Source organism: Panthera uncia, chromosome A2, assembly GCF_023721935.1.
Source record: "Panthera uncia isolate 11264 chromosome A2, Puncia_PCG_1.0, whole genome shotgun sequence".
Classification (NCBI taxonomy): Eukaryota; Metazoa; Chordata; class Mammalia; order Carnivora; family Felidae; genus Panthera; species Panthera uncia.
The window spans coordinates 121,142,636-121,214,724 of NC_064816.1; the positions used below are offsets into that span (position 1 = coordinate 121,142,636).

Consider the following 72,089-nt stretch of genomic DNA (forward strand, 5'->3'; position numbering starts at 1 on the left):
TTCTCATGTTTAACATTTTTATTATTCTTTTAGCAAATACTGTACAAATGAAATGTGCACCCTGCTTTATTTCTAATATAAATTAGTGCCTTCACCATTTCCATTTCTAAGACAATTTAAGGACCTCAAAATATTCAATTCCATCTACCTCCCGTCAGACTATAGGCTACTTACTCTGTCATGTATTTTAGTTCATTATACATGTACGACCCTACAAAGCATCAAATTACTGTTTTATGGCATTACCTTTTTAGATTTATACATATATGTATCTTTCCATTGCTTTTCAATTCCTTTCTGCACCTCCAAGTGATCTGTGATCATTTCCCTTATGTTCAAACACCCATTGGTAATTTTGGTACTTTCAAATGGTGACAAAGTCTGTTTTCATTTGCCTGAAAATGTCTCCTGAGAGATATTTTTGGCGCATATAGGCTCCCAGGTTGGCTATTGTTTTTTTTTTTTTAAGTTATTTGAAAATATCATCTATTAGGCTTACTTACTATTGCTTCTTTGAAAGTTTTCCTCTGGCTACTTTTAAGACTGGTCTGTTTTTCAGCTGTTTTACTAGGAAGTAATTGGTGTGATTTTCTTTACATTTATCTTGCTTGGAGGTCAACAGCATTTCTTACATCTGTGGCTGAGTATCTTTCATCAATTTTGGAAAATTCTTAGCCACTGTCCCTTCAAATATTGTGTCTGCTCTATTCTTCCCTTGTTCTCTCTCCATCAGTCACGATATTTGCTTACCTTTCAGTTCACCAATTCTCTCTTAAACTGTGACCATCAAAGCCATCTCCTGGTTTTTAAATTTCAGCTATATTAAGTTTCAGTTCTAGAATTTCCTTTTTATTTTTACTTTTTTTTAATGTTTATTTATTTTTGAGACACAGAGAGAGACAGAAACAGAGCGTGAGTCGAGGAGGGGCAGAGAGAATAAGACAGAACTCGAAGCAGGCTCCAAGCTCTGGGCTGTCAGCACAAGAACCCACGTGGGGCTCGAACTCATGAACTGCGAGATCATGACCTGAGCCGAAGTCAGATGCTTAACCGACTGAGCCACCCAGGTGCCCCTAGAATTTCCTTTTTATATGATTTCCAGGTCTCTGCTGAAATATCTCCATCTTGTCATTTAAACCCTTGAACATTTTTTAGTTTATTTTTAAATGTTTTTAGTTGAGTTTAGTTGGCACACGATGTTACATCAGTTTCAGGTGTACAAAATAGTGATTCAACCGCTCTATACGTTATGCTCTGCTCACCTCACCTCAAGTGGAGCTACCATCTGTCACCATACACCGCTATTGCGATATCAGTGACTATATTCCCTATGCTATACCTTTCATCCTCATGATGTATTCATTCCATAAGTGGAAGCCTGTAACTCCCACTCCCCTTCATCCATTTTGCCCATGCCTGCCCCCTCCACTCTGGCAACCATCAGTTTGTCCTCTGTATTTATAGGTCTGATTCTGCTCTTTGTTTGTTTATTCATGTTTTTTTTTAGATTCCACATATGAGGGAAACATATGACTTATTTCACTTAGCATAATACCCTCCAGGTCCATCCATGTTGTCACAAATGGCAAGATCTCATCCTTTTTATGGCTGTGTAATATTCCTGTAGGGTGTGTGTGTGTGTGTGTGTGTGTGTGTGTGTGTGTGTTCCATATTCTTTTGTCTATCAAAGGACACTTAGGTTGCTTCCATATCTTGGCTATTATAAATAATGCTGTGTATAGGGGTGCATATATATTTTCAAATTAGTGTTTCTATTTTCTTTGCATAAATACTCAATAGTGAAATTATTGGATCATTTGGTATTTCTTCTTTAATTTTTTAAGGAAGGCTCCACAGTCTTCCACAGTAGCTGCACCAATTTGCATTCCCCACCAATAGTGTACCAGAGTTCCTTTTTCTCCACATCCTCACCAACAGTTGGTGTTTCTTGTGTTTTTCTATTTTAGCCATCCTGACAGGTGTGAGGTGATATTTCAGTGTCGTTTTGATTTGCATTTCCCTGAGGATGAGTGATGTTGAACATCTTTTCATGTGTCTGTTTGCCACCTGGATGTCTTCTTTGGAAATATGTCTATTCGAGTCCTCTACCCATTTTTTAACTGGATTGTTTTTTTCGTGTTGAATTGTATAAGTTCTTTATATATTTAAGATATTAACCCCTTATCAGATATATCATTTGCACATATCTTCTCCACTTTAATAGATTTTCTTTTGTTTTATTGATGGTTTCCTTCCTAGGTTAAGGAAGTTTTCAGCTGTTATTCCTTCAAATAGGTTTTCTGCCCTTTTTTCTTTCTTCTACTCCTGGGACCTCCATAATGTGAACGCTTGTTCACTTGATGTTGTCTAAGAGATCTCTGAACCTATCCCCATGTTTTTATTCTTTTTTTTCTTTTTGATGTTTAGCCTGAGTGATTTTCATTACTGTGTCTTCCAGATTGCTGATATGTTCTTCCACATCTGCTAATCTGCTATTGATTTCCTCCAGAGTATTTTTTATTTCAGTTTTGTATTCTTCAACTTTGGTTCTTTTTTACATTTTGTATCTCTCTAGGGAAAGTCTCACTGAGTTCTTCCACTCTTCTCTCCAGCCCAGTAAGCATCTTTACAATCATTACTTTAAATTCTTTATCAGACATATTGCTTATCTCTGTTTCATTTAGTTCTTTTTTCTGAGGTTTTGTCTTGTTCTTTCTTTTGGAGCATATTCTTATGTCTCCCCATTTTGCTTGACTTTCTGTGCTCGTTTCTGTGGATAAGGCAGAACAGCTACTTCTCCTAAACTTGAAGGAACGGTGTTGGGTGTGGTCATCCCCTATGTAGACTGTGTGTGCTTGGTGACTTTTGTTGGCTGGCTGGAGCCATGGCTGGCACGGGCTAGGGGCCCCAGGGCTTTCCACATAGCAGGTGCCCTGGAAGAGCAGCTAAGGCTAAAGTGGGTACAAGCCAGGGTGTCCTGAAGCTGTACACACAGAGGGCACCTTGGCAGGATAACTGAAGCTGAAGTGGGTGTTATCTGGGGTGCCCTGGCAGGATGGCTGGAACAGAGCCAGGGTATTCGGGAGGTCCCAGGGCTTTCTACACAGTGGGAACCCTGCCTGGAAAAACAGCTAAAGCTGAAGTGGGTGCAGGCAGGGGAGGGGGTCCTGGAGTTCTAAGTGCTGAGGGCACCCTGGTGGGAGAGCTGAAGCTAAAGCAGGTGCAAGCCGGGTGCTCTGGGGCACTCTGTGCAGGGGGCACCCTGGTGGGGCAGCTGGAGCTGAGGCAGTGTGCAGACTGGCAGATCCCTGGGCCTTCTGCACAGAGGGTGCCTCAGGAAAATAGCTAAAACTGAAGTGGGTACAAACCAGGGGGATCCAGGGCTCTATGCACAGTGTGCACTCTAGCAGAATAGCTGAAGCTGATATGAGGGTAAACTGGGGAATTCCAGGACTCTTCACACACAGGTGGCCTGGAGGGGTTGACTGGAGCCAAGGCAGGGCACAGGCCAGAGGGTCACAGGGCACTCCGCTCAGGGGAAGCCCTGACAGGACAGCTAAGGCTACAGTGGGCACAGGCCAACGTGCCTGTGTTTGCACAGGCTCTCTGTGCAAATTGTGCCCTGGCAAGACAGCCGAAGTGGTTACAAAGGGGGTGTTCCACTGCTCTCCACACTGACGGTGACCTGATGAGACAGCTAATGCCGAATTAGGTGCAAGCAGGATGTCCCAGGGCGTCCCAGGGTGCTCAGCTCAGGGGGTACCCTGGTCTGATGACTGGAGCCAAGGCCAGTGAAGGTGGGGGTGTTCTGGGGTGCTCTGCACAGGGGGCACCCAGGCGAGGTGGCTGGAATTGACATGGGTGTGAGCCGGGAGGGAGGTTCTCGCCGCTAGGGGGCACCCTGGCAGGGTGGCTGGATCTGAAGGGTCCCGAACGCTCTACACAGGGGGTGCTCTAACAAGCCATCTGAAGTCGAAGTGGTGTGCGGTGGAGTATTCTGGGGTGGCCAGCACCTCTGTTATCTCGTCAAGGAGGCTGGGGCTGTGGTGGGCGCTACTCAGGGGCGCCCCGGTGCGCAGCGCCCTGGGGCCACCTTGGAGGAAGGCTGAGGCTGGTGTGGGCTGGGGCTCACGGAGGCGGCAGGCCCATCAGGGCGCCCAGCCTGTGCGCACGGGGCTGCATTTTCAAGGTGGGGGAGGGAAGGCTGACCCAGAGGACAGCCCCTCCCATCCGAGCACTCCAGCAGCTCCCCCCACCGGTTGGCGGCATTCAACGACTGACTTTTTTATACTAGTCGCTTTTTTTTTTCCAATATAATTTATCGTCAAGTTAGCTAACTTACAGTGTATACAGTGTGCTCTTGGCTTCGGGAGTAGATTCCCATGATTCATCGCTTACATACCGCATCCAGTGCTCATCCCAACAAGTGCCCGTCACCCCATCAGCTAGTTGCTCTTTTAAAACCAGGCTTTTTTCCCCGTGAGGAAGGACAGAGGGCTCTGCTCCCAGTCGGTCAGTACTAGCCCTCCCCACCGTGGTTCCAGGCGTGGGCCTGGGGTCTCCCGCGTTACCTTGTCTCCATCTCTCCTGCTGTTCTCTTTGGCCTTCTATCTTTTGTTGTGCAGGGGCTGTTCAGGTGGTCCTCGGTTCTTCCTCTGGAGGAATTGCTCACTAAATAGGTATCATTTGGCATGTTCCCCGGAGCGCTTGGCGAGTTCAGGGTCCTTGCACGTCGCCATCTTGGGAGGGAAGCTGTGATCCCTTGAGCAATTTTATTTGGAGAGAGGGGGGTGGGCAGAGACAGAGAATCCCAAGCAGGCAGGGCGCTGTTAGCACAGAACTGGGCGCCAGGCTCAATCTCTCCAAAACAGAGATTATCGTCCGAGCCCAAAATCAAAAGTGGGATGCTTAACCCACTAAGCCACCCAGGCGCCTCAAATTTCTTGGGCATTTTAACCATAGCTATTGTAAGTTCGGATAATGCTAAATATCTGAATTTTCTGAGGGTCTGTTTCTATTTACTTTCTCACTTTAGTCAAATCCTAAGGTTTTCTATTCCTAGTTGTTTTTTATTAATTCCTACTTACTTTTTATTGTATTCCTAGTTTATATTGTATTCTACTTTAAAGTATCCTACTTTTTATTGTATTCCTAGTTATTTTTTATTAATGAACAGATTTCAAAAACAACTATAAAGAAATTTGGGAAACTGCATAATGTTATCCTCCTTGGGTGAGGATTTATTTTAGTTTCTGGCTGTTACTAGGTTTGGTGCAAATTGCCTCATTCATTTAGGGGCTGAAGTGATTTGAGACTAGGCTTCAGTCCCTGTGAGAACAGGCCCATTTCCATTTTGTGTACTCAAGGGGTAGGTAGCCCTTTTGGGTCCTGACAGAAAGCTGGGGTATTTAAAAAGCGTTTCCACTCAGATCATCCTGGACTCTAATTTTTGTTACCTATGGGTCTTCCAAAAATTCTGCACAGCTTCACAGTTACTACCCTTGAATGAACAAGTGCTTTGAGGTGGGGAAAAATGGCACCCAATTTAGATCACGTGTGTCTGCTTTCTTGGTAGCTCTCTGATGTCTTAATAGATAACACATGTTCTGACTTTTCTAGTTTTCTCAGCAGAAGGGTGGTGCAAAACAAGCTAATCACCTATTGCTGGAAGCTGAACTCTCCACATGCCTTACTTGAATAATTAACTTTAAAGAGTTCATGTTCTAGGGGCACCTGGGTAGCTCAGTCGGTTGGGCGTCCGACTTCACCTCAGGTCATGATCTCGCAGTTGGGAGTTCGAGCCCCGCGTTGGGCTCTGTGCTGACAGAGCCTGGAGCCTGCTTTGGATTCTGTGCCTCCATCTCACTCTACCCCTCCCCGACTTGTGCTCTGTCTCTGTCAAAAATAAATAAATGTAAAAAAAAAAATTCTTTTTTAAGAGTTCATGTTCTAAAGTAAAATAAACAAGTTCAAATCTTGATTCTGCCACTTACTAGCTCTACGTGACCTTACGTGAGCTATTCAGCCTCTTTGACTCTTAGTGTCCTCATCTGGAAAACAGAAGTAACAGTAGCACCTACCTTGAGTTGTTTTAAGGATTGGTTTTTTTTAGATGCAGATAGAGCACTTAGCACAGAGTCAGGAATATATTCAGATATTAGTATTACCATTTTAACCATTAATTACCATTATTACCATAATTACCATAATACCATAATTACCATTAACACCAGATATTAGTAATACCCATTTTTAAAGCACTATAATAATTTTGTTATTAATTAATTAAAACAAAACACCAGCCTCTCTCCTATGCACCCTCTTTGAGGAGTGGTAACTGGTAAAGACCCTACACAAATCTTAATTTTTCCAACTTTCCTATGGCTTTGGAACCATTGGAAAGAATGGCTTATTGCACCACATGAAATAGTTTACGCAGGCATTGGTATGGTCATTTTGGAAAGTAGATCAATTGGAGTAAGAAAGTCAGAATTTAGCAGCAGGAACAAGAAAGTAAGCTTTAGCAAGAAGACTCATGAAACTAGCCCCCCTAGACTATGGCCCCAAGGGTGAATCCAAGTAACTTCAAGACAGTAACCACTGAGGTTTGCTCCAGAAAAGGGAGACAGATCTTTCGCTGCCCTCCCCATATTAGGGCTGAGCCCTCATTGTGCTGGGAAAAGCTTACTACTTACTATGACTCCTGGATGATAGAGAAGTTCCAGATGCTTTGGAACAAGAACCCTAACTAATAATTCTGGGCTCTCTTTGTAAGAAAACCCTTTATTTCAAAGATTTCATAGTATCTTAATAAAATTGTATTTTTATATATCTATATAAAAATAAAATAATAAAAATTGCTTCACAACACTTAAGTTTAAGAAGCATCATTATTTGTCTTTCAACTGTCTTAAATGTTTTGAAATGCTACTGTATTATGCACTTAAATCTGTGGAGACAGTGGATCTCATGTTAAATGTTCCTACGGCATAAAAAAATTTCAAAACTTTTTTTCAACTTTTTAAATTGTTGAAGTGTTAAAACATCCAAAATTAAATTTATGTAAGATACAGAATACAGTAAGCATGCTTTGTACTCACCATGCAGCCAGTTTATTTTACTTTCTCAGGTGGCAGTTAGGGCACATGATACCACATGGTGAGGTGAGTCCAGCCAGTTCGGGGCTCCCAGGGAGACTCCATAGTTGGGAACACCACATTCCAGAGCCTCATGTGGTTTTGCAGACCCAGCAACACAATTCCAGATACAACAGGCCTCCTGGCCTGATTTATATCAGACTTACAGAGAGTGGGTATATAAATTGGCACACCTTAGTCTTTTCACAGTGAAGCAAAAACTGCCACTGGGACTGTACAAATGAGGATCCAAACACAGTCTTTTCTCCCCCAACTTGAAAAGCCAAATTTCAATAGTGATGATGGAACCAGAGAAACCAGTTAGAATAATGATGGGTGCTGACATTGAACAATGCCACCAAACTATGGAGAAAATGTTTCCAACTCTCCAGCCCTCAGGATCACCTTTTCCTTTTACCCACCTAACATAATCTGACTCTCTCACCCATACTGTTTGCTGTGGAAAGTCTAGTCTTTTTTGTGATGTGTAAGGAAAAGGAGTTGTAGGAAGTGTTTATATCCCAGAAATCCATCCTGGCGTTGCTAGTCAGCATATGGCCTAGAGACCAGTGTCTGGGCTTCTGTGCTGGTCTTCTGCCATCCAGAAACCATCTCCAAGCTACCACTGCCCCCTAGGCGCCATCTGGCCACAGCAGGGACACAGTTCTTCCCTTAATCATCCAAAATACAGCTGTCACTGGGCTGTAGTTTTTGATGAAGACTTACTAAAAGTGAGACTAACATGAGGGAATTAGTAACGTAGGAAAAAGAATTAAAATCCAGCAACATGTTCCAGGGTTCTTAGAACTCTCAGCACTCCCCTTCACAGGAGGAGTCTATGACCAGCATTTTTCTCCTTAGGGCCCAATCTGTGGCTGGGATACAGAGACCTGCTCATGGGTGTCCCCTGCAAAGCTGTTCCTCTCTATGAATTCTACGGCTTCCATTCTCCCATCGCAGGCTCCCAACAGAAGAAAAAAGACTAATCTGTCTCATAATTATCTCTGCATTCTTACCCTACCCACCCACTCTGTTTTAGGATCTGACCCATTGAAGCATTTCTTCCAGCTTCGACAGTTTATTTATTTAGCTCCCAGGTTAAAATCCAGACCCTCCTTCTGGATGCACTGATTCCATCAGCCTTGAAACAAGCCATCCCTAGTGGTGATCTAAACAGTATACAAATGTACCATAGCTCACTCTGTTGAACATCTGTCCGTTCTAATTCTTTCCTGTTAAAAGAACACAATATCTTACAAGCTAAATCTCACACATGCACCATACCCTTTCAACTTTTGCTGATTCAAAGGGTATGCACACTCTCAATCACTCATTCAGTATTGAACTAACTACTGGGCACTCTTCTAGGACTAGGGATGTAATAATAAGCATAAATACATCCCCAACTTCATAGCCCTCATATCTTGTAGGAGACACAAATAAGGAAATAAATGTAAACTGCAACAGTGTTAACTGCAAAGAACACTGGGGAAAAGCTTCTCAAAGCAACTGGCCATTAGCTGAGCTCTCATGAATGATTAGCAAATGTTAATGAGGCAAAAAAAAAAGAGAGAGAGAGAGAATAAGAGACTGTGTTGCAAGCCAAAAGAACACCAATTTTAGAAGTCCCTGGACTGGATGGAGAGAGTGCTAGAACTGGAAGACCAGCCCAGCTCAAACAGAGGCATAAATTGAGGAACACAGATTAAGAGGGTGCAAGGACCCAACCTTTCAGAACTTTGTAAACAGGTTAAGGAGTCTGATTTTTATTCCAGGAACAATAAGATGACACCGAATGATTCTGTACACATTTTGAAATTTTGATACAAGCTGGAAAGGCTATATTCCCCTCTAGTTTCACGGAGTATTCTCTTAAAATTTGATAGTTTTAGCTTGGGACTCATTACATTTGTTTTCACATTTATTGCCCATGTTTGTATCTGCTACAGACATGATGTTAGTGTCCCCTTTCCTGCAAAATTCATGTTGAAATCCCAACCCTCAATGTGATGGTGTTAGTAGGTGGAGTCTTTGGGAGGTAATTGGGGCACGAGGACAGAGCTCTCATGAATAGAATCAGTGCCCTTGTAAGAAGAGATGGGAGAGAGTTTGCTGCTCTGCTTTCTGCCGCATGAGAACGCAGCAAGACGGCCACCTACAAGCCGGGAAAAGGGCCTTCACCAGAAACCGTATCTACCAGCACCTTGACATTGGACTTCCCAGCCTCAAAAACTGTGAGAAATAAATGTGTAAGCCAACCGGTCTATGGTAACTTGTTACAGCAGCCCCAGCTGACTAAAGAGTATCCTTGCCCATTACCTACTGGGATATTGTCTTTGTTTCTTTTTAACTAAATTTAAGACTTACTTAACGTTTTTATCTTTTTTCCCTATTTGCCTTTTAATTATGTTTGTCAAAATATTATATATATACATTGCAACCTTTTCTTTTAGAGATTCTACCATAAAGGCATTTTGTCCCCCAGTATTATATATGTATTCATCTATATTTTCTATTAGTATTTGCATGTTCAGTTGCTCATATTGAATCATGACGTGTTGACTGACATCTATAAATAGAAACCTAATTTTACTTTTCTTTTTAATTTTTTTAATATGCATCCAAATTAGTTACCATATACTGCAACAATGATTTCAGGAGTAGATTCCTTAGTGCCCCTTACCCATTTAGCCCATCCCCCCTCCCACAACCCCTCCAGCAACCCTCTGTTTGTTCTTAGTATTTATGAGTCTCTTCTGTTTTTTCCCCCTCCCTGTTTTTATATTACTTTTATTTCCCTTCCCTTATGTTCATCTGTTTTGTCTCTTAAAGTTCTCATATGAGTGAAGTCATAAGATTTTTGTCTTTCTCTAATTTCACTTAGCATAATACCCTCCAGTTCCATCCACGTCATTGCAAATGGCAAGATTTCGTTCTTTTTGATTGCCGAGTAATACTCCATTGTGTATATATACCACACCTTCTTTATCCATTCATCCATCGATGGACATTTGGGTTCTTTCCATACTTTGGCTATTGTTGATAGTGCTGCTATAAACATTGGGGTGCATATGTCCCTTCGAAACAGCACACCTGTATCCCTTGGATAAATACCTAGTAGTGCAATTGCTGGGTCATAGACTAGTTCTATTTTTAATTTTTTAAGGAACCTCCATACTGTTTTCCAGAGTGGCTGCGCCAGCTTGCATTCCCACCAACAATGCAAAAGAGATCCTCTTTCTCCACATCCTTGCCAACATCTGTTATTGCTTGAATTGTTAATGTTAGCCATTCTGACAGGTGTGAGGTGGTATCTCATTGTGGTTTTGATTTGTATTTCCCTGATGATGATTGATGTTGAGGATTTTTTCATGTGTCGGTTAGCCATCTGGATGTCTTCTTTGGAGAAGGGTCTATTCACATCTTTTGCCCATTTCTTCACTGGATTTGTTTTTTGGGTGTTGAGTTTGGTAAGTTCCTTATAGATTTTGGATACTAACCCTTTATCTGATATGTCACTTGCAAATATCTTCTCCCATTCTGTCGGTTGCCTTTTAGTTTTGCTGATTGTTTCCTTTGCTGTGCAGAAGCTTTTTATTTTGATGAGGTCCCAATAGTTCATTTTTGCTTTTGTTTCCCTTGCCTCCAGAGATGTGTTGAGTAAGAAGCTGCTGCAGCCAAGATCAGAGAGGTTTTTGCCTGCTTCCTCCTCGAGGATTTTGATGGCTTCCTGTCTTACATTACGTCTTTCATCCATTTTTTTATTTTTGTGTATGGTGTAAGAAAGTGGTCCAGGTTCATTCTTCTGCATGTCGCTGTCCAGTTTTCCCAGCACCACTTGCTGAAGAGACTGTCTTGGATATTCTTGGCTGCTTTGTCAAAGATTAGTTGGCCATATGTTTGTAGGTCCATTTCTGGGTTCTCTATTCTGTTCCATTGATCTGAGTGTGTCTGTTCTTGAGCCAGTACCATACTATCTTGATGATTACAGTTTTGTAGTATAGCTTGAAGTCTCGGATTGTGATGTCTCCTCCTTTGGTTTTCTTTTTCAAGATTACTTTGGCTATTCGGGGTCTTTTCTGGTTCCATACAAATTTTAGGATTATTTGTTCTAGCTCTGTGAAGAATGCTGGTATTATTTTGATAGGGATTGCATTGAATATGTAGATTGCTTTGGATAGTATCGACATTTTAACAATATTTGTTCTTCCTATCCAGGAGCATGGAATCTTTTTCAATTTTTTGGTGTCTTCTTCAATTTCTTTCATAAGCTTTCTATAGTTTTCAGTGTATAGATTTTTCACCTCTTTGGTTAGATTTATTCCTAGGCATTTTACGGTTTTTGGTGCAATTGTAAATGGAATCGATTCCTTGATTTCTCTTTCTGTTGCTTCATTGTTGGTGAATAGGAATGCAACTGATTTCTGTGCATTGATTTTATATCCTACAACTTTGCTGAATTCATGAACCAGTTCTAGCAGTTTTTTGGTGGAATCTTTTGGGTTTTCCATACAGAATATCAAGTCATCTGTGAAGAGTGAAAGTTTGACCTCCTCCTGGCCGATTTGGATGCCTTTTATTTCTTTGCGTTGTCTGATTGCAGAGGCTAAGATTTCCAATACTATGTTGAATAACAGTGGCGAGAGTAGACATCCCTGTCTTGTTCCTGACCTTAGGGGGAAAGCTCTCAGATTTTCCCCACTGAGGATGATATTAGCGTTGGGTCACTCATATATGGCTTCTTTGATCTTGAGATATGATCCTTCTATCCCTACTTTTTTGAGGGCTTTTATCAAGAAAGGATGCTGTATTTTGTCAAATGCTTTCTCTGCATCTATTGAAAGGATCATGTGGTTCTTGTCCTTTTTTATTGATTTGATGAATCATGTTGTTTTGCAGTTATTGAACCAGCCCTGCATTCCAGGTATAAATCCCACTTGGTCGTGGTGAATAATTTTTTTAATATATTGTTGGAGCCGGTTGGCTTATATCTTGTTGAGGATTTTTGCATCCGTGTTCATCAAGGAAATTGGTCTTAGTTCTTTTTAGTGAGGACTCTCTCTGGTTTTGGAATCAACATAATGCTGGCCTCATAGAGTTTGGAAGTTTTCCTTCCATTTCTATTTTTTGGAACAGTTTCAAGAGAATAGGTGTTAACTCTTCCTTTAATGTTTGGTAGAATTCCCCTGGAAAGCCATCTGGCCCTGGACTCTTGTTTTTTGGGAGATTTTTGATTACTAATTCGATTTCCTTACCTGGTTATGGATCTGGTCAAATTTTCTATTTCTTCCTGTTTCAGTTTTGCTAGTGTATATGTTTCTAGGAATTTGTCTTTCTTCCAGATTGCCCATTTTATTACCATATAATTGTTCATAATATTCTCTTATTATTGTTTTTATTTCTGCTGTATTGGTTGTGATCTCTCCTCTTTCATTCTTGATTTTGTTTCTTTGGGTCCTTTCCTTTTTCTTTTTGACCAAACTGGCTAGTGGTTTATCAATTTTGTTAATTCTTTCAAAGAAGCAGCTTCTGGTTTCATTGATCTGTTCTACTGTCTGGTTTGGTTTGGTTTGGTTTGGTTTCGATAGCATTGATTTCTGCTCTAATATTTATTACTTCCTGTCTTCTGCTGGTTTGGGGTTTTGTTTGCTGTTCTTTTTCCAGCTCTTTAAGGCATAAGGTTAGGTTGTGTATCTGTAATTTTACTTTTCAATTTTACTTTACTTTTCAATTTATCCCTTGAAATGTCACTTTTATCGCTTTAAGTAAACAACTTAGAGAAGCATTCATGAATGTTTTCTTACTCTTCTATTTTGTTGTATTATCTAATCATATATTACTGGACCAGTACCTCATACAACTTTATAATACATTTCATGTCAGATAAAGTTCTTGCATAGTAAGTTCTCCTATCCTCATTTGTTAATTTTAATTAGCTACCCTATGAGAAACTTACACCCTTCTTATAAAACACTGAATTGGCCTTCACAGGGATTTTTAAAAAGACCAGCAAGGTTTCAGACTGAGAATGAAGAGACACCCATCTGGAACATAAAGAGATGAAAATGAACTTGAAGACTTCGGCAACTTTTCCCAACAACTACTGAAATGTATATAGATTTTGGCATGTAATGGGTACATTATTAAAGAATCTGAACAAATATCTCATAAGACAGTTTACCATAATTGACCTTTTATTTAAAAAAATTACAGGGAGCAATTTCCAGCATATTTTATAAAAGTACTGCCTGTATCAAACATTTATATCACTATTAATTCCATTGAAGAGCTGCCGTTTTTTTTTTTTTTAAGGTACTAATTCCAATTGATGGGATACATGCCCTTAAAATAGAAAGTTTCCATTATTTATCCAAATGTCAAAATTAAGATTATTGAGAAGTTTATTGCTTTATGGTTGGGCAAGATGCTGCTAGCACATTTTAGGTAAATAGTATTCTTTATTAAAAACTATGAGGTCATTCTGTTTAAAACTTTCAGGATAATTCACAGAAAATAGATATATTTATTCAAATTACACACTGAAGGGCTGGGCTATTAGCTATAGACATTTATATGTGAAGCAGCTCTTTAAAGAAATAAGACACACAAATAGATCTGCCTTGACAGAATATACATAATTGAAATTAATAAAATCTGGAAGACCAATATTGTTATATTATGTTCTGTTAGGATCTTGAAAAAAAAAAATCACACATTTAGTAGTCCATTTGTGCTTAAAATATTCATATGCATGAGAAGCTTAAAGAAAAAAACACCCCTGTACATGATGATGAAAAGAAAGTAATAAATTTTTTTGAAATTGCACTGTTATTTAAAACACTTTCCTAAAGTCAGACCCTCCTTCGGAGCTGGCACAGTTTTTCAGGTCTAATTGGCAACCTGGGGAGGCCCCTCTGGTATCAGTGAAGTAAAGAAGGTGGTGATAAAAGACCAAGCTGATGCCATTAAACCAGGCCTTTGAATTGCACTGGCATCTTCACCTGCATCTTCTCCACTCTCATCTTCAAGCCCATCATCCATAAGACGCTCCTTTCAAACAAAACAAGAAACATACTCCTAAGGGATATGAACAGCTAGCATTAACTCATGACAGAAAGAGAGAGGATTCTTCCCTACAGAGAGAAGGAACAGGAGCAATGTCATAAGGAAGTAGTATATACCCGGCCGTCAGAAATCTTTGTCAAATCCAAAACTGATAAATTCCTCAGTGCTCAAGTTCAAAAGGAACTTTGAGATGAATGTAACTGCCAATGTAAAACAATAAACTCTCACTGTGTGCATAATTTTCTTTCTAGGCTATATTTAGGAAGAATAATGTTAGTTCTTCCTGACCGTACTATAGTCTGTATTATAGTCTAAGTTCTCCCAGATAAAATCACACAATTTCTATGTTAACTTTTCTTCATGTGCCATTCCACAAAAACTTGTGGAACACCCCAAGATTCTTTAATCACGTTGGTCTCTTCTGCTGAGGAAATATCTATGTTTGAAGTATACAAAAACCTCGTTAGCATACCATTTCTTCAAGTTCTAGGTTGTTGGCATTTTGCCCATCATTGTTAACTTCGGCATTATTGTTGGGAGCCTGCTGCTGACCTCCTTCTTGCCTAAAAGGAAACCATCCAGCTTGGTGTCTGTTCAGTAAAATAAAGAGAAAAGAAAATAAGTCGCAACTGTTTTTATTTGCAATGCTATAAAACATTAGTGCCCTACAACAGAAAAATGATTTCAACTATAATAAATGAAAAGACCAAATCTCCTACTTCGGGCCAAGGACTACCCCTCTCAAAGCAATGACAGCAAAACAAGAATCAACTTAAGTCTAAAAATCTACCATGGGCTTAACTGGCTCTATGCCAGATATCTTAATATCTAACCTATCTATCTTAATGTCTCAATGTACTGGGAATCATAACATCTTTTCTGATATTTTTCAAAATGAAATTCAACTACACATTGCTTTGCCTCTTAGGGGAAAGGGAGGCAAGAAAAAGCCTACTTACAAAAAGAAGTCTGGCCTATACCTATAGGATTTACTATTGATAACTATAATTAAAAAGAACATCCTTATACAATAATACCTCAGACCCTTCAAGCTCTAAATAATTAACAGAGCATGTCTAACTGAATTAATAATTTTTATGAAAGATGGTAAAGGAAAAATCTGCTTGTACAGTTCTGATAAACATTCTTACTCAACATAACCTGCTTTGATTTCGGTGCTAGATATATGGAATCCAAAACTCATATTCCTTCACTCAACATTCAGGACAGACCACCATATGCCAAATTCTGTGCTATTCTAGAAAGTAATTAAAAGTAACCACAAAAAGGTAATGAACACCACTCACAAATAAACCAGCAGCATGGCTCCCATTACCATGATAAAACGACTAAAAGAAGAATAGAAGTATACAATGCTAAGGAGAATTGCAGCTCGGGAGAACGTGTACATCCAGTCCAGCCAGTCTCGATTGAAGTCTTCTTCATTTAGCACTGGACCTCCCTGTGCATTCATTTGAACATTCTCATTCATGGGTCGATTTTCTTGGGCCACTAGGTTTGGAGCTGGTGGAGCTTCTTCTCCAGGAACATGTGCCAAATTTAGAGGCTGTGAAGCAGCAGGCTGGGCTGGGTTGGCATTTGATGTAGCCTGAGCTGAAACTGCAGCTTGACTGAAATATTCAACAAAAGAAGTTTTAAAAAGAAAAAGAAAACTTTATCATACTATATTATATTTTGTAAAACTTCCTTGGGGAGCCACACGTTATTTTTCATAAACCTAGCACAAAGTATCACAACTCCTGTACCACATTTCTTAGGCAAGCACACACCCCAGTGGAAAAGTAGAGCCAAGAGTGATGGTAGGAGTGAGTAGTTCAGGAAAAGATATTCTCTTAGCCTCACAAAGATGGTAGGGGAGAGGTGGAAGAGATGAGAAGGCCATGGCAATCACTGTCTTTTCTCTCTTTCATTAAATTACTTTCTAAGGTAATGACCAAATCTTTTTCCAAACCTGTTCACTAACGGCCACTTTTGTTTTTCCAAATGGGATGACTACCACTGTACCCACCACCTCTCCCTTAGAGCCATGTTTTGAAACATAGGTCTAAAAATGTACATTAATCATTTACCCTGTGTGTCCATTGTCAGTGATAAATAATTTGTATTTTAAGATATTAACTAGATCTCAGATAACAACCCCCAATCCTGACTTTTGGGAAATCCATCTGGGAACCACTGGAATAGGTACTTGTAAACCTATGAATAACTGTGGTCCTGCAGTTTGCTTATAATTTGATTGCTTGAAAGAATAAATTTTCCTATAAGAGGCTCAAGTACAATAACAATGTATCTGGGATTTGCTTTAAATTATCCAGCACAGAAAGGAAAAGTTACAGAACTGATGAATATTGAAGCTGGGTGGTGAGTGCACAGGGATTCATTTTACTATTCTATACTCTCACATGCTGAAATGTTTCTACGATAAAATGTTTAAAAATCAAGATAGCAAATAAAATAAAACAGAAGTTTCCCAGGCTACAAAAGTCTATTTAACATGCTAATATCTTGTATCTGTATAGGGCTTTTTAGTTTCCAAAACACTCCCTACTTCATAGATATTCTGATTCATAGGTGAGTTACTTCACTAGAGGAGAGAACCTAAGGCTCAGAAGGTAAATAATGTACATAAGATTGTATGATTTAGAAAGCTACAATAAGCCCCACTTACCCTACACAGTTCTCAGGAGGTTATAAATGAGACTAGGGGTGGAAAGCATCTAGAATCTAGCACAGTACTAAGCACAAAGCAGTCACTCAAATGATAACTATTACCACAGCAATAGGTAAGGTACAAATAGCCTGTCTGCAGCCAAGGGATTATGCAAGAGAACATTAGGATATAAGGACCATGAAGCAGATCAGCTTAATGGGGTAAGGTCTGGAGTAAGGATAAGGATACAGACTTCACACTGTAGGTAAGGGAGTCATCAGACATTTGGGAGGATGGGGAATGACTGGCTCAATTTTGTGTGAAGTACATTAGCCTGGGATGAAATATGGTAGAGAGTCTAAAGAGAGAGAGAACAGTTGCAGTAAAGTAGGTCCAAAATGAGAAAATATCTAGGCAAAATATTGAAAGTAAGATATAGGGGAAGAACAAAAGTTAGAAACAACATATTGTTAACTCATCTTGGTAAGTTATTGGGTTCAGGGATAAGTGAAAGCAGAGTCAAAGCTGATGAAGGTTAAGAGCCTGGAGATGAATAAAAAGAGACTCTGTCACTGACAAGTCAGGAAGGAGAAGACACTTAAGAGGATGGTGGTGTCTGAAATTTACCATTACCCCCACCTGTGCCTTGCAAGGAACAGGTAGTTAATGTATTTTGCTCCTGACTGCAGAGTGCATGTATCTTTTTTCTCTCCTCCATGTTTTCAAAACTTACACTAAAAGAACTCATCAAGTCATCTTGCTCAGATGGCTAAGGATTGTATTTCTTTCGCTTATGCTGTACTCTTGGATTCTATGGTATTTCTATAATTATGTAAGAAACATAGTGTTGCACTATAATCTATCATATAGAGCTATATGTATGGGAAATTTTGATCAGTTTTTTAAGAAATGTATCCTGTTTGCAAAGGCACAATAAAGTCGCATCTTAGAGACTATAGGCAATAAAGCTAACAATAAACCTTCTTGAACACACACACACACACACACACACACACAAAGAAGATGGTGGTGTCAAATTTTAGACATCCTGAATTTAAAGGAAAGGCAAATTTCCCTATGGAAATCTTCCAGCAACCAGGATGAAGCACAGGAGATAAAGAATAGGGGTCATCCACAGAGAGCTAACAACTAAGGCCACAGATGAAAGAAATCCAAGAGGACTGGTCCAGGACTGAATCCTGTCTTCTTTACGAGACTGAGTGTCCTAAGGTACATGGCAAGTACACAAATATCTGTCTAACTGAACAAGGAATGTTACCATTTAGAAGGGAAAAAATGGGCCCTCAAGGACACAACACGAGTGATCAGAAAGACAAAAAGAATGAAGAGGATAACAAAATCACAGAAACAAGGAGAGGAGAACATCAAAGAGGAGCTAGAAATGTTAAATGAATGCACAGAAGTCCAGAAGAATGAAGGCTGAGAAACCGTACTCAGATCTAAGTAAGATCTATGCTGACCAGAAGCAAAACTTACTGAAGTACTAACAGTCTGGAAGCATACAAGCCTCCACTGAGCCCCACATCAACATGAACCTCCCTGACATATGATTCCCTTTTGCATTCAACTTCCTATCTCTTCATGTAGATTTGCTGCCTTCCAGTAAAACTTTCCTAAGTTTTCTCCTCTTAAATAGATAAAATGTTATATTAAAGAAAGCATCTCAGTACTGCTATAAATGTAGGGGAGAGAGGGAGAAGGAGAGAATAGGTTTAGCTAATGCGAACTGGATGTGAACCCTTTTCTCTGTAGCCTATTTATGTATGTATGTATGTATGTATGTATGTATGTATGTAATTTATTGTCAAATTGGTTTCCATACAACACCCAGTGCTCATCCCAACAGGTACCCTCCTCAATGCCCATCACCCACCCTCCCCTCCCTCCCACCTCCATCAACCCTCAGTTTATTCTCAGTTTTTAAGAGTCTCTTATGTTTTGGCTCCCTCCCTCTCTAACCTTTTTTTCTTTCCTCCCCCTCCCCCAGAAGTGTCTTCTGGTAAGTTTCTCAGGATCCACATAGGAGTGAAAACATATGGTATCTGTCTTTCTCTGTATGACTTATTTCACTTAGCAAAACACTCTCCAGTTCCATCCACATTGCTACAAAAGGCCAGATTTCATGCTTTCTCATTGCCAAGTAGTATTCCATTGTATATATATAAACCACATCTTCTTGATCCATTCATCATTTGATGGACATTTAGGCTCTTTCCATAATTTGGCTATTGTTGAGAGTGCTGCTATAAACATTGGGGTACAGGTGCCCCTATGCATCAGTACTCCTGTATCCCTTGGGTAAATTCCTAGCAGTGCTACTGCTGGGTCATAGGGTAGGTCTATTTTTCATTTTTTGAGGAACCTCCACACTGTTTTCCAGAGTGGCTGCACCAATTTGCATTCCCACCAACAATGTGAGAGGGTTCCCGTTTCTCCACATCCTCTCCAGCATCTATAGTCTCCTGATTTGTTCATTTTAGCCACTCTGACTGGTGTGAGGTGGTATCTGAGTGTGGTTTTGATTTGTATTTCCCTGATGAGGAGCGACATTGAGCATCTTTTCATGTGCCTGTTGGCCATCTGGATGTCTTCTTTAGAGAAGTGTCCATTCATGTCTTCTGCCCATTTCTTCACTGGATTATTTGTTTTTCGGGTGTTCTTTAGCCAAATAATTTAAAAGAAAGTATCTGCTAAAATGTTGGCAAACTCATTCTCATAATAATTTTTAAAAACCAGTGAAATATATCAGTAAATGAAATCCCAAATCAACTTACTCAGGATGAAAAACGAAAAAAGGAAGTGACACACTGAGCAAAAAACTGAACTCAAATTAACTTACTATTGCATATAATACTGATGAGCATACATCTGTTGCCACCACAGCATCTGCAGCGGGCTGAAAGCAGGATACACTGGGAATCCAGCTGGAATAGCTTGCCCAGGAAGCTGGTTGTCCACATTTCTGCAATAAAGAGATAAAGAAATGTCTTTTTAAGCTCTGAAAGTTGAAGGCATATCTCTGAATTTTCATTTCTTAAGTATAAGCCACCCATTGACAAAATACATTAAATCTTACTGAAAAGAAAAATATTTTCAACATTGTTCAAATAAGACATATTTAATGTCTTACATAAAATTGCTTATATAAAATGACCCTGACTCCAAGTGTATAGAATGACTAACATTTCAGCCCAATTTTAAGAAGAAAATAAAGCAAATCATCCACAAAATGTGTGACAAGACTAAACATTTGCTATCTTCTCATTTCAGCAGAAAAGGACAAAAATACTTTCATTATATCTTAAGTACATTCTCCTTAATAAGAACCAAAAGCCCTAAAATAAACTTCATGACCAAATGTTTTGAGGAATGGGGGTCCTACCCAAATGATATTTTTTCCCCAAATGATATTTTATATTAGTAATATTATTAAAAATATAGCAGCTGTTAGCTATAAAATAAAAATAAACATTATACAATCTGTAAAAAAAAAATCTAAGTTAAAAAACCAAGATTAGCAGTAAATACTTATACACGCATTCTAAAAGTATGTTAAGTGCCTATTAACTTGGTAAAATTTGTGGAAGTCATATTTAAGTTCTCTATGTGTGTTTCCTTATCTCTAAAATGGAGCTAATAACAGAATCTCCCTCACAGGGTTGTTAGTCTGTACTCAATAAATGTTAGCTATTTTTATTTTTACTCTCCCCTACCCCTAAATCTGAATACAACTCCAAAATACATAAATATTTGTGGAAATTCACATATATCAAGACAACCACAGGGATACGCATATGGAGTAAATGCAGAATTTGTTAATTTTCTAACTCTCCTTTTCTTCATATCACTTGAACCTTATATTTAGCTGATATAAGTAGGGGCTAACCAGAGTGAGACAAAAATCATTAACAAATTGATAAATTTTTAATATTATATTCAAAAGACTGTTCATGTACAATTGGCAATAACTGATTATAGAAACCTAATTCAAAAGAGCTTGAGAGGCTTATCTGTTCTTAAGGCAACTTGGTGCTAGGTAAGCCACCAACCTCCCTACATATTAACTGAACTTTTCTCATCCTTGGAGCAGTAGTGGGACCCATACAGCGCTCTTATCCTCAGAAAAATCCTCCTACTTCCTGAATAGAGCCCTGCTCCCCCTACTTTCCAAGCTTTCCAACAAACTGAATTAAGAGGGAAAAGCAGAGAAGCCTCCATGAGAGTTCCTCCCAGCTCTTGATAAACAAGTCCCATATAAGAAAAGGAAAAGAAATTTAACTCAGCTATTCCTTTACAAAGATACCAATCACTGATTAAACCTGGAGAGAAAGCCATGCCACTGGAACAGAGAAGCATTATAAAATACTTGTATAAAGATCTTAGAATCTCCATCAGTAAGCTGATACATCTAAGCAAATCTGAAAGGCACCTAAATCAAGTCTTAGCAACAAGGGGAGTCTATATCTAGGTGTACACTTTAAATGTTCTTAGTTTTCCCGACTAAGAAAAAAGAAAAAAACCCATCCCCCTGAAAGTACAGATCTACCAATCCCTACAGCTAAGAAATAGAACCTCACACAAGTCCATTACTTCAATTGTAAAACAGAAGTCTGGGCTTTGTCACTGTTTTTAAAGATCAAGGGAAGAAAGAGCCACTAACAATCATTTGGAAAAAAGTTATTATAGCTTTCTACCTCACCCTACAGTGGTTGAGAACAGATGGTGATTATCAAAAATATGTTGCCAAAAAAAAAAAAAAAAACCTACTAAACTCCCCTAGATGATTCCAAAATGCTTCCTCCCTTACTCTGCAGTAAGTTAAAAACTACTGGACTATATACTTGCTAAGACACATTCCAGACCCAAGCTGGCATACTACAACTTTCAGTTGTGCTGATTATCCTCAGACAAGATGTTATGTATTTATTTGGTACTCTCCAGAAAACAAGAAATAAAGGATTTACATGACACTAAATTACTAAATAATTTATTATTACTATAATTATTTTATTAAATATTTATTATTTATTTATTATTATATTTATAATATACTATTATAATTAATCTATTATTACTATAATATTGTTACTTATTAAATTCATATTTACTCAATAATAAGTTATTAAAATATATAGTTATAGATCAATTAAACATATTATATAAGAATTTAATATATTCCAGAGGATGCATCATTAAACAACATGATAGAGAATTATTTCATGCTGGGAAAAGCGATTACCAAATAAGTGGTGAAGAGAAAGGAGTTTAAAGCTTCATCTCCTTCCAAATGCTCACGTAAGTTTCAAATGAACTAAAATAAAAGTATTAAAAGTTAAACCACAGAAAATCTAGAAGAAACTGGAATTGATTATTTATCAAGCCTTTGGAGGGAAGAAGATTCTCCTAACTTATAAGCAATATTAGAAAGCATAAAAAAGGAATCCACATTATTTGATGACATAAAATTTAAGGAGACAGAGCTTACAAAAAAATGTTTTCAGTAAATAAGTTAATATATTTCCTATATAAAGAATTCATAAAACTGGAAATAATCATTAGGACACCAAATAAAGGCAAGTTAAAATAAAGACTTTTGTTTTCGTCTGCCAATATTTGGTATTGGCTCTCAAGGGTATAAGTGAAACCCAACTCTTTTGCTAACAGGATGAACTGGAATAGACTTTAAAAAACAATTTTACAAAATTAAACACCTTTAAAAATATTCACTTTTACCCAGATGCCCAAGTAATTCTGCTTCTCAAAATTAACTTAAATACGAAACACAGAAAAAATTTTCACATCTCTGCTCTAACCAAGTGACATTTTATATTAGTAATATTATGAAAAGCATAGCAACTATTAGCTATAAAATAAAAAATAAACATTATAAAAATCTTTTGAAAAAAGTGGGGGCAGGAGGGATTTAGGGATTAGAAGAGTTTTAAAAAACATCAGCTAAATGCAATATGTCAACTTCTCTGAACACTGACTCAATCAAGACAACTGTAAGACATTTGAGACAATCAAGGAAAACTGAACATGAACTGGGTAGTTGATGATATTAAAGAATTTTTGAGTATTCTAATGGTATTCTGATTAAGATTTTCTTATAGTCTATATCTGTCTTATCTGTTACAGATACCCAGTATTTACACATGAAATGATAAGATGTCTAGGTTTTGCTTTAGAAATAATCCAGCCCAAGAACAAAGGAAGAACAAGGGGAAACAGATGAAGAATGGTATGGTCTGTTGTTAACAGTTGTTGAAGCTGGGTGTTAGGTAAATGGGGGTTCATTATATTTTCTCTACTGTGAATATTTAAAAAGTATAATCAAATTTTTAAAAATTAAAAAAGCAGTGACTAAAAATATTAACTATTTAGGGGCACCTGGGTGGCTCAGTCAGTTAAGTGTCCAACTCTTGATTTTGGCTCTAGTCACAATCTCACGGTTCGTGAAATTGAGCCCCGCATCAGGCTGCATTCTGACAGTGTGGAGCCTACTAGAGATTTTCTGTCTCCTCTCTCTCTGTCCCTTCCCAGCTCATATACACACATGTACTCTCTTTCTAAATAAATAAATAAACATTAAAAAAAAAAAACTAGAAGGTTTAAAAAAAACCTTCTTTAAAAACATATAGTAATCTATATAATGGAAAATTGCGTACTTCATAAAGAATGGAACAGGTCTTGTGTATTAATAGGGAATGATGTTAATATACTTAGTGAAAAAAACAAAATGTAGGCCAGTATAGGATGTACGCTACTATTTGTGTTAAATACACACACTCATGTGTGCACACACATATACCCACATATACACAGGCACACACACACACACAGTTTATCATGGATAGCTTGTGTCACAGGAGACACAAGAAGGAAACTTTTGCATACTTCGTTCACTTTAAAAATGGTACCATTCACAGGTACCACCTCTTAGAAAATAACTTAAAAAATGAATTACCTGTTTACTTTCCTGTCTCTCTGACCAGACTCTGTGCTCCTAAGAAAAGGGAATAGGCTCTACCCTTTATAATATGTCCAGGATTTAGCACAATAAATATGTGTCTAACAACAACATATAAATAGCAAGAAAACTCTGAAATAAAGTACTGTTTATAAGCAACTAACCTAGAAACTTATAAATTTCATTTAATTTTCAACATTAAATGAAAATGTAATGTTAACAAGGTAAAAGTCACAACTATATTAAAGAAAACCATTTGCAAAGAAAAGAATACTAGAAGGAAACATTAAATGTTAACAAATAGCTGTCTTTAGATGATTAAACAGGGATACTTTTTCCCCCTCCTTGTTTTTTTCCCCAAACTCTTTAATATATACATATGCTTTTATAATATAATATTTAATATATATATACTTTTATAATATAATATATATTATACTTATATAATATATATACATATACTTTTATAACTCAAAATAATTAAGTATTGCTTTTTTTGCAAAGAGCCAAATAAAATAGCAGGAACACAGGGAAAATGTAACTATTTGGAATCTGAAATATGCCTGTCTCCATACAAAATGTCATATTCTTTATTCAAGGAAAGTAAATGGATAACCTGGCCTCTCCCTCTGGCCTTGGCAAAGTCAGTGAGGAAACTGCTGATATACACATGTGGGAGGAAATCATTTGATAACACAAATTCTAGTAGCTTTTTTTTTCCTTTTCAGACAGACTATACCAGCTAGTACTATTCGATAAAAACACAGGAAAAAAAGGGGTCAGGGAAATTCACAGAAACACATGGAAATGGAGCACAACAGAGAAGACGACAAAAACAAAGAACTTGAAAGACTGTCATTCACAAATACATACTTGAAAAGCTATACCAAAAGACATTCATTAGTATGTTTATTTTATTTAATGCTTATTTTTGAGAGAGAGAGAGAGACAGACAGACAGACAGACAAAGCGTGAGCGGGGGAGCAGCAGAGAGAGAGGGAGAAACAGAATCTGAAGCAGGCTCCAGGCTCCGAGGTGTCAGCACAGAGCCCAACGCGAGGCTCGAACTCACGAACCATGAGATCATGACCTGAGCCAAAGTTAGACGCTTCATCAACTGAGCCACCCAGTCGTCCCTGTACTTTTTTTTTAAAGTTAAGAATTACAAAGGAGAGAAGATAAAAGGAACTGCAAACTTCAATAATCAGGAGCAAATTCTTTCCAAAAAACCTGTTAAGTCAGCCCCATTTCCCTTACTACTCCACACAAAGATGCAGCAGCAACTGCATGGAATACCCACCTTGTTCCCAGAATATGCCTTTTCAAGACTCCCCACACTTGCTTTGTTCTACCTGCTGAACGTCCCCTAAAATCAGCTCCAATTACCCCCAAGAAGCCCTCCCCACTCTTTCACTCAGAGACCGTCATTTCCTCAACCAGGCTCCTGCAGAACTTTTTACAAGACCATGAGAGCACATCAGCAGATGGTAATTTATTTGCCTATCTGACCTACTTCTATTGAGGGCAAGTACATAATTCATTTTCCTGTCTTCAATGCCTAGTATACAGCAAATTCTAAAGTAAACTTATACTGAAGAAAGTTACAAGATCCTCATACAGATTTGCTTACTCGGTCACCAATACTTAAAATCTGACCAGAAGATCTGACTAGAAAAAGGTTTTGCGTGGGAGGGCGGAGAGGAGAGGGGCATTATAAATGAAGTCAAAATACAAATGGCAATCTAGGAAAAAATACTAAAACTAATGATAGACAAAACAGAGAGTCACTTCCAAAAGACTGTTAACACAGACTTTCCATAAGAGACTCTTAAAAACAGAACAAACTAAGGGTTGATGGGGGATGGGAGGGAGGAGAGGGTGGGTGATGGGTATTGAGGAGGGCACATTTTGGGATGAGCACTGGGTGTTGTATGGAAACCAATTTAACAATAAGTTTCATATTAAAAAAAAAGAATACAGACTTTCAGGTCAGATATGGATTTGAATTCTAGTTCCACTGCTGACCCCTTCTGTGAACTTAGGCAAGCTACATAGCTATCTTTTAAGCCTCATTCTCCTCACCTGTAAAATGGGAGAAAATAGTACCTAGACCACAGAGTTGATATAAAATTCAATGTCTAGCACTGAATTATAGCATGTATAAGTGCTTAATACAATGCCTAGCTTGTACTAAGTGCTCCATAAGAATTATTAATATTCTTTTACATGAAGAACTGTCACAAATCAATTTTCAAAAATAACAACACACCAACAAGTATTTCACAAACCAAAACAAAAAGAATGTCTCTTTATCATGTCTTAAAACAGGAACATTCCAATTTGTCAGACTGGCAAGTACATATCTGTAAAGGGATGGACAGCTGTTATTAGAATAAACTGGTACAAATTCACTGCACTTCTACAATAGTCTTTAAGAGTCTCAAAAAGTCTTAAGAACACTTTGACCCAGGAATTCTCTTTTTCACAACTTACCCTAAAAGAAAAACTGATAATATGTAAGTATCTAAGAATACTGATTATAGTGAGGTTTAGTGGGAAGCAATTAACCCAAAAATTTCTGATAGAATATTGTCCCAATTTGGGGTGCTTGGGTGGCTCAGTAGGCTAAGCATTCGACTTAGGCTCAGGTCATGATCTCACGGTTTATGAGTTCAAGCCCTGCGTCGGGCTCTGTGCTGACAGCTCAGAGCCTGGAACCTGCTTCAGATTCTGTGTCTCCCCCTCTCTCTGCCCCTCCCCGACTCGTGCTCGGTCTCTGTCTCTCAATAACAAATAAACGTTAAAAAAAAATTAAAAAAAAAAAAAAGAATATTGCCCCAATTCTTCACTCTTCTATAACAGGATTATACATGCACACTGTCTGACACACGGTGGCAAAGCTGGCCCATGCCAGCTAATACTGATTTACAAAGCTAATTGTTCAAGTTCAAGAATTTTGTAAGCCAACCCTTGGTATCTTGAATCTGCCATAATGAAAGTATTCAAGACCAGAGAAATCAGCAAATGCTACAAATTAGCTTAATATCCCCCTGGAAAAGCCAGTTACTAAGCACTTGCCAGCACGGCATTGGTAACTTGGCAATACCTCTCCAATCCCAATGCTACTGAGCGGGGCCATGTGATTCGTTTTGGCTAATGAAATGTTAGTGAACATGACACATGCTGAGGTTTTAAATGTGCTCAGTGGTTAGCTTCCCCTCTTGCATTCCCGTCATTTGTCATAAGAAGAACATGTCTTGGGGAGTTTCTAGTCCAGAGAATGAGAAACATGAAACAAACCAGAACTCAACCTACAGCCTGAGGCAGAGATGTCCCAAGTGACTAACAAGACTCGTGAACAAGAAAAATGAGTATGTTGTCGTAAGCCTCTGAGTTTTAAGGTTATTTTGCAGTAAAAGCAACTGAAGACATTCTTCATCAACAGAGGAGTGGGCAAACTGGCACATCCACATAATTAAAAATCATAGATTTTTTCTTTTAATAAATGGGACACCAGATGCTGAAATATGCAGACATAAAGCTGGAAAGATAAAAAGTTCTGGGTACATCAAAGTAGTCTCCCTGGAAAGAATGAGCTTTGAATTGGGTGGTGCATAATAGAATATGATTTGGCAAAGTGCTGAACAAAGGCTGTTTCAAACAAGACGTGGGTACAGAGGAGGATCACAGGGTGGCAGCCAGGATGTTAAACTAAGGCATTACTAGAATATAAACAACTGGAGAAACTTGTACTTTTTGGATCTCCTCTCAGGAGAACTACACATATGTGGAAGGACTATTTCGATAAACTGCTTGGGGTAGTGGGAAGGGGATTAAGGGCCTAGTATGCATGTTCACATTCAAATAACAATATTTGGTCTTTGAACTTCCTGGTTAGCTACAGGGCTTTCATTTTGCCGTTTGGGCACAGCCTTCTCGTCCCACTTTTTTCCCACCCCCAAGTCTACTCCAGAGCTAAATCACCCTAAATGAATGTGGAACAAAAATCTAAAAAATATTAGTGTGTATGTAAGAACTCATCCAGAATGCCACACATGTCTCAAGACTTTAAATGTGGTAGATTTATATTTGATCTGGAAATATGTCCAGGCTAAATTATGTTTTTAAAAAAAGTTTACAAAGTAAAATAGCATAATGTTTTATTTCAAAGTTTACTTAGAGGGGCGCCTGGGTGGCTCAGTTGGTTAAGCGTCCAACTTCAGCTCAGGTCACAATCTCATGGTTCGTGAGTTCCAGCCCCATGTCAGGCTCTGTGCTGATAGCTCAGAGCCTGGAGCCTGCTTTGGATTCAGTGTCTCCCTCTCTCTGCCCCTCCCCAGCTTTGCTCTGTCTTTCTGTCTCTCTCAAAAGTAAATAAACATTAAAAATTTTTTTTTTTAAATAATGAAAATTTTTAAAAGTTTACTTAGAAAAGTAAAAGGATATTACAAAAATGTTAGTAATAGTTATTTCTGGGTGGTGAACTAAAGCAATTTTTACTTTAAAAAAAAAAATCAAGCAATATAGAAAGGTACAATGAGTAGGCTTTCAGTTTTATTAACTATAAAACAAAGCTGTTAGTATCTCAGGGGGAAAAAGTGATGTACAAAGAGTGGGTATTCTATAACCCAACCAGCAATTTTTGGAGTTAAAGTAAACGAATGTGACAGCACAACAGACTGAGTCCAAAACAGTTAGGATTGATAAATGTGACATCATAAATGGACAGCCAATACAATGATGTACATGTACCGCTCTGGTCTTCTCATGTTTCTTCAAGAGCTAGATATGGGTGAATAATCACCTGTATTAGGATTTCTCAAAGCAAGGTTCCCAAAGTCTTGTTAAGTTGGCAAATTCCTGAGTACCACCACAAACCTAGTGATTCAAAATCTCAGGGAGTAGACACCAGGATTTAGCAGTTTTAACAAGCTCAATAAAGATTGAGAATACTAACCTATGTGGTGAAAAACATGTGACTAGTTATACGTAAGCTGTAGTGAATTTTGAAAAAGGAATGCAGAGCTTCTATTTTGTTGGTGAATTCATCAAGGTCACTAAATCACTGACTACTCTTGCACATTTAAGGCTAAGGCCTATGTTAAACAATATCTACTTAAAGAGAGATTTAAAGTCTTCATTAGTAAAAAATTACAACTATGAGATTAAGTTAAATTATATTCGTTATTAAACTAAACAACCTATTTACTAAACTTTCAATAAATTGCATTGTATATCACAAAGTGCTCTTCTCAAATATATTTATTTTCCAGCACCCAACACAGGCATTCATTCATTCAAATCTGTTTGCTGAATGTTTGTACAACATTCACTTGTAAATATGAATGCATTTGTAAGTAACTACTAACACATCACTAAAAACTTCACATACAAGAACTCTTTTAATCCACACAGAAATCCTGTATGATAAGCACTCTTATCTCCAGATAATGAGCAAACTGAAGCAAAGTAGGGAAAAGACTTGCCTAAGCTAGTCAGTAGATACATTCAAACCAAGGCAGGCTGGCTCCAGAATCTGGAGCCACTAGACTATATTGCTTTCCTGATGTAAAACCAAACGTTATTCATCTAGTAATAGATTCCTTAAATAAAGCTGTAACATCTTTAAAGTTTTATTGTTCATCATTTTAATACTTATATTTGGCAAAAAAAAAGAGCACAATTATTTCAGATTTTTCTAATCTGCTTAATACACTGCTAAGAGCTGAATGCTTTTGTCTCTAGTTGATTTCCTCAACAGCTTAGCTTAGAGAAATTAATCTTTTCCCACAATATCTATGGTTTTCTTCTAAAGACTTGCAACCTTATAGGCCTTGTTTTGTTTATTACAAAATACATTCACTATAAGTATGAGAGTTAAAAATCTTATTATCCAGGGGCGACTGGGTGGCTCAGCTGGTTGAGTGTCCAACTTCGGCTCAGGTCATGATCTCACGGTTCACGAGTTCAAGCCCCATGTCAGGCTCTGTGCTGACAGCTCAGAGCCTGGAGCTTGCTTCAGATTCTGTGTCTCCTTCTCTCTCTGCCCCTCCTCAGCTCGTGCCCTGTCTCTCTGTCTCTGTCCCTCTCTCTCTCTGACTCTCTCTCTCAAAAATAAACATTAAAAAAAAATTTTAAATCTTATTATCCAGAGATAACTATTATTAACATGTCATCATATATTCTTCCAGATTTATTATATGCATAATACTCTCACTTTCCACCAATACCACCAAATAAAGTAAGTAAAATCACTGTATAAATTGAGAGGAACTGAAACTGTTTTACTCTGCAAAAAAAGACAGGAAATGAATTACTGTCATAAGACAGAAAATATTCTAAGCTACCATTCCATAACGTAAACCCTGAGAACACTGCTTTCTACAAGTAACTAAGTTTTGTTTTGCAGTAATCGTTTTCTAAAAACAAAAATAGTTTCATCGGTGCTTCATAAAAGTCTATAATTAGCCTTATCTAAAAACACTTACTTTCAGAGAAAAAGCTTCACATTCAAGAAATGTGACACAATGCGTTGGGATGAGCACTGGGTGTTGTATGGAAACCAATTTGATAATAAATTATATTTAAAAAAAAAGAAATGTGACACAGTTTCTTACATTTTGCTATATACTCAGCTTTGATTTTCAACATTAAGAATTAAGTTTTGCTATACACCTTAAGTTCATATAATGTTTTACATCAAATATAACTCAATATAAAAGAAAAAGAATGGAATTAAGTCTAAAGTTCTAAGTAAAAAGTACTCCTTGGTTATGTCATTTATACTACCATTCTGAGGTCCCAGCCATTTCCCTATTTCTTCTAGCTTCACAATCGTGGATCTGGAGCACTGCCACACACTGCATCCCACAGCATGACATGCAACACAAAACGATCTCAATAACCTATTACTCACGTTTCCTTTACTTCAAGAGCACCCCAGTAAAGTACCCTGGTTTCATATATAAGCCAGGTCCAAACCACATTCTCCATGATCCTACTCTCTGAGCTGTCTGAAGGATGTGCTGTGGCTGTTGGCTGCATTTCCCCCTAGAACTGCCTAATCCAAGAGGCCTGCTAAATATATATTGCTAAATATAAGGTAGCCATACGCAAGCTTCTTGCATAAACTCTAACAAAGACTCTAGATAACAGACAATGGTTAGTATGTCTTTATTAACACATCACAGTTTTACCCTACCTCAGATGTTACCAAGCCTAGCTGATCAGAAACACCTGTGGAACTTTTTAAGAACAGATTACCGGGCCTTCTACTCTTCCAAGAACATCCTCACTCACCCATCTGCTTCCCAGAAGGCTAATTTGAGTAGCTCTACAGTGACATTGGGTTAAAAAAAAAAAAAAAAAGTTAAGAAACTGTTTTAGTTACCTAGATCCTTGCTATTCAAAGCATGAGAAGCATCAATATCACCTGGGAGCTTGTTGGAAATACAGAATCTCAGGCCCATCAGACCTACTGAATCAGACCTGCAGCTTAACAAGATCCCCAGGTGATTAGCACAAAAATTAAAGTCTGAAAAGCACTGCCCTAGATGATTCTGATGTATTGCCAGCTTTCAAAAGCACCACTCTATTTAACTCCCTAATTCTCAAAATGTTGAAGGAAGACTATGAATAAATTTCCAGTGTACTTTGGTTATTGCAAAGGGGCTACCAAGAAAGTCAGGAGTAACAGATTTTTAAGAGCCCCACCGCTACGATTTCACTCACCCTTGCATTACATATGGGAACTGATGAGTCTGTGCTGGGTCGGTTTGTGCTTGTGGAAGGGTACGTTGCCTCAATCCTTCCGAGGAAGAACTGGCAGATAAAGACAAGGTTTCTTGACTGGATGATGGAGTTGTTGATCCTGACTGATCTGAATTCTACAACAAAAATGTAATTATTTTTCCAAGGAGATTTAATTCATTGCAATCATGAGATTTGAGACACATTGCTAAATATGTATTTATGAAATACCTCTGCAAAAAGTGAATTTTAGAAATATGCTGACTTGAATCATGTGCCCATAATAGGTCGATATTTTAATTCTGATGAGATTAAGAGTTCAGAAAATCAACAAACACGTTTTTTCAAAGAATGAACAAGATACCAATTAAGATTTTAAAATTCTCATGTTCTGATGATGTTATTAACTCCCAAATTCAATAACTTTAAAAAATATGACCCCTTGAAGATGACCCCAATTTACCTTTTGAAAAGTGTGTCACAAGTTTTACATAAATGTAAAACACAATTACATTTGATATAAATTGTAGTTCTCCCACTTTAAATAGCTGGAGACAATATAATTTTAACATCCTTCCAAGCTCATTAAAATTGTATTTTACCTGTACTGCCTTCCTACTGAATGTCTTTTTATGTGTCTACCTTTCTAAGTCCTGCCACGTAAAAGGTCCTAAGGACACTGGTCTTTTTGCAAAACTAACAAAGCTTTCCTTAAGAGGTTATTCCACATAAAGCAGCGTCAAATATCTTACGAGAGAGTGTGATTCTTAGGGGCATAAACTGGTAAAGGCTTCCTGTTTGTCAAGATTACTCACTAAATGGACCAGCGTCATATGATACTCAGTTTAAAAAAAATCATAGGAGAAAGGCATAGCCATTTGGCAGCACAGCCTAATTTTGCTAGAACTAATGATTTCTGACCTTATTAACTCTTTCATGACTAGATTTTTAAGACATTCTCAAATCCCACTGAAATTTCTCAGCCATAAAAAAAAGGAGAATTCAACTTAAGTTTCCCTTGATACTTTTCAGATTTTCCTAACACACCTTGAAAAAACTGAATATACATACTCATGACATGAAATCATGGCTGAGGAACCACATGACAAGTTGAAAGGGGTCTTTCTGAACAAAAACTGAAGCAACACAACTGCGTCCAAAGACTCTGTGCCAATGCCAATGTTTTGTCCCTTCTCATGAAAGGTAGGAAAAACCCCTTGGCCTTTGTTGACAAACCATATCTCAGTTTAATGTAAGCTAAATTCCCACAGCTAGTACTAGAAAATACTCACCACTAAGGCCATGCTTAAGGATCTATTTTCTTAAAGAGGCAGTTAACTAGTAATTACTGAAAGATCCTCCAACTAGTTACCACCTCTGCGATCCATCCCCTCCTTAAAGTTTTGGCTAAACTCTTAACAAGAAGGAAAGTATACTTGGCAGAGTATGTAAGTTCCCTGCCCGTGAAATTTAAAGCAAACTTCCACTCATCCAATCATTTTCTCTCATCATCAAAGGTGTCATATAAAATAATGGGAAACCAAAAATAATTTAACATAAAGGATTTGTCTTTCAACTGGTAGAGTATGACTAGGTTGAAAAGTTCAACTATTAAAAAAAAATTCCAAAACAATTTTAGTCAGATGAAAAATAAGAAGGGAAAAATGAATACCCAAGTCTGAAAGAATTGAATAAGAAATTTTTTTTCCTGACATTGAAATGCATGCCCAAATCCAGTCATTTTAAAAAACAAAATTCTTGGGGCGCCTGGGTGGCGCAGTCGGTTAAGCGTCCGACTTCAGCCAGGTCACGATCTCGCGGTCTGTGAGTTCGAGCCCCGCGTCAGGCTCTGGGCTGATGGCTCGGAGCCTGGAGCCTGTTATCGATTCTGTGTCTCCCTCTCTCTCTGCCCCTCCCCCGTTCATGCTCTGTCTCTCTCTGTCCCAAAAATAAATAAAAAAACGTTGAAAAAAAAAAAAAAAAACAAAATTCTTGAGCAATCTACTTGAAGATGATTTAGCATACTTAAAATTTAAATAATTTAATGAACCTTGAATATAATACAGTATATCAAGTACCTTTAGTATTTTTGAAACTGTACTGGTCCTACATTTTAAATTATATAACCATATCATCACTCTGTTTTCTGAGTATTTTAGTAATTAAAACCTTGAAGATTGGATCTTCAGTCTATACACAAATTATAACTCATGGAGAACAAGCTTCAAGGGGTAATACTCTACACTGGATCTCTAAAAACAAAGTTTAGATGCCTAACTCAAGCTGTTCAAAACACAGTCTCACAATGCACAAGCTCCAATCTTTCTGTTTTTCACTTAAAAGGATAATCAGAAAATTTCAACATTTACTCCTCCCAAAACAACTCACAGAATTGCTGCTGGATGCCAATGCTTCATGACTTTCTCTAGTGGTGCTGGATTTTGGAGAACTGGGAGGAGTCCGAGAAGTACACACTAGATGAACCATATGATACTCATCTTGCTAAAATTAAAGAAGATTACATTTAAAGGGTAGTATTGGAAAATGTTTAGTTCAAAAAGTCAATAGCTAAGCTGAAATATTTAACTCAAATTTTAAGTTCCTTTCTAGCACAGCCATTTTATTAGTACTAAATTTTTGCCACTTGAAGGTACATTTACCATTTCAGTATTTGGTACTAACACCCTTCTGAATTCAATATATTCTCCATGCTTAGAAAATGGTCTAACTACTCAGTACCTGCTATATGAAAAAATGATTACTTTGTATATCACGGAATCTTGAAGCAAGAAGTGCTGTAAAGTTGCATCAATGCAATCTATTACTTCAACATAAAAACACCTAGCACCTTAGTACCAAAACTATGTAATAGTCACATTGAAGCTGAGGCCTACAAACTTTTGAGTATTGAAAATATTTCCATTACAAGAAACTCAATTTCACCATGCTCTCATATGCCTTAATCCTAGCAAGGTAATGTATAGTTTGTTTTTTTTAATTCAAAAACTAGTTTTACCTATAACAATTATACACAGTTTGAAAGAATATATTTGAACTATATTCCTTACATATTCCATGTGTTTCCATAAACCTACAACTATGACTAAAGGAAAATATTCTAATATTGATTAGGATTGGCATTTAAGCTTAGTGATTTCATGAGTATATTTATAGTCAGACATAAAGCTAGGATAGAAGATAGAGAAAGGAAAGAAAATAAAGGAGGGCAGAGCAAAGGATGGCTCAGCAATTTAAAGACAGAAAAGAAAACCAGAGAATGATAAATAAAGAAAAGGGGGCAGGAAGAAAAGAAAGATGCCCAGTTGTGAGAAAGAGAAACAAAGCTACCAGAAACTAAAAATTTATCAACTATCTCACATAAACCCAGAATTGGGCTTAATTCTGAGGTGAATCCAAAAAAGGGTAAGAGTCAGCCCCTCCCCTAAAGAGGCTCACAAACTGTTAAGAGATCAGACTAGCATATCAGAGCACAATTAGGGAATATATAAAACAGTCTTTGGCACAAAACTGAGAAGCACAAATTGCAATTGCTTGAGGAGTTTAGAGAAAGGAGTTAACGGGATTGGAATGCTAGGGAAAAGGCATCCCCAGAGACAGCATGACATGAGATGTGCCTAGCAAAGTAGGTAGAAAGCACGCCTGATTTACAATGTCTTCTTAGCTTTGGAATACAGAATACTAAAAGGCATCCAAGTATAAGATGTTTATCCTTAAAAAAAAAAAAGATGTTTATCCTTAGAAACCTAGTTTCAAAGGTCATATAAATCACAAGTAACTAACAGTTTTAATTCACCTTTGGGAGAAATACTTCTGCAAAACATTTTATAACTAAACAAGTAAAACTAATGGCAGGACCTATCTGAGTAAAAGCAAATACACCGACTTTAACAAAAACGCTTTAAAGATCTATTCAAAATATAAACATACTGTTCAAAATATTTTCTATGGGGGTACAACAGTCCTTGAACTGAAGCATTTTTATTTGAACTCTTCTGGTCAGAAATCATTTCTGGAAGCAAAATCCTTCTAAAAGGTATTCACATGCCAAGTCTAGCCATCCTTGGGTTAAAAATAATAAATAAATTTGTATTTTTTTTAGTTTATTTATTTTGAGAAGAGAGGGTGTGCACGCACATGGATGGGCACACTAACAGGGGAGGAGCAGAAAAAGAGGAAGAGAGAGAATCCCAAGCAGGCTCCATTCCACCAGTGCAGAACCCAACGTGGGGTTCAATCTCACAAACCATGAGATCAAGACCTGAGCCGAAATCAAGAGTCGGACACTTAACCAACTGAGCTACCTATTCTTTAGGATACTATAATGATGGATACATGTCACTACACATTTGTAAAAACCCACAGATTGTATGCACACCACCAAGAGTGAACCCTAATGTAAACTATGGACTTTTGATGATAATGCTTCATCAGTGTAAGATACTGTGCACAATGTCAATTGTAACAAATATACCACTCTGATGCAGAATTTTGTTAGTGGGGTAGGCTCTGCATGTGGAAAGACAGGAGGCATATGGGAAGTCTCTATGCCTTCTGCTCAACTGTGCTATGAACCTAAAACTGCTCCAAAAATTCAAGTCTCGGGCACCTGGCTGGCTCAGTAGGTAGAGCATGTGACTCTTGATCTCAGAATGATGAATGCAAGCCCCAGATTGGGGCATAGAGCTTAATATTAAAAAAAAAAAAAAAAAAAAAAAATCAAATCTATCAGAGAGCAAGAGAGGCAAAAAATCTGCCACAAATTCCACTATTTTTGAGGGGGGCCAGGGAGGAGAGGTTGTTAAACCACTTTGCCAACCTGAAACTACATGATTAAAATGAAAATTACAGCAAGAAGTCACACTGGCAAAGCTAAAATTTCAACTATCTAAACAAAAGGAACATACCAGTATAAGATTTTTTAAAGTTTCCCACAGGTGATCATAAACATACAGGAGAGGACACAGACCTTCTAAATCAGATTAGGGTTATCCAAAAGAACATTAAGAGTTAAGTCAAAAAGTTAAGTTTGTGAAACACAAAAGCTATGTATCTGATTCTGCTCAAATCACAAACAAAAAGCAGCATCTCAAATGCAGAAAAGTTATGAAAGCATAAATTCCACAAATGAACATGAGCTAAGACGAGCTGCCATTAAAACTACTAGCATTCAGGGGTGCCTGAGTGGCTTAGTAGGTTGAGTATCTGACTTCAGCTCAGGTCATGATCTCGTGTTCATGGGTTCGAGCCCCCATTGGGCTCTGTGCTGACAGCTCAGAGCCTGGAGCCTGCTTTAGATTCTTTGTCTCCCTCTCTCTCTGCCCCTGCCCTGTTTGTGCTCTCTCAAAAAATAAAATAATAATAATAATAATAATAAAGTTAAAAAATTACTAGCATTTAAGCTGATTGTCAAAAAATTACTTTGAAATATATTTTAGCTCTGAGCACTAGCATTCAAAGTTTGCTAATCGATGGGCCAATTGTACTTCCTTTCATCTCCGGCCCTGAAATTAAATCCCTACCTCAAGCAACTTGTATTAAAATATCATGCAGTTTGGTCAAAAGGGGATTTAAGAGAGAAGAGATTATCAATGAAAATCCTTCACCACTACTTGAACACTACTCCCGCACTACTGATAAGTCAATACTGCTTTCTTATATGACAAATACCTGAACACAAACATATAATCCTATTTTAGATTTAGCCATCAGATGGATATACAAAACTGTTTACCTAAACTAATTAGAATCTATCATTATGTTCTTTACTTTCTAGTTCAAGTTTACCTGTTATGCTCCCCAAAAGGGTTGACTTTAAGTATCTAAAAACTGAACCAGTTAAATATCAGTAAAGCTTCAGAACATATCTCCTCTCACTCTGAATGTATCTGGTATCAAATAGTTGTAGAAAAGCTTACTTTTCTGAGAATGTCTTTCAGCTGCAGATGATCGGGAAGCAGTCTGCCCGAATACACCAATCTTTGATCCTTCGTCAACTAAGAAATGGGACAAAGAAAAGATTTCAACTTTTTCTAATTATACAAATTGGAAATTGGGAATAACATGCCTAAATATGAGTAAAGTAAAACACCCTTTAGGCACAGATAAGCAGAAAACTGACATAACTTAAAATTATTTTTTCCAAATTCGACATAAGACATTAAGAGCTCAGCAAATGGTAGTCTACCTATTGTAGGTACAATAAAATACAGGTAATTAACAATGTTTTAAAAGATAAGGAAAAAAAGGTAAATTGGAAGTTTGCCTTTCAGCCATAATGCAATGCATGTGTGACTATCATTAAAGGCCTTCAAGACTGTAAATAAGAAGGTGGTTGGCCTTCTAGCAGTAATAGCTAACAATGGGATATACCTTCAAGGTCACCACTATTAGTCTGTATTGTTTTGTCAGTATTTTTAATCTAAAAGGATACATAAGATTTATTTTCTTATTTACTAACATCATACAGAACAATTTATTGGTTTTAATTCAAGAGCCATTTGGATTTACAGTTTTACATGATAACTATTCTAGTTTTTATTATTCCTGCCATTCTCACAAATACCTCTATATATTTTTCAAAAACACAAGACTAAAGAAAAACTAACTCGAGTGCATGGAGATTCAGCTGCCATCTCCATATGCAACCAAGAATAGGAAATAAGTTCTGGTTGTCTCTGCCTTATTTTGTATGTATGATAAATCTGCTAAGTGCTCGCAATGCTAGCATTAAAGTATTTAAAATCAAAGCATTTATGTACAGTCCCCATAAGACCTCCCCAGAAAACAGGCAGAGGTTCCATAAATTCTATTAAAACAATTAAATATTAGCCATATCAACAATTGGTAAATATGCCGAATCCAAACAACTATAACAATTTTCAAACAAAACATATGTATTCAACATGGCTACTAAAAAAGGGTCTTATAATAAAAATAACCATAATAGAACCTGTCATACTAAATAAGTAAGATCTGTGGTTCAGGGGTTCTTAGGTACCAAAGATGAAGGGAAAGGTATAACTGTCTTTCCAAGATATTTAGCTGTTAGACATAATCTAGCTTCTCCTGTATTTTTGAGTGTGCCATTCCTAAAAGGCACAAGTTCAAATTCCTGTATATCAACAACCAAACAGAATACAGAAGGTTTAAAAAAAAATACATATCACAAATCTTGAAACTTCAATCAATACATTTAAATACTGAGTGAGGAATAAATAGTAAATTATATAAATAACGTAAGTTAAAAGCTAAGTAGATAATAATTGATTTAACCCTTGAACTAAATGAATTCTATAATACAAGTTTCCATAATGCATTTATTAATTCAGCTGGAAGCTAAAGTTTCTTTGACAAAGACTACAGCCATCATAAGCTATCATTTTTCCACCAGTCCAAACATTTAATAGATACTTCTATGTCATATCATCATTCTGCACAAAGGACATCAGTCTTATGAATTTTTTACTTCACTATGAAAATTCTCAAACACACACAAGGTAGAGAGAACAAAATGAACCCCCGGTTATCATCATCAAAACTTCCCAAATATTCAACTCCAATAATTATCAATACTTTCCTATTCTTGTTTCATCTATCCCCCTCTGCCTTTTTGAGGGAAAAGAGTTTCAAAGCAAATTATCACACATCATTTCTTTCCACCCGTAAAAACAGTATGTTTCTGGAACAGATTTTTGTTTTTGTTTTTGTTTTTTTTCAAATAACCACAATGTTACCACAATCAACAAAATAAATATTAATTTGGTCAACTTCAAATAAACGTTTATCTTTTCACAGCAAGGGAATATCAATTTTCAAAAAGGCAGAATACATAAAATAACAAAATTACACAGCACCCTCCCAGAAAGTACACTGAAGCAAAAACAAGCATGGATGAGGATGTAGAGAAACTTTGGAGAACTCTCACACACTGCTGATAGGAATGTAAAATGCAACAGCCTCTGTGAAAAAGTTTGGCACTTCCTCAGAGTTAAACAAAGAGTTGCCTGATGATTCAGGATATACCCCGTTCCATTCCGAGGTATATACCAAAGAGAACTGAAAACATGTCCACATGCCTAAGAATATCCATAACAGCATTAGTCATAATAGCCAAAAACTGGAAACAACTCAAATGCCCATCAATTGATAAATGAATAAACAAAACATGAAATATACATATAATAAATATTAGTTGGCCACTAAAAGTAATGAAGAATTGATACATGCTATATAATGTGAGTGAACCTTGTAAACATTAGGCTAAGTGAAAGGAGCCAGACAAAAAAAGGCCACATATACTATGATTCCATTTATATGAAATATCCAGAATAGGCAAATCTTACAGAGACAGAAAGTAGATCAGTAGTTACAAGGAATGAGGGAACAGAGAACGGAGAGTGGCTACTAGGGGGTGTAAGTTTCCTTTTTTGAGGTAACGAAAATGTTCTGGAATTAGATAGTGGTAACAACTGCACAACTTTGTGAATTACTAAAAATCACTGAGTTGTACATGTTACAGAGCAATTTTTATACTATGTGAATTATATCTCAATTAAAAAATTGTTGCTTGAAATTATTCAAATGCCTTCAAAAAATCAGAAATTTTAAAAAGAGCAAGGAATTCTTTAATTTTACTGGGATTGAAAACAGAAAAAAAGGAATTTTCATGTGCCTAACTTAGGTGAGATGCTCTGAAAAAAAAATTTTTTTTTATTTTTTATTTTTTTTCAACGTTTATTTATTTTTGAGACAGAGAGAGACAGAGCATGAACAGGGGAGGGGCAGAGACAGAGGGAGACACAGAATCTGAAACAGGCTGCAGGCTCTGAGCGGTCAGCACAGAGCCCGATGCGGGGCTCGAACTCACGGGCCGTGAGATCATGACCTGAGCCGAAGTCCCAAAGTCGGACGCTTAACCGACCAAGCCACCCAGGCGCCCCTGAAAATTTTTTCTATGTCACTAAAAAAAATTGCCTCTTCACTTTAAATATTAATGAATTAATTTAGATATCTGGAAAACCAGTGGTTAGACATAGTAACAACCCAATAATCAACTGAGCTTTCAACTAGCCATTTTGGATTACAGACTACAGTATCAGGAAAAATAGAAATTTTGAGATCTCAATTCAAATTCAATTTCACTTATAAAAGTGATACAATTTTTGTTCTCCAGACCTGCTAATAACAGTACCTTTTACCTTGATTAAAAATCCATTTCTGTATTATTTAGGGTAAGTAATGCTAGCTGCTATAACAAACCCCATAATCTCAGTAGCTTGACACAATAGAAGTTCATTTTTCTCTCAATTAAAAAAAATATTACATGGTACCCTTTCAATATAAAAACCCATAAGACTCAAGATTGGTAAATCTAAAACAAAGTACTGATTAAATTGTCAATTAAAAGTCTACTGTTAACATACTGGCTACACAGATACATCTAAATATACTTGACCATTTATGTTAACACTACCATCATTCTTCCCATTGCTCATATGCTACATCCAATAATAGGCAGCAATCCCTATCAGATATGCTATTTTCACTGCCTCCACTGTTCAATAGCAGACGAAGTCCAGGAAAATATGTATGGTACCTGGTGTTATATGGTAGAGCAGAAACAGCTAAATTACCAAGTTGGAAACATCCTGATGGTACTCTGAGGAGCCCAAAGGCAGAACTATGCCACGCCAAATAAATACCTGCTTAACTAGCTAGCCCAAAAAATTCTGCCATCCACTTAACAGACATTACTAAAAAACAAGGTGAGGAAAGCTCACCTACTAGTATAATATGTAAAAATCATAAACTGGGGATATTTGTTTTCTACAGGGCTTACATATACTATCTAAAGTATCTGACTTTTTAATGTTCAATCAGATATCAGAAAGAGATAAAATTCTATGTATCCCTGGGGCAACTGGGTGGCTCAGTCAGTTAAGTGTCCACCTTTGGCTCAGGTTGTGATCTTGCAGTATGTGGGTTCAAGCCCCACATCCGGCTCCTGTGCTGACAGCTCAGAGCCTGGAGCCTGCTTCAGATTCTGTGTCCCCCTTTCTCTCTCCTCCCTCCCCACTCATGCTGTCTTTCTCTCTCAAAAATAAACATTAAAAAATTTTAATTCTATGTATCCCTAATCCCTAAAATATTCACAAGAGTCTGATAGATGAGCTAAAAGGCCAACAACAGTTTCGTATTTCTAGAAAATCACCTAGTTGGTATCAAAAGACTAAATTTTTTACATGAATAGGTCTCTCAATATGCATGGCTTAAAAAAAATCATGTTAGTATATCTAACATCAACATAATCAAATAGCTTAGTAAAAAATCTTCATCTGATATGTTAGTTCAAAGAACTATAACCCAAGTCCTTTGAAAGTGGTCATAATTAGTATTTCAGTACTTACATATAATATAGTTCAGTCACAAGTGTCCAATAGCTTTAAAGAGGTGGTTCCCAGAGGTGGGACCTTCACATTTGTGGAAAATGAATTCTCTGAATTTGTACTGCGACATATCTTCCTCCCAACTGCCACTGAATTCACCCAATTTATAGCTCCAGAGAATTCAGAAATACTGTAAAATGGAAGCTTGGTTTACCCAAACTGCCTCCACCCTTTATCTCTGTGCAACAACAGTATACAAAACCAGCATTCAGGAGCTTAAAAAGTAACTTTCTCTGGAACTCCAAAGGAACATTCCCTGCTTAGCTGTTTCCAGTTATAGGCCACTTGCAAATCAGAATGCCACAATACCTGACTGCTATGGTTCAAACAGACAAGCAAGAATGTGAAAAGATAAAGCAAAACAATGTGCTTTGAAGTCTTTTAAGATGCCAAGTTCCCGTATCTTCCCTAAAATGTATCAAAATAAACAGAGAATCACACACTAAGATGACATACATCAGAACAGAATTAAGGCTGTGTTATTATCCATTCATTTATAGCCTTTAAATGACACACCATCTAAACGCATACACCTTTTACAGTTCACTTACTTCTTTTCAATTTGCAAGTATATAAAAACTAAGATGGCCAGATCCTTAAAAGCCTTTCTTCATCTTATTACACATAACCATCATATACAATGTAAATTATAACAGTTAAGCGCTGAGGCTTGAAAGTCAGACCAACCTGTGTTCAAATTCCAGTTCTACCACTTAAGGAATTCTATGACCTTGGGGAAAAAAATCACCAAGCCTCAGTTTCCTTATCTATAAAATAGAGCTAATAATAAAACTTACCTCATAAGGCGTCTATGAAGAATAAATGTGATAAAACATATAAAGTGCCTAGTAGAATGCCTAGTACACATGGCAACCACTTAGTAAATGGAAGTTTAAAATTTCAGCACCAAATATGACGGTTAAATAAACGCATTTGAGACCATCAAATCACTATCTGTTATATAAAGGAGAAAAACTGAAACTAAAAGTTCTAGAAAAATTCTATTTTAAAAAGACTTATGCACGAGGGGCATCTGGGTGGTCCAGTCGGTTAAGCATCTGACTCTTGGTTTCAGCTCAGGTCATGATCTCACGGTTCATGACATGGAGCACCCCATCGGACTCTGCACTGACAGCACAGATTTTTGATAAATTTTAGGGAAGATATGGGACTCTCTCCCTCTCTCTCTGCCCCTCCCCTGCTCATGCTCTCTATCTCAAAATAAATAAATTAATTTTAAAAAACTATTAAAACAAAAGACTGATGCATGACTAAACAAAACACAGTACTGTTATTTCCCCAAAAATACATGAGGAAAAAGGCTACAAAGGAGTTAAATAAGTTAGCACTCATTCAAAACTTTTAACTTTTCATCAATCTTCACATTCAATTTATTATCTTTTGTTTGAAGTGTTTTAAAAATATGAACTATATTGCTAGGTGACATGAAACCCTCTTAAACACATGCAGTAAGATTTTAAAGACAAGTCTTATAAAACAAAAATTATTTATGTATATGGATTAAAGCTCCTTTAAGTCAACAGTTCTGAGATGGTTAAGTGAGTAAGTCTTAAAAATGACCTGTCTGAGGAAGGTAATAAAGAATCACAAAACTGAAACAGATATAAACCTCAAATTATATTACATAAGCTATTTCCACTGCTAATGAAAGTAATACTTCCATCTGAACTATAGGCAGTTTGGTTACAGAATGTCATAGTCTCAAAGCAGAACTTATACAACTGGTTCTGTTCCTATTTCTTTAATTCCAACAGAATCGCAGAGCAGAGTAAGTTTGAAAAAAGCACAACAAACCTCCCCACCTGAGCAGGAGAGCTAGAAGACCTAAGCAACGAAACTGACTGCCTTAGTTTAACAGTATAAAGCAGCAAGATAAAGGAAATCTACACGTTCAACAGGTATTTGCCCTCAAGACTGAAAAAAGGAGAGCCACGGCGTACAAGCCCCAGAAAGGTTTGCCTTAAAACTGAACTCAGGGTGAATCAGGTCCATCTTAGTTATTGTTTGTATGTGAGAGGAGAGAAAGAAAGAGATAATGAGAAGGTTGCCTAATCAGACTTAGAGATTCTTACTTCTTAAGTTTTCTCTAGAATAGTCCATTCTCTGAATAACATTAAGTCCAACGATTTTGATATTTACATCTCTAGAAAATAAGTCTAAACTAGATCAAAGTCTGAAACTACTCAAGTAAAAGTGGCCTTCTTGACAGGCATCTTCACACCCCAATGGCAGTTACCTAAATTACAGAATAATTTCACACTACAGGCCAATTTCAGGATCTGATAATCTAAAGTCATAAAGAGAAATGTCACATTAGAACATGATTCACAATTATCTATATACACTATCAGCGTGAACCGATGGTATTTTCCAGTTCCTAAACCAGGTCCTAAACCAATTATCAATACCATTCAAAGTGAAACAAAACTCCAAAAGCCTTCAATTCCACATTTGAGGTTTTTAGTGATGACACTGTAAAGTTGTATATAAACATGGCAACTGCCTTACTTCCTAACTGGAAAACACCTTCCCCTTTTTAGCCCATTATGAATCTGTAATCTTCATACATAGTCCTATATTACATTTAGAATCATCAGTGCAATGTTACCTCTGAAATAACAGGGTTTAAAAAAAAAAAAAAAACAGGTATCATCTTGTCTGCTTAAAACTGTTATCAACTCTTGAGGTGCATGGGTGGCTCAGTCAGTTAAGCGGCCTTCTGCTCAGGTCATGATCTCGTGGTTTGTGGGTTCGAGCCCTGCATTGGGCTCTGGGCTGACAGCTTCGAGCCTGCTTCAGATTCTGTGTCTCCCTCTCTCTCTGCCCCTCCCTCACTCACCCTGTCTCTCTCTGTCCCTCCAAAAATGAATAAAAACGTTAAAAAAAAAAAAAAAACTGTTTTAAACTGTTATCAACTCTTTGCAAAAAATGTCCCTGTGAACCTTTTCTTAAAAAGCTACACGTTCCCGGGGCGCCTGGGTGGCTCAGTCGGTTAAGCGGTCAACTTCGGCTCAGGTCATGATCTCGCGGTCCGTGAGTTCAAGCCCCGCATCGGGCTCTGTGCTGACAGCCCAGAGCCTGGAGCCTGTTTCAGATTCTGTGTCTCCCTCTCTCTGACCCTCCCCCATTCATGCTCTGTCTCTCTCTGTCTCAAAAATAAAATAAATGTTAAAAAAAAAAATTTTTTTTAATAAAAAATTAAAAAAAAGCTACACATTCCCTTACCTACACTTCAGAGTTGACCACTCCCTCCCTCTGCTCCTACACCATTCAGTACCTCCCGCTTGTGTAACACTAGTCACATAATATTACAGGTTTTTACTTACATATCTGTATACCCCACTAGACTTGAGCTTCATAACAGCAAAGGAACCATCACCACCTTCATGCTTAGCATATAGACATCCAAATGCCAGGTCAATAAAATCCTAATTAAATAAATAAATGAAGCCCAAGAAAGTATGCTTTGGTGGGAAGGAGTATGTTTGCTCTGAGCTTACTGAGGAGCAGAGAATTGAATTAAAATATCCAGGTGGAGATTATCTGTGATTAAGTCAAGTCAATATCTGACCATAAAGCTAGAATCTTAAGACTTAACACACTACTGCAGTTTGGCCAGAATTCTATTAACAGCAGTAGACATGTGACCTATCCTTTTAGACATCCTAAAAGGACAAATTCAAATCTCCATTCCTCTCACTCTAGTAGCTCCTATTTATTTTCCTAGAAGCCACTGCCCACAGGGACCAAGGTCCTCCACCTACCCTTGGCTCATCAGATCTATCAGAGCCATCAACTTTTCTACTTCTTACCAGGGAACACCTGCTTCTACAAGACACTGGAATCCTACTTGGATTCCAAGTCACCCACCACCACCAGGCAGATCAGATGTACAAAGAAATCAGGCATAAGAAATAATCTCTGTTAAACACCAAATAGCGCTTGAGATTCTGTGTTTCGGTAAACACAGAATCAGTGTTAAGTAGTCATTGTGGGTGGTCATAAGAACCCAAACTTCCCCCATAATATTTTAATAATAATATTGTCTCTGTTACAAAATGTCCTCTGTCCTTTGTAACCGTCTTACAAAGTTAACTTTTAGTCCCCAATCCTATGTTGAGGACTACCTAGGGGGTATCATTAAACAGTTGGGTCATTAAACAGATGCTTCAAATCAGTCTTCATGTGATCAATAAATTAGAATGTAAGCCTGTCAAATCTAATAACCACAGGAAGTTTTCAGTGACATTCTAAGACAACAAACACATGGTCCTCACCCCCAGCTCCACCCACTCTCATTAACATAGAAATAAACTCCAGTTTTTACAGTTCTCTTAAGAGATGACTTTCTGGAAGAGTAGAAAAGTCAGGTTTGCCACAGGTAATTAATTGGCTGCATGTCATTTTGTACAGGCTCTGGAAGTGTGTGCACAAGAAGCAGGTGGGTTAGGGGCAGGGGGGGTGTAGTTAAGTTTGCAACTGATCTGTCCTCCAGCAGCCAAATGATCCATGTGGGCACTGGAGATTAGTACTAGGAGGGCAGAACTCCTGCCAAAAGCTGGCTTCTCCTGTGTGCAGGTAAGGCAAATGGGTTTCACACTCTTAGATACCTTTTGAAAAGTGATACCTCTTGGTCTATCACCGTGCAAACCAAGCCCCTTTTGGTTTAATCATACAATATAAAGATCTCACATAAACACAAGTTTCAGCATATATATTTAGGAATGGTATTCATGCTATGTTATGAACAACACTATGGAAGTCTATGACTTTCAATTCTGACTATTCTGAAAAGCTATTTTCCACTTTGAAAATGTGTAAAATGAATCATATGCAATAGGAAATGTTCTGTAATGCAGAACATTTTAAAACAAATTATCACCCCCTATATAAATCTTAATTTTCAAACAAAAGATCTGAATAAATGAGAGTTCCAACTAGCTTGTTCCAAGTACTTAAATACCTCAGAGTTTTCATTTCCCCTACTAAAAATATTTGTATCAAAAAGTACTGACAAACATAGATAACGCCAACTGACTTGTTTTTCTAAGCCTCCTGTTTTTGCAGTAACTGCCCTATTTCTGTACTTCTAGAAGCCTAAACGCCTAAGGAAAGCAATAAAAGCTTTTATATGGGTTGCAGTGTTTATCTTTTCTTTTTAGGGTCCATCTGTCACTCCTATACTAGGCCGATGACTTATGTCCAATGAAAATGGTCCTTTTTTATGCCTGTCAATTCTTATGTCCTTTGATATTTTTGTACACAGTACTCTCACTAATTAACTGAACCTCAGGAGGAAGGTATTAATGATGGTTGGGAAACACTCAAGGGACACACATACACTTCGGAACGCAAAATACTTCGTAGTCTAGCAAGAGACCTACTTGATTCAAGAGGGCAGGGAATGAACAGAGAGACTGGGGTGCATGGCACGAAAAGTTGCTGGCCAGAGCAGCTGCGCCCAGCTTTTAGACACTTACTGGTTTGCTAGGGTACACGTTAGACAGATGCGTTTTTAGTTTCCCCACGGTCCAGTTCAAGAAGCAGCTAATAGTCTGATCACTGTATTTCTGATTCGGTGCTTTAATGATGAGGGTCACAGGAATCTCCATCCCACTTTGGTCCATGGTGCCCCCAAAGTTGAACAGAGTCAAGAGGAGCAGTACTTAAGCCCAAATGAGCCGAGGTGGTAACTGCCGGCGCGACTGGTATGGGGAGGGCGGCAAGTAGGTTCTTAATACTCCGTGTCCAAGTCAGTCACAAGTGCATCGGGTGATACAAAGGCCATTGCCGGTACCAAGGATGATGGACAGTGGCGGCGGTGGCGGCGGCGGGGTCTGGGGGGCCCGGCCGTGGGTGCAGCTTTCCCCGCCAGGTCCGGGCTCCGCCGGGCTCCGGACTGCGAAGGGAGGCCGGGAGGAAGAGAGAAAAATTGATGATAACGGAGAGAGTCACCGCCCCGCCCCCGCCGCGACCCCCAAGCTGAAACGCAACAAGGCCCCTAAGCGACGGCTCTGCCACGCGGGCCGGAGAAGGGGCCGAGCCGCTCAGTGCGACCAGCCGGGGCAGGAGTACCTGAAAGAAGGCCGCGGGGCCCGCCACCGTCGCCCTTCGAGCCCGGGCAGGGCCGCCGGCAGCACAGTCCTGCCGGGCGTCCTCCGCAGCGGCCGCTCCCTTCCTGCTGCTCGACGGCGGCCACGACACGGCCCAGGGTCTCGCGAGGTGGCGCGGTGGCCGCTGGAGAAGTTGGCCAAAGGGCGCGGCCCGCTCTCAGCCTGACCCCTCGGGCAGGACACAGCTGCGCGGCGGCGCAGGGCCGGGCGCGGTCAAGGCGGCTGCAGGTGGCGGGAGGGCGGGGACGAGAAACCGCGGCGCCCGGCGCGAGCGCGCTGGTTTTGTTGTTATGAGGAAGGTCTAGCTCCCCTTTAAGCCGGAAGACGCAGGACGGAAGTGCGTCACGCGCGGCCCGCCCCGGCGCTTGGCCCTCTCTGTCCAGCAGCCACCGCCCGCCGCGCCCCCGCCGCCCCGGGTACCGCGGGTCGAGTTCCGGGTTGCCCCGAAAGCCGCTAGTTGTTGGAGTCCACCTGGCCTGATCAGTCGCTGGGTCCCGTCCCGCAGCGCACTCGCGCCTCGCCACTAGCCGAGCTGGCGCTAGCACATCCTGTTTTGACCACACCCTGAAGATTTGAGAAGCGTTCTTCCATCCTAGGAGTTGTCTGCAAAAGTTAGTGCCCTTCCAGATGTCGAATCAAACTTCTGCTCAAATTTTCTGGTGTCTCCTGTCTGAAAAGCAGGGTACCAGGAGCTATGGCGGAGGAGAGACCATTAGGAGCATTGACTAGAAGCACTGCATCAGGAGCAGGGGCTTTCAGTTAAACCTGAAGTCTACCTCTACTTTCCGTGTGACCCTGGCTATCCTTTCTGAGCCTCGGTTTAGTTGTCTACATAGTAAAAACTATTTAACTGCGTATTGATGAGCAAATGAGCTATGTATGTAAACCATCTAATACTGTTCAGGCATATGACAGTCTCTCAAATCTCAATTTCCATCTTTTTCCTCTTAGCCTTAACAGAAGTTGGCAAGTGTTTACGGAGCCCCTACTGTGTGTTTAGTACAGTGGGGGGTGTTTTACCGTTTAGGCGTAGAACGCAAAGGTTATGTCCACTGCCCAAAGCTGACTTCCTCTCCGTTTTCTGCATGGGTTTAGGAGTCAGGACAGCAAGTTAGTTAGATGTGCATTTTCATGGGCTTCCACTTACATGAGAATGCAAACACATAGAGAGCAAGTCTTCTTTCCTCTCGGCTTCAGAAGGTTAGTGAAGGTTAACTACCATTGAGTTATTGACCATGGGGAAATTCTTCCCCTCTATAGCTAATGCAGCAGGATCCCTTATACCCGCTCTTCTTTCACCTCCTTCTTTGTGGTAGGACATCGACCATATCTTAGCCATGCCCTCTGGATGCTCTTTGGAAGTAAGAGTGAGGTTCCCTTTATTTTTTGTCATGTGCTGAGGACAGCTTGCTATAATTCAGGTTTTCTGCAGCAGACCCTCGTCTTTTTCTAGTCATGCTAATAGAACCTTCACTTAATTCTAGCTAAAAATACTTTTTCAGACCCCTTTACATCTAGGGGCAGCTGTTTGACACAGTTGTAGTCAATAAGACAAAAGCTGAGGGGCGTCCAGGCAGCTCAGTCTGTTGAGAGTCTGACTTCAGCTCAGGTCATGATCTCTCAGTTCATGAGTTCGAGCCCCAAGTCTGGTTCTGTGCTGACACCTCAGGGCCTGGAGCCTGCTTCAGATTCTGTGTGTCCCTTTCTCTCTGCCCCTCCCCTGCTCATGCTCTGTCTCTCTCTCTCTCTCAAAAATAAATAAACATAAAAATATATATATGAAAGCTGAAGTTGCTACTGGCCTTTTCAGGAAAACTTTTAGAGGGGCATGTTCTACAGGCCAGAGTTCACCCTGTTCTGCACCTGTTTTTCTTGCTTAAGGAATGTGATGCCGGAGGTGCAACAGCCATAGTTCAGTCATGAAGCAATGAACAGAATAGAGGCCTGCATTCCCAGGATGGCAGAGCAGAACAATTAAAAGAGGCTAGACCCTTTATAGCATCATTGTGCAACCACAGAAGTCCTAAGCTGTCTGCCCTAAGACTTCTTTTTTGTCCAATTCCTGTTTAAGCCAGGAAGTTTCCACAACCACCACCACCTAACCCTGCAGCTTTTGTCACTTAGGCTTGTGACTCAGACTTCCAAGAATCCTTTAGAGTAATGTCATCTCACTTGGTACTGTGAAATGTACATTTTTAAAGAGATATACATTAATAATTATTAATATTAAGGCAGAATGTGCATTCCACTATTTAAAGCAGAATCCATCAAAGGTTCGCCAGTGTGGACAAAAACAATTAAACGTGTAATGAACATTCCAGAGATTGAAATATATGGGTATAAAGACAAAAATTATTTTTTTTTATTTCACAGCCCCCTGAATTAAGTGCCTAGAAATGCTTTTGATGCTGTTGAATTTGGCCATAATAAATGATACAGGAATGTGATCCAATTTTTAGTAAGTTATACGTGTATAGAACAATGTTATGAAAAGGTGGTCCCCAAAATATTGATAGTGTTGACCTTGGAATTTGGGGTAGGAAAAATCGTTAGCATTGAGGAGATGGAAAATTGCAGTTATTTAAAGGCTGCTATGAGCATTAAGCTGCCTATTTAGATCACTGTACATTTTGCAAATAAATGGAAATACGAAAGAGCAATTGCACCTCTCAGTTACCATGGATTGCTTATAGACAGCCTCTAATGAGAATGCATAAGGGTATGATGCTAATAGATAGTAAAGGATTTGTGGTATTAAAGCTAAATCTACTTTAACAATATTAACTATCCAGTACACATAATCCTAGTAGCTAATTCGGTAGTTCAGGGTGATTTCTGCCCATGAGATAGCTTTGTTAACAAAGTAAAACAAATCTAAAGAAAATCATTTGTGAATAATAAAAGTTGATTTCCAGTACCTGTGGAATATTTATTTACTTCCAGGCCTTTTCATCTTTGGAGTGGGAAGGAGGATAGCTAGAAAAGCATATATTGACTCATTTTGTGAAATTCCAGTTTATTCTAAAAATTTAAGCAAAATAAAGTGCTTGTTACTGAGTTTTTCTTACTGAAACTTGGAACACCTTACAGGAAGGTAAAATATTTTATGATGTTGAATAATATAGTTTGTGGTGTTTTGGCTTTTGGGGCATTTTTTATATATATAATCTTGAGAGGAAAGACATTAGTCAAGTGATGATCTTGCAGTTGCAAATTTCAAAGATGATGTTGGCCATCTGGTTTCTGATTCCTTCTATTTCTACTTACACCAAACTTGTCTTTTTTAGTTTTTTTAGGATTCTGTGCTACAAAGCATCTAATCAAATCTTAATCAAGTTCATTGTTTAAAAACAATGAAATCCTATACTTGAAGCCTGGGAAAATTAGCTCATTTCAACACTGCACTTCCAAAATCTTAATTGGTCCCAGATGTTTGATTATAAATCATATCGTAGAAAATGGAAGGAAGAAAACCACACATGCATTAAATGCCAAATGGGTGATTTGAGGGATGTGTCATCTAATGAGTTCTCAGAACAGCCCTGAGAGGTAGTAAGGACAGTGAAACTCGGAAGTCCTAAGTGTCTTACCCAAAGTCACACAGCTAGTAACCTCCAAACAGAGTTCTAACTCTTCTATAATGCAGACCCTTCCCACTACACTGACCTTTCTTATTTAAGGATATTCACACGTACCAAGACACATTCAGGGGGAGAAGGCTTTGAGGAACAGCATCTTAGAGGTTATCTAGATAAGTGTTCCAAGTGCTGCCAGAATCACCACATCTCTGAAAGGCAATCAGCCAACTTTGGCTTAAATCCTTCTAAGGAGAAGGAGCATGACAGCATGACCCATTGTTAAACAGCCATGGTTATTATAAGTGAAATAAAATCTGCCTTCCTATAATCTGTCATTAGGCAACTTCTCCTCCTCCACCAGAGTCAAGGTGGGAGGAGACTACATATAAGCATGAAGACCAGGAGGGAAGGACCATCCATCTCATATTGGAAGCCAGCTACCATAATGTACTTTACCAAAGCATAGCAGGTCATGATCGACACCCCATTCCTTCTATATACAACCATCCAAGTCCAAATCCCAGTAACAGTCTTGTGATTGTTTTACAACTGCCTGCCTTTCCTCTGACATTCTTTCTCTCTCTCCCCAGAGATCTTTCACCACTTACCTACCCCCCAAAATTAGACCTATGGGTTAATACTATTGGCTATATTTCTCAAATGTTTACAAATGTTTATCTGTGTGGGGTGCCTGCGTAGCTCAGTTGGCTAAGCATCTATCTTTGGCTCAGGTCAAGGTCTCATGGTTTGTGGGTTCAAGCCCCGCATCCGGCTCTGTGCTGACAGCTCAGAGCCTGTAACCTGCTTCGGATTCAGATTCTGTGTCTCCCTCTCTCTCTGCCCCTCCCCCACTCAGGCTCTGTCTCTCTCTCTCTCTCTAAATAAATGTTTATCTTTGTTACTAAAAGCAAATATAGTTGAGTTTGGGGATATTACATTTGCTATTCTACATTCAAATAAAGTTAAGAATAATCACTAAATTGAACCTGGAGAATAGTCCTTAGGCCGTACTCGTGGCCTAACCTCTTAATCTGAGTTCAGAAATATACCCTGAATCATCTACAGAACTGTGCACATATGTACACATGTGCATTTATCCAGAGGGAGAGTCCATGGTTTTTATCAGCTCCTCAAAGGGGCCATTTGTAGGGGCCCCCATAAAATCCAGTCCTCTTTGTAAGGTTTTAGTTAAAGGTTAGTTAAGGTTTCAGTCAAAGGAAATGGATTATTGAGCCAATTACCAAGTTTTTGCCTCAAAAGTCCAAAAATCTCTTCACTGGCTGTTTTGTGGTAATAGACCCTATAAATATTTCTCCTTCTCTAGCTGTCATGAAATTAAGCTTTGTCAGTAGAGGGCACTGGAGGGACACCGGAGGAAGAAGAAATATCTGTACCTGTGTAGTGTCCTATCTTCCTTTAGGTAGGTTCTTACAGTACACATGGCTTCTGCAGCTCTATGTTTGGGTGGTGCCTGGAGGCTGGTGCTGTGTGGGACCCCCGTGAGCAACTTCTCCAGGAGCCATCTCAGGGCAACTTTGCAGGCAACTCCCATGAGCAGCTTCACAAGTGGTTTCACAGTGGAACACCACCAGTACAACACCCTCGAGGAAAAGTTGCCCCTCACACTCTTTAGGCAACCTTGCACCCTCAGCGAACTCTTCTGACCTCAAATGAACCATATTCACTGGATTTCTTTTTTTTTTTTTAATTTTTTTTTATAATTTACATCCAAATTAGTTAGCATATACTGCAATAATGATTTCAGGAGTAGATTCCTTTGGATTTCTTTAATGAGGGTCAGTCTTAGGCCTAAGAGCAGTTAGATGATCCCTGTATCTGATTCTCCTATGTTCTTTGCTCCTATTAACCATCTTTCTATCATTCCAATTCCCTGTTATAAGGAATAATTCTTTATATTTAACCTTCCGTGTTCAAAACATTGTTTGACTTCTCTCTTGATTGCACCCTGATATACAGAATTGGCATCAATAGTGGTCCCAGGAGATAAACATACAAAGAATTTAAGAATTGCTTTGGTCATGCCCTTTGACTGAGCTCCTCCCAATAGGAAATGAGATAAGGGCATTACAATAAACTATCATGTGTGGTCGGTTGTGATGACATACCAACTGAAGCAAGGGATTGCCCAAGTGTTGCTGCACTTGACCCTTATGGCGGTTAAGATACCTATCAGGACAATGGTATGGGACAGATTCTTCTGAGTCCACTATAGCACTTACAGAAAGAAAATGACAAGCTCATGTCTTTCAACTCAGCTCAAGTCAGTCTAAGACCAGAATGCTTCCATGACAGCTATAGAAGAATCTTTTAGATCTTGCAGACACAGGGATGATATTGATGTAAATTAAGCACAAAAGAGTTGCTAATTTATAGCAATAATTGAATTCACAGTCCAATCAAATTTTTCACTTGAAAGGGTATTAAATGGGAAAGAATGGGATCCTGAAAATTAGAATGGGGACATCTGCTTGGACCCAGATGAAAACTGACATTCTTGAAACTACAAGTCACTCTAAGGCTCCTTGGTTAGTAAAGTAGTTGCCCTCTAGAGACTAGCCTTCCTTTGCTTAAAAAATCTGTGATAACCTCATCTAGGGCAGATTCCTTTAAGAGGAATATTTATTCTCCTCAAGATGCACCATAACCATCCCCTATCACCACTATACCTACAATGAGGGTCAAATCTCAGCATTTTTCATGGGGACAGGTACACATTATGACCCAGGAAGAAATGGCTTACCCACTAAAATAATAGCAAGCCTTTGCTAACCTATTATCAACAGAAGTTGGGAACGTGCATGGCAGTATATTCTAAGAGTGTTAGACCAAGGAGGGTGAAATATAACACTAGACTGAGACAAATTATTCAATATGAGTGTACTTACTAGAGATTCCAGAGTAAATGTGCTAGTTCATAAAACCGAAGGTGGCTCTCACAGTTTATTGATTGCTTGAAACCTAGACTCAACTATGACCTACATTTAAAACAACTGAGATATCAGAGCTTTCCTGGCATGATATAGATAAAGGAATCCAAGGGCCTAGGGAGATAGGAATGTTAAACTGTTTCGTGTGTTACCTACACACCACCCACCCTCTCCAAGGTTCCATGAGAAGGCCCAGAAAACACTCACTTCACTAAAGCATTGAGAAATACATTAGTGAGGGGAGCACCCACATCCTTGGAAAGCTCTGTGGTTGCTCTCATTTGTAGACCAAGTATGCCTGAAAAGGATGCTACCGCTGGAGTCGATTATAGTGCCAGATGGGAGATGGCAGCCTGAATGGAGGGCGTGTGGATGCAGTATGTTTTGAATCAGAGGCCATTATATGCAGAGAGCCGTGTGGATTCTTAGCTCAACTGCAAAAACACTTAATGTCCACAATTTACATAATAATAGTGCTAGTCACTATTGTTGAGGACACATAGAATAGTAAGATGCATTTGCCTTCAAGGAGTTTACAATTTAATAGGAAAAAATAAGAAGCACACAAGGCAAAAAATAGAGTAAGGGGAGTGCCCCAGGCCCTTCTGCACACACCCCAGTTTATGCCTCAGCCAAAAGCAGAAGAGGAAAGTGAGGTAAAGTATGTGATCTGCTATATCAAAGTGGGCTGGGGGCAATTTGCAAAAGGCAAACAATAATTGACATGATTTTTCCTTCCCTCGGCCTTTTCCAAATTTCCTCACATTTCCCCTAGATGATATGTTTGTTAAAACCCCATCCACTGCCCTTCCTCAGGTCCAGCTGAGACTCTTGCAGTTCAGCCACTAGGGAGCTCAGAAGTTGGACCCCACACTACCAGGCCTGCAGGTCTGCTTCCCCCTTATTAATGCCTATTTTTCACTGTGCCATTCTTTTTTTTTTTTTTAACGTTTACTTATTTTTGAGACAGAGACAGAGCATGAACGGGGGAGGGTCAGAGAGAGGGAGACACAGAATCTGAAACAGGCTCCAGGCTCTGAGCGGTGAGCACAGAGCCCAACTCGAGGCTCGAACTCACGGACCGCGAGATCATGACCTGAGCCGAAGTCGGACACTTAACCGACTGAGCCACCCAGGCACCCCTTCACTGTGCCATTCTTAAGGACAACCTCAACCCTTTTCATCACCCTCTCCACCATCCCTCCCATTTCACTTCCAGTAAGTACAGCAATCGTATTCCTAGTGGCTTCCTAGTTCATTGTGTTAATATTCTAAGACCGAATAATTAACTGGTTTGGCTGACAAAAGTAACAAAAAAAGGGAATGTCAGCTAAGTCAAGTATTTCAAATACTTTACACTAGAAACCCATTTAATTCACTCATTCATTCATTCTATGTGTTTTCACACCCCAAAGATTTTTTACTTTTTATCTTACCTTGAAAAGTATTTCCAAAATCATGTATAACAGTTTTTTAAAGCAGTTATAAAAGCAATGAGGAGAAAGGCTATAGTTCCTAAGAAAAATCTTGGCAGAGTTCATTTTTCCTCCCCCTTCTTAGTTTCTTTGTGTATTTCTCTTCATGACTCCCTATGGTTTGTCAACTAGGTGGAGTCTTTGAAACAGCAAGCTAGCTTTAACTGAGAAAATTTGTTACATTCCAGGCTTTAGAGAGTAATAGGACAGCTTCTTGAGTGTAGTCTTTGTAACACTCCTTCTCAAAGAATGCAGGATTTTTATCTCCCTGAAGGGATTTATGTTTCACAACTTTGATATTGCCCAGTGCAAAATGCTCAGTTCCTTTGCAAGAGTTTGTAACTAAAATCACTTAAGAATGAAGATAAAGCAAGTTAACATTAGCACAGTGCCTATTACAAATGTGGAGTGTGTTAAGTGATTTTATTTGGCCATCTCTTTGAATCCTCTCAAGATAAACCCTGAGCCCCATTTTCCAACTTACCTTGCCCCATTCTTAAATGCTTTCTCTATGCTTCTATGTGAAATCTACTATTGCATTTACCATGTGGTAATTATCTCTTGATAAGTGTGTCTCTTTCCCTAGACTGTGAGCTCCCTGAGGCTAGATATTATGCTGTAACCATTTATTTGTGTTGCCCAGCACAATCCCTATTGCATAGTAACAATAAATGTTATCAACTACATGATAATACTCATTTTACAGAGAAAGGAGAAGAGCTGTAGAGAAGCTAAGTGATTTGCCCAGAGTCACCCAATTAATAATTGATAGAGCTGTTGACACAAAAATCCATTAACTTTATGGCATTTCCTATTTGTTCCTATTTAATACCGCTTCTAGTTTCCGATTCTATAGGATTTTTGTTAACTATCCATGTACTGTTTCATGTGTGCAATAATAGACAGTAGAGTATCCAGTAGAACTACCAGATATCTGGGCCATATTGAGGAGATGTATCATGAGATTAGCAAAAAGACTACAGAATTGTCACAGAATTCAAAAGTGATACGGTGATGTCACTCTTCACACATCTGCTAAGAATCTCAGGTAGCTAAATGCAGCCTCCCTGATTAGCCATAAATTTTGTTTGTGATCTACCCAGAGGAACAGAGAAAACAACCCCAGGAATTTCAGCATTATACCTAATTCTCCTCTTACACACTTTCTTCTATCATGTAATGATTGGCCAGACCACAGGCATTTTTCTGCAAACTCCCCTGCCAAACTCAACATTTTAATGTGTTAGTTGTTATTGTACATGTAACTGGAATCTCCTGTAATCATTATATGCTTGTAGCCTTTTCATTTTGTGTCTATGAAAGTCATTCTTTGTTTAACACAACCATCTTTTATTCACTTCTACCCCAAAGTGCAGCTTATAGAGTAACACTTCAGGAAGGGAAAAGTTTGAGGCACTCCTTATAAACCACCCACATTTGTGAGGATTTCAAGGAACCAATGAAAATAAATAAGCTTAAAGAAGGAAAAAGGCACTCTGAATAATTTCATACTTTTTCTCAGATTCATGTGAGACACAATGTTTGTTCCCCACCAGTTATGTATTGGTTCTCCAGTTTTTTCAATATTCCCTTAGAAACCTCAGTTTGGGTACATTGTTTCATTTTGACTCACTTTTTTAAATTTTTTTAATGTTTATTTTTGAGAGAGAGAGAGAGAGAGTGGGGGAGGGTAGAGAGAGAGAGGGAGACATAGAATTTAAAGCAGGCTCGGCCCTGTCATCGCAAAGTCCAACGTGAAGGGACTTGAACCCACAAACCTTGAGATCATGACCTGAGCTGAAGTTGGATGCTCAACCAACTGAGCCACCCAGGCAAAACATCATTTTGACTTCTCGCTAACCGAAACTATTTTTAGATTGCTATTTCATAGAAACGTCATAGAAAAATACCAGCTATGATTTTCTTTTATTTAAAACATTTTTTGACTTCATAAGAAATTTTAGTCTAATTTTTTATAATCTCACTGTTAGCAACTATCATTATTTTTTATGTCTTCCAATTTTCATTGTACATGTATGCATATGTATAACGAATTTATACGTATATATAGTTTTATACAGTTGAACTAATAGTATACATACACAATTTTAGAAATGCCTTTTTTCACTTAAAAGAGTTTCTGTAGAATCTGTGCGGACAGCGCAGAGCCCAATGTGGGGCTCAGTCTCACAAACCATGGGATCATGACCTGACCTGAAATCAAATTAACCGATTGAGCCATGCAGGCACCCCTCACCTCTTAAATATTTAGAGAGTACTTTCTTGCTCTTAACAAAAAGTGCTGTATTGAAATACAAAGTAGTTGTAAGCCCACATATTTTTTGATTCGTCTTTTATGGTAGTTTTAGGGGCTCTTATTGCTGCACCAGCTAAAATCTTTAAGGATAAAATAAAACCCTTTAATTTAAAAAATAAAAATAAAATAAAAGCATTTCTATAAATTCTCTTTATTTCTATTTGAGTACTTTTTTATTTTATAAAATCGTATTTATCAGTGCTGGAGTTTCAAAATATAACACTGCATTAATATGCCATAATTGTATTTAGTTATTTCTCAAGTGTTAGGTGAGTTCACAATTTTTTATTATTAAAAATGATGCTTCTATAAATATCTTGATACGCTTAGCCCATATTCTTGAAACACATTCCCAGGAGAATAATTACTAAGTCAAAAGTAATTATTTTGTCACTCTTGATATACATTGGCCATTATATTTTAAAATCAGTTGAAATTAAGCTTGACATGAAAGTAAGAATTTGGCATTATTTAAAACTTGCTTTAGTTCAGCTAGTAGTCATCAACGTTTTGAAATTTTCTGAAAATATGCCATTTTGTCTATTTTCTTGCAAGTGGTGCTAGCTAACTATCAAAAAGTCATCACTGGATTCAGTTCTCTTTCCCATTCGTTACTACCCAATGACGTATTGGTATCGTTCCTTAGTGGGCTTTCTCAGAGTAGAAAAATGGCCACTGGAGATCTCAAGCCTTCATCTTTAAGACCTATGACTTCCACATATCCGATGTCATTGAAAGATTCTGATTATCCTTGCTTCGCTCTGATGCCTACCCTGGACCAATCATTATGTCCATGAAGATGTAACACTCTCATTGGCCCATCTAGGTCACATGTTGATGGGGATGCGGGGGAGGCTACCGCCCAGCTGTCAGGCCGTGACTGACAGCCCTACTAGGAGGGCTTGGATTTGGACAGAGGTGATTTTCTTAGAGGAGTTTTTGACAGATGTGTGTATTCCCTTTCTTACTTTTAAACTTCTTTAAATTAATAAATGTAAATGTAGACTTGACCCTATTTAAGACTGTGAAGTAAAAGAAGTTTTATTTTCTCACTTTCTTATCTCCCCTTTACTGTATCCTTCTTCCTCCTTTCTCCCAGACCTACCCACCACTGTCCAGTGACCTAATGTTCTTTCTAACCTGTTTCCTATCAAAGCCTACTTTCAGTTAGCAGGAGTTGAAAACAAGCTGAAAAATCTAATTAAGACCCGGGATTCAAATTACCACCTTCCTTAAAGTTGGTTTGTTTTCAATTGAGGATAGTCAGAAAGGAATAAGACAAGAATTCTCAGGAGAGTGGGGACATCTGAGCACCTCCCCTTCTATTAGAAATTCATTTTCCCCCTTCTTTTTATTATTTTTTTAAGTTTATTTATTTAGTTTGAGAGAGAAAGAGACAGTGCGAGTGAGGGAGGGGCAGAGAGAGATGGAGAGACAGAAAATCCCCAGCAGGCTCCAAACTCTCAGCGCGGAGCCCAACGCAGGGTTCAAACTCATGAAATCATGAGATCATGACCTTAGCCAAAATCAAGAGTCAGATGACTGAGCCACCCAGGAGCCCCCATTTTTTCTTTAGATTACTAGTCATATCTTTTGTGAAAAGGATATAAGAGCTGCCTGGGACCCAGGATCTCAAACCCTTGAATTCTGTCCATTCAGCTAGATCCTCAGAGAAAATACACATGTAGAAGTCAAGGCTAGTCAATACATCCTCTCTATTACCATGACACTATCGTACAACAAAGTAAAAGTAGTTAAGAACTTAGGCTCTGGAGTCAGACCAACCTGTGCTCAAATGTAGCTCTATCACTTATTATCTATATGATCTTGGGCACATAAATTAACCTCTGGGAGTGTTAGTACCTTTGAATATAGCATAGGGATAGTAATTTCTACTTCATGGGGTACTGTGAGTGTTAAAAGAGATAAAGCGTACAGACTGCTTAGTTCAGTGACTGGCACATAGCAAGCCCTCAATAAATGAGAGTCATTTAATAATGGTGATGACGATGATGATGACGAAGATGAAGAGGGAAGAGGAAGGAGGAACACAAGAAGAAGAAAGAGGGGAAAGAGGAGAGGAAAAGGGAGGGGAAGGGAAAATAGGAAGAAAAGACAAAGGAGAAGGAAGAGGGCATCAACTTCTGAGTTGAAAGGCCAAATCACATAGAAACCTCCTTTTAACTTGGCTACAGGTCCTAGGGCCTAAAATAGTAGTCTTCAAAAATGGTTGTTCTTATAGCTCCAAAACGATTTTTTTTTAGCTGTGAAACCCCTCATGCATTTTTAAGTTGACATCTAAAGTTTTCATTGTGAGTTTAGTTACAAAAAGATATTATTCCTGGAATTTTACAAATAGTGGCATTTTCAAATAAAACTTTTATGTCACTTTTAGCTACCCAGTTGTTAAAGTCATTCACTTGTCACTATCACAGAGTAATCCCCCCAAAGCCTATACCAAGACATCAAATAATTAATTACACTCATGTTTCCTTCTCTTGGAAGCAGCTTGTTTAATCTACCAGATTCAAAAAGGGAAATTGAAAATGTGTTAACTTCAATACACAATTGTCAGTGTATTGAGAGAGAGAGAGAGAGAGAGAGAGCATAAGTGTGAACAGGGGAGGGGCAGATACAGAGGGAGACAGGGAATCTCAAGCAGACTCCACGCTGTCAGCACAGAGCCAGACATGGAGCTCGATCTCATGAACCGAGCTTAATCTCATGAACCATGAGGTCATGACCTGAGCTGAAACCAAGAGTCAGTGGTTCAACGGACTGAGCCCCCAGGCGCCCCAAATGATATGGGTTTTTTTTTTCGAAGTTGCTTACTCACAAATTCTTCAGTTTTGTATATGAAGACCTAATTTGTGAGTGATATTCAAGTTATGGATTTCATATTCACTATCACATTATTAAATTTCTTCTTAAAGGTACTTGGTGCCATATCTTCAAGAGGAAATATACTTATTTGTGAAACAGGAAACAGACAAAATGAACCATGAAATGCACTGTTGCTGTGGTTAACCACATTAGCCACTGGGTGGCTCTACTATTCCACTCCATTCGCTATCTCTGACCATGGAAGTTTCCTATAAAACCAAAGATGAAGAGTAAGGCTTTATTTACAGAATGCTTAATTAGGAACTGATGCAGCATTTACATTCTCGACATTTTATTTAGAAACTGTTATGCTCGTGTATGCAGTATTTGCTTGAGTTCTTTGATAACTGGGCATTTGATTTGCCAAGGAAAGGAGGGAGAAAGCCTAATTTTTTTCCCCTTAACATTGCATCATTTCCTGTTCCAATTTTTAAATCAGAACTCAAAAACTTTAATTTGTGACATCTTAGCTACTTTCATAACTATTGTTTTCAATGTTCTATAATAAAATAATTCAAGTAAAAACAAGAAAAGTTACCACTAGATAGGAATTTAGTATCTACTTTTGGAAAGGTAGAAAGCTACATTGCTGCTAGCTTCCACCTCTAGGAGATGTCACTGTGTTCTGTTAAGGGCTAGTGAATAGAAGAAGACAGAAATCACAAAGATGTAGAATTAGTCTCTGATTAAGGGATCTGTAAGGCTAAATCTCCCTGGAATCACAGATCCACACCTTGGATCTAATCACAATTTAGAAACTTGACCTCAATTTTTGTTTCTAGATGCCATTACATTTGCATTTCATGCATTTATCATAAGCTTTTCCTCCATCCTGCCTTTTTTTAGTCTAATTTTTCAACCCCAAACTTATCACTTTCTTGTTCTCCGTTCATTTTCAATCTCCTGTCCCCTCTTTACCTTTTTTTTTTTTTTTTTTTTTTTGCTGTCCCTTTTCATTTTCTAGGTTGAGTATATACTTTTTGAATGAAAGTCATTGTTTTAAAAATTCTTCTTTGGCTCTGAACAATTCCTTCAGAGGAAAGGAATTCTGGAAATCTAATATAAATGGTTCAGAATTTCAGATGCCCCTAAACGTGAATACAATTAAATGAATACTCGAGCTAGTAATCATGTTATTTAATAAATCAGTTGTATAACTGATTTACTAATTTGCTTGGGGAAACTAATGAATGTTGGAATCAGATTTTTATTTTTTTATTATATGAAATTTATTGTCAAATTAGTTTCCATACAACACCCAGTGCTCATCCCAAAAGATGCCCTCTTCAATGCCCATCACCTATGGGAATCAGATTTTTAAAAAACATTTGTGTTCAAACAGCAGTGAAACTAGAAAAAGAACACATTTAAAAAAAATTTTTTTAACGTGTTTATTTTTTATTTTTGAGAGACAGAGAAAGACAGAACATGAGCGGCATAGGGGCAGAGACAGAGGGAGACACAGAGTCCGAAGCAGGCTCCAGGCTCTGAGCTGTCAGCACAGAGCCTGAGTGGGGCTCGAACCCACAAACCCTGAGATCATGACCTGAGCCAAAGTCGTATACTTAACCGACTGAGCCACCCAGGCGCCCCAAAAGAGAACATATTTTTGATTCTACACACTATAAATAGAGTAACTAAAAACATAATTTGGTGTAGATGACAGGACTCCAAGGGAGAAAGTAGAAATTAAATAACAAGTTCACCTTACCAGGAGAAAAAAATACAGTCATAACTTAGAGAATACATCATTTTAAGCATATTCAAATAGACAAGGAAGAAGTAATGTAGGATCTTGGATCCTATGTTTGGGAATGATTTAATATCGTGTAATTCACAGAGTTCTCTGCAGAAAGGGAAAGGAGCAAGGAACCTGATTGTTGATCAGGGAGAGAGAGTGAATCAGTTACCATCCTACCCCGAGAAGATAAATCTACACAAAACTCTGGAAGCCCAGTCATACCATATATCTATCTTAAGGGTGGGTCAAATCCCTATGCTGGCTGTCACATATGTCAATAGTACTATCTCTCCAGTCAGAAGCAAGCATATTTCTATAGCGTGGGAGCCAAATGGCAGCAACCACACCCACGCCAGAGCCTTCATTATTTCCCGTCTTCTGAGATTAGACTTATGTTTTTTTTGAATGAGACTCTGCAGTGGCTGGATCTCATAACACACCAGTTTACATATAAATCACAACTCTTGAATGGGGCTAAATCTATAATGCTCTTCATCCATAAATAGACTTGTGTTAACAAAGTTTTAGACCAAAAATGTATTTAAATATTCCTAAATGTCTAATGTGTTTGTGCAAACACTCAATTTCCTTTTGCTTAAACTTGAATTATTCTTTCTTTCCTTTTGTGTGAATAGTGAGGTGCATCCAGAATATAAAAAAATTATGAGGAACCATAGAATGAACTTCCAGGTGCCCATTATACAGCCAAGTCAAATTTTAACATTTTCCTTATTTGCCTGAGCACTTTCATTAGAATTTTTTTACACAATTAAAATATTTCAGATGCAGATGAAATTCCTGGCACTACCTCCCCCAATCCCACTGTCCATCATCCTTCCCTTCAAGTAACCACTACCATGAATTTGGTGTTTATCATCCCATGCATGTTTTTATAGGTTGAGAATATATGTATGCATTCCTAAACAAAATATACATAAACGAACATTTTAACCTTTTATAAAAAGTAGCACCATATTGCATATCGCCTTCTGCAATTTGCTTTTTTTACTTAATGTGTTTTTAAGATTTTGAGAATGTTACTGAGCCATAAAAAAGAATGAAATCTTGCCATTTGCAACAACACGGATGGATCTAAAGGGTATAATGCTAAGTGAAAGAAGTCAAAGAAAACAAATAACATATGATTTCATTCATACCTGGAATTTAAGAAACAAAACAAGCAAGCGAAGAAAAAAAGACAAACTTAAAAACAAACTCTTAACTACAGAGAACTGATGGTAACAGAGGGGACATGGGTGAAATAGGTGAAGGGGATTAAGAGTACACTTACCATGATGAACACTGAGTAATGTACAGAATTGCTGAATCACTATATTGTACACCTGAAACTAATGTAACACTATATGTTAATTATGCTGGAATTAAAAATAGATAAATAGGCGATAGATAGATAGATAAATGATTTACCCATTTTTGCTACATTCACCATCAATCTTCATTTGTTTTAATTTAGACCCGGAGCTCAGTTTTCTCTGATTTTGTTTTCACTGGGCTATTTGGCCATACAGAAGTTTACTATTTAGTGGAGAGAATGAGAGATTGCAAACAATTTTTGAAACAGCAATGATTTCAATCCTATCTGCTTACCATGGAAAAATGGATTAAGAAAAATAGTCTGTTTTCAGACTTTCTCATATAGTTTCTAAAGATGACCTGGGCTATTCAAGTAATTAATACCCCCAAAGTTTTTCGATATGTTATGAACACCAGTAAGCCATCACTGAGCTGCTGGGCTGCAAAATAAAGTAGAGAGGTCTTGTCCTAGGAGTTAGTGGTCTTACAGTCTTGTCCTGACTCTACTAACTTTGGCAATTTATCTAACTCCTCTGGGGTCTCATTCTTCTCATCTATAAAGTGAATCTGTTGGATCAGCTCCTCTTGCTAATTTCAACGATCTCTGAAAGAGTTAAATAAAAATTACGAAGACTTAACATGTATTTTAAATCATATGCTTTCATAGAATTTTATTTTCTGTCTGAAATAAAATTTTATTATAGCACTTCGAGAAGGAAACTGCATAATGTATGAATACCCATTTTTTAGGACATAGAGTAAATTTAGCTATTTAAATTAGTATGTAGGTGTATGGTTATAGCTTTGCCTTCATTGCACACCTTGTTCACGTCTATAATGTATTTAGTCCTGAGTCCTTGATGATAGGACCCCAATTATTGACACTGCTGTTGTGGAGAGATAGGATCCGCTTCCAGGATCCATTTCCTGATGCAAATCCAGGAGCACATTGTCAGCAAATTGTAAGGACTGCAGATGGGAATGTATGGTATTAGAGTCACCTGCGGATTATTTGGCAGTTTCAGTTACTATTCCTGGACCCTTGAAATACAAGAGTAAGGCTCTTTTATTAAAGCTGCAACCTGCAGAATCCTCCTTCAATTCTTTATTAGAAAAATAGAATAAGTCATTTTAGAGGGTTTTTTAATTCCTAATTGCAGATATAAATAGCTATCAGGCTGGAAAATACCTGAGCATAATCAAAAATATAATCTCACTTACAACACTGGAAGCTTTATAATAACACAAAAGTGCCACTCCTTCAATCTCCCTCATCCTCCCACTTTTACCAACTTCTGTCCACAATTTCAAGAGAGATATTAGAAAATCCTTTTAAATCACCCAGGTGCCTGGGTGGCTCTGTTGGTTGAGCATCTGACTCTTTATTTCGGCTCAGGTCATGATCCCAGGGGTGTGGGATCGAGCCCTGTAGCCAACTCTACGCTGAGTGGAGCCTATTCAAGATATTCTCTCTCTCTCTCTCTCTCTCTCTCTCTCTCTCTGCCCCTCTCCCCAGCATGCACACACTCTCTCTCTAAAATAAATAAAACGAAAGAAAAAAATTAAACCACCACTTACCTTGAAGTAAATTTAAAAGTGTGATCAAGGATAGAGACGACATAGGTGTTAAAGTGTGAAAACAAATCTTGATGATTGCCCAAGTATCTAATAACTTGTTCACCAATACTCTATTTAAAAAATATAAACTTTCGGGGCACCTGGGTGGCTCAGTCGGTTGAGCATCTGACTTCGGCTCAGGTCATGATCTGGCAGTTCACAGATTCAAACCCCACATCGGGCTCACTGCTGTCAGTGCAGAGCCTGCTTTGGATCCTCTGTCCCCTTCCCTCTGCCCCTGCCTTCTTGCTCGCTCTCTCTCTCTCTCTCTCTCTCAAAATAAACATTAAAAAATTTTTAAATATAAATTTTCATGACTAATGGATTATTATCATGACATATGCCTTTGAGCAGCCTGTTTCCCACTCCTTTTTAGCATAATTTTAGCATTATCCCTAATTTATTGCTATGGGGAATTACCTTATTTTGCCTTGTTTCACACACACACACAAAAACCATCTTATTTTGTGGAAACCCATCCTCCTCATGTAACATTGTAGTCCACGGTTTCCCAAGATTTTTGCACTCAGACACCAATTATATTATCTCTTGGGGATATGATAAGATGTTAAAAGTCACATTAAAGCTGTGGATTTCCTTTACTGCCCTACAAATTCACAAATTATATTTAAGGAATTAGGGAACTTCCTTTCTTAGTTTTATTCTCATTAAATCCTCTGGGACATTTGTTCATTAAAGAGAATTGGTTCAATAAACTATGTCCATTAAGTGTGTAGGGCATGCTACCAGTCAAATGCCAGGGCTCTGAGTGGGTAGGATTTCATGGTCAAGTACAGCTCTCTTTATATTCACAATCACTTTCTCATGTCCCCCTCACTCCCACCGTCTTGCACCACTGTTATTCACTCTTACTCCTGCTAATAACTCCACTTAGATTCTCTCATCCCACCTCCTTTCCCATAACCCCTTCCCCCCACTGTTTCACTTTTCCCACTTACATTTAGCTGTATCTGCTCTGATCTGTGGGCTTCTTTTGCCTTAAATCCTAGGCAGGCGAACAGAGGCAACACCATCAACCTGTCCAAAAAGCAGTGCAATGGCGGAGGGTATATAAGCAGGTGGTAGCAAGAGCATCCAAGTGAATGTGGGCCAGGCCTGGGGACCTGCTGGGCTGGCCCACTCACGGGCTTTCCCGAGAAGGCAACATAAAGCAGGAGGCATCACCGTTACTGTGGGGTGTGAGAGCAGGAAGGAGGAGGCAGCAAGGGGGGAAGAATTCTCAAACAAAAAGTAGAAAGCCATGATTATAATCCCCGTCAGATCTAGTGCCAGTGTCGTGTCCAATGAGTTGGGGGGAGGACCAAAGTCAGTGTGGTAGAGCCGAGTTTACCTTGTGCTTTGGCTTTAGCAGTACGTGGGCCCATGCAAGCACCAGCAGCTGAGCTGATTGCGGCCAACACCGGCAGAAATCAAGAGTGTCAGAGAAAATGTGATGGCAGAAGAGGCCACCACGGGAGTGGTTGAGGCATGGGTTAGGAAGCAGACAGCAAAACTGGCACAGGCTGCTGGTCTGATCAGGCACCAGGAATGACAGAGAGGCTGGCACTGGTAAGTGGAAGCTGCTAGGCAGGACAGACCAGCTCGGCCAGTACCACAACTGAGGCCACGTTGGGCTTTGATCAGGGAGGTTGAGGCACATACGAGAAAGTAGAAGAGACCTAATAGGTGAGCCAAGGTAGTGAGCGGTCAGGAGGAACAGACACAGGGCAGGCCAGATGGCTGTTACTATGTGTCCAATTTTCCAGCTGTGATCAAATAACCCAATTAAAATGTAAGTCAATTTAGGCCAAGGTCAATTTGAATTCTATGCTTTGCTGGTGATATAGGATCATTAATTGTATCAATACTGCCCATGCTAAACCCATTCTGAAATGGGAGCAGTTGTATCCCTTATTACTGGTCTGGATGTGTTTGGCAAAAGGAAATGATGAAGGCAAAACCATGTAACTATTTTTAAAACTGATGCTCATTAATAAGGTCTAGGGAATCTTGAGGAGATTTAACTTGACAATGTTGAGATTCATATAACTTTATGTTGAGAATTCATTTTCCAGGAATAATTTATTTCAATTAGTCACATTTTTATCTTCTACTGGAGTGTAAATTTAATCTAGCATGAATATCTACCACTTGAGTACTAACATAATCTTTTTCTTTACACAAAAAAATAAAATAACGTGTATGTATGTGTACATGTATGTGTCAAGACTAAAAATTAAACATAGGTTGAAGTCGTGACTAAGAACAAATGATTGGCAAATTCACAGTTAGAACTTAAAATTCCATTGTGAAGTTGACTAACTTCTTAGTGCAAGTAAGATTGCCAGCATATAGGGGTGCCTGGGTGGCTCAGTCAGTTAAGTGTCTGACTCTTGATTTCGGCTCAGTTCATGATCTCATGGTTCTCATGGTGAGTTTGAGCCTTGTGTGGGGCTCTGCACTGTCAGTGGGATTCTCTCTCTCTCTCTCTCCGCCCTGCTCTCTCTCTCTCTCAAAAATAAATAAATAAACTTAAAAAAAGATTGCCAACATATGAAAAAAGTAATCTTGTCTCAATTGTAGCTACAGATTGCAAATCTTGCATCAGTTCAAATTTTTGCCAACAGATGCCAAAGACTTTACTGAAAGCAGAAGATATTTAGAATGGAAATGGAAGTGTAATCACAACCTGGTTGATTAACATGCTCATTGTGCTTCATTATTATGATACTAACAAACATTCAGCTTTTGAGTTGATCAGTGATACATTCAACATATCACAGGAGCATAATTTTTTAAATGATTTGTCCAGAGTTTCTATCAATCCATCCTAGAAACAGAGCCAAGTGTTAGAGTTATTGCCGCCTGAGTTACAACAGCTGCCCTGGGAATCTTGCCCAAACAGCAAGTTAACTGCTATTCACAGTACTATCTGGTCTTTCCCACCCCCAAACATACACAAAAGATTTTTGTCATTCTTGGCATCGGGCAGTAGAAGTAGCAAGACATGCCAGTAGAACTCTAAAGGCAGAATGTCCTTCCACCTGTTTTATGCTGTAAGACAGACTTCCAAGTGCGAGGCGGTGTGGAGGGCTGTTTCCTTGAATGGCAGCTGAATGCACCAGCAGGATCCCTGGCAGCAATGCCCAGGCACTGAAGCTGGGCATTCAGGAGAACTAAATGGAGAAAAGAAACTTGAGCAAACCACTTCCTGGAACACTGAGAACCTAAATGGGAAATTAAGAAGTACCAGATTCTCTGTACTCTCATACCAGCCAAGGTCAGATTTCTAAGCTCCTATCTCTTCTAATCCCCACCCCCCCCGAAAGTGCTATGACAATTTGTGAAGGTAATAAAAGTTATCTTTTTTTTTTCCTTTTAGAAAATAGTGTTGCTTACTGCTTTATTATGCTCTTACTTGAGAATTTTTCCCGCATGCCAAACAACTTTGTACCACAAAAGACTTTGACCTAGGGAGACGAGTGGCTTATTCTACATCTCAAAGGGACAGCTCCTTAGGTAAAAGGCGTTGGATATTCCAGTTTGCTTGTTGAACATTCTCCCAAGATAATCACATTAACAGAAAGCTGGGGGCGAAAGTCTGGCCTCTGCCTGCTCATCAGACAAAAATCTTACCACTCAGCAGGACACCTACACAGGGAGAATTTGGGGCAGGAATAGCTGCCACAGTTGAGTACTCATTAGCAGTCATGAGGATAAATTGATAGCAAAAGACCTAGAACTCACAGGCTTGTGTTAATTTGGTGCTATCTGCCTGCCATCCGAAACGCTACTTTCAAACTTAGAAGCCTAGCAGTTTCAGAAAGTAGTAACCGCAGTCCCAGGGAACAGGGAAAAATTCCTCCAGCTACTTTCAGTTTTTCAGGAAGCTTGAAAGTAATTGTTTACTTAAAATAAAGCCTCAGGGATGACTTTTAGTTAGGGGGGAAAAAAAATCTTGATTCCTTGATTTCCTTTTGGGAAGATAAATTCATTGTGCTTGCAAAATCTTTCAAAGCAGGGATTGTGCAGGGGAAATCATATTAAAAGGGGTTTTCAGTGGGGAAGAGTTTAGCAAACACTGTCCGACAGAAAACTGTTTTAGGGAGGTAACTTTTCAAATTGTTTCCATAAACATTTCACCAACAGTGGCTTACTTCCCATTCTGCTGTGCATCTAATTCAATCAAAGTACTGAAGACTTACAAAGCTTGTTGGAGGAGTGGCTGTGGGAAATTCCAGAGCTGCCACCGCCTGTGGAGACTTCCTTTGCTGAGTGTCTCAGATCTCAGACACTCAGATCCAGATCCCACGGCCTTACTTGCCAAAGCTGCAAAGAAATGATAGAAATTCTGTAGAAGTAGACCTTGCTGCAGCCAGGGAGCCTTCTCACAAAGTTAGGGATTCTTCAAAGAGGTTTTACCAAAGCAGAGGCACAGCATGCATACGGACTTCCGCAGATTCAAGAAATGTAGGCAACGACGTTTCTTATTTGTTCTCCTCTCATTTCATCAGCAAGAACAAAATCAGTTGTTTTCAATTGGCACAAAAGTGTATTTATTCATTAACTCATCAGGCGGTGCTCACGTACCTATCATGTGCCGGGCTCTGTGCTAAGTGCTGGGGATACAAAGATGAATGAGACTCGTGGTGCCACAAGCAGGGTTGTCAAAAACCGACCTCATTCTGGGTTGCTTGGACAGGCCAGCTGGGACCTGGGCTTCTCATTTCGCACAGAAGGGATTGCACCCAAATTTCTCACAGGACCGGTTTCTGCTTTCCATAAAACCAAGGTCTTCAGGTGCTGGATAACTGATTCTCCTACTATCTAGTTAGACCTAGTATCTAACTGCAAACTGGATGATATCCAAGAAGTTCGATTATCCCCCCCCCCCCATGTAGGTCATTCCCACTCTTGCCCTAAATGCAGCAAGGGGACAAATTCCCTTCCTTGGAATGTCCACCCATGATGTGTCCAGCAGAGAATCTTGGCCCATCTCTTCTGTTTTCTTGTTCATTTTTGCTTTGTAAATTTCCCCAGTAAAGCCTAGAAGATTTCAGGGAATTCATTGCAAACCTTGTTGCATGACAGGTGATGAGCATGAAAGCATCTGTCTTATAGAACAATGCTTCCCAGCTTCTGTAATACTACTCAGCACAATGCTGAAATCACCTGTTCCAGAACAAATCCTGTCCTTTGACATGAAGGATTTAATTTTCAGTTCTGGTGGGATCTGGCCAAGGGACGGAGTTGGGAAACACTTCAGGGGGTCAGCACTCCTTCCCGGCAGAGGACTGAGGAGTTTGTGCCATGGAACTCCAGGGTTCCTTCTCTAACAGTTCAGCTCCCATGGACCATGCCTGTGGGACTAAGCCTCCCACAACCACTGATCACATACATGTTTTTTTTCATGTGTTCATTAGTTTACACACTTAATCAGAGCTGTTTTAAGACTTAAGAGGGGCGCCTGGGTGGCTCAGTCGGTTAAGCGTCCGACTTCGGCTCAGGTCACGATCTCGCGGTCCGTGAGTTCGACCCCCGAGTCAGGCTCTGGGCTGATGGCTCAGAGTCTGGAGCCTGTTTCCGATTCTGTGTCTCCCTCTCTCTCTGCCCCTCCCCCGTTCATGCTCTGTCTCTCTCTGTCTCAAAAATAAATAAACGTTAAAAAAATTAAAAAAAAAAAAAGACTTAAGAAAGATGATGGACTGGAAAGGGACTTGAAAGACTATAAAGCTCTATCCAAGTAACATTATTTGAATATCAAAGGCATAATTACCATAAGTTATCAGTTCCATTTTTTTGTTGTTTGTTTTTAAGCTAAGAACTTATTCCCCCGTGAAGGCTTGTTATAAAGCTCGGAATATAAAATACATGTATGTTAACCTGCTTCAGCTGAAGTGAGTTGGAGGGGTGAGACTCCAAGGATTCAGAGGAACACTGAAAAATACTGTAGGAGTGGCACCGCACTGGGCTCTGCACTGACAGTGTAGAGCCTGCTTGGGAT

General features: G+C 38.7%; 1 protein-coding gene across 2 annotated transcripts; it reads right to left on the minus strand.

The window, feature by feature from the left end:
* Positions 1 to 13,926: 13,926 nt before the first annotated feature.
* HERPUD2 (HERPUD family member 2) lies at positions 13,927 to 48,634 on the minus strand. Of its 2 annotated transcripts, XM_049641691.1 has the most exons (9): positions 48,175 to 48,634; positions 47,580 to 47,998; positions 37,549 to 37,626; positions 34,001 to 34,114; positions 31,595 to 31,749; positions 19,733 to 19,855; positions 15,509 to 15,832; positions 14,674 to 14,791; positions 13,927 to 14,186 (listed from the first exon to the last, which is right to left on the minus strand). In XM_049641691.1, the coding sequence occupies exons 2-9, from the start codon at positions 47,724 to 47,726 to the stop codon at positions 14,025 to 14,027; spliced, it is 1,221 nt and encodes a 406-aa protein (XP_049497648.1). In that variant the 5' UTR covers positions 47,727 to 47,998; positions 48,175 to 48,634; the 3' UTR covers positions 13,927 to 14,024. The 2 variants fall into 2 exon arrangements, with proteins under 2 accessions (XP_049497648.1, XP_049497649.1); XM_049641692.1 differs by lacking the exon at positions 47,580 to 47,998 and having other exon boundaries at positions 48,175 to 48,633.
* Between the last annotated feature and the right edge of the window lie 23,455 nt (positions 48,635 to 72,089).

Coding starts and splice junctions, on each gene's coding strand:
- HERPUD2 (XM_049641691.1), bottom strand. CDS start 47,726: ATGGACCAAAGTGGGATGGAGATTCCTGTGACCCTCATCATTAAAGCA. Junction 34,115..37,548: donor TGAAAGACATTCTCAGAAAA/GTAAGCTTTTCT, acceptor CTTTAATTTTAG/CAAGATGAGTATCATATGGT. Junction 14,792..15,508: donor GCCATGCTGCTGGTTTATTT/GTGAGTGGTGTT, acceptor TTTACTGAACAG/ACACCAAGCTGGATGGTTTC.